Source organism: Amblyomma mixtum, chromosome 1, assembly GCF_055824585.1.
Source record: "Amblyomma mixtum isolate Tamu chromosome 1, ASM5582458v1, whole genome shotgun sequence".
NCBI classification, from domain to species: domain Eukaryota; kingdom Metazoa; phylum Arthropoda; class Arachnida; order Ixodida; family Ixodidae; genus Amblyomma; species Amblyomma mixtum.
Window position 1 is genome coordinate 28,140,120 of NC_143012.1, and position 72,089 is coordinate 28,212,208.

General features: G+C 44.1%; 2 long non-coding RNA genes across 4 annotated transcripts; both read left to right on the top strand.

Moving 5' to 3' along the window:
- Positions 1-285: 285 nt before the first annotated feature.
- LOC149365856 (uncharacterized) lies at positions 286-47,952 on the top strand. The gene is made up of 3 exons (XR_016283327.1): positions 286-756; positions 34,327-34,422; positions 47,852-47,952. It is a non-coding gene; the product is annotated as an uncharacterized LOC149365856 (long non-coding RNA).
- Positions 47,953-52,833: 4,881 nt separating this feature from the next.
- On the top strand, positions 52,834-66,969 carry LOC149365857 (uncharacterized). Of its 3 annotated transcripts, XR_016283317.1 has the most exons (5): positions 52,834-55,106; positions 57,629-57,717; positions 59,413-60,112; positions 61,352-61,483; positions 66,550-66,969. It is a non-coding gene; the product is annotated as an uncharacterized LOC149365857 (long non-coding RNA). The 3 variants fall into 3 exon arrangements; XR_016283316.1 differs by lacking the exon at positions 66,550-66,969 and having other exon boundaries at positions 59,129-60,112; positions 61,352-61,651; XR_016283315.1 differs by lacking the exon at positions 66,550-66,969 and having other exon boundaries at positions 61,352-61,651.
- The last annotated feature ends 5,120 nt before the right edge of the window (positions 66,970-72,089 follow it).

Below are 72,089 nucleotides of genomic sequence, written 5' to 3' on the forward strand. Positions count from 1 at the left end.
GGTGGAAGCTTATCGGCTTTTCCTCCACCGTGACTGTGTATCATGTTCGTGCCAGTTCCCAAAATGCCTGGTCACGTGAAGGCGCACTTCAAGCGACGGCTAACTGTTGCACCCCTTCCTCGACCAGTCACGTGGAAGCCGCATGCAAAGCACAGAAAGAAGAAAAAGCTACAAAGCAGTCGAGCAAAGGTTTAACACGGGCCGATAAAGTAGAACGGCAGTGATGCGCGCCGATTAAAGTGACAGATAATGCTGTCTGCTCCGTTTGGGCAGGCGCGCGAGATTTGGCGAGATTTTTCTTAGGCCTAACAGTTGGCAAAGACGCCGCGGCCGGCAGGCCAGCTCCCCCGTTCAAACTACTGTTGGATGGCGTTTGTCCTTTGATTGAACACACTAGTGCATCAATACCCGCTGTTAGCTGAAGACCCGGAATCCTTTCCGAGCTACAGCCTCGTCTCCAGGCTGTAACTGGAACTCGGCAAGTTCGTACCAGCTGCTCGCCTGACGCCGTCGGCCACAGCTGGTATCCTCCTCCATCGTGGGCGAAAGAACTTGGACCGACGTGCTCGGCCCGTTTTGGAAGTGCGGTGTTGTCGGCGCTTGAAGTGCAGTGTCGTAAACGTTGGAACTACGGTATCGTCGGCGTTGGAAGTGCAGTGTTGGAAGTGTGGTGTCGTCGGTGTTGCCTGCGAACTCTGCTTCCATCATCGAAGTGTTCTCAGAACTTGCTGCTGCTCGACCACCGGCGCAAAAGCAGTAAGTGATGGCGATCAGCCAGTTTTGCCGCTTCCATCTGCGAACATGGCAACTTTCAAACTTTTTTTTTTTTGTCGGGAACATCGATCCCGATGTTAACCTGAAGTACTCACTCAAATCACGTAACTATAGGCGCAGGCAGCACGAAGTCGCGTATATAAGGCGGCTGATCGCGCGCCTGCGGCTGATCTACAAACTGGAGGCATTATATACCGTTTTTTTTTTTCGCAACCTTTTCTGCGTTCAGTGACCGATAGGTTCACCTGGCAGATCAGCTGCCTCGCTGACGAAAAAAAGGTTAGGAGCTCGAATGCCGGTACCAATGAAAACCGACAAACTTCCGATCTGGTCATGGTGTCCGTATACTAAGAGGTGTAACGCTGTTAGATTGATAGCAACCTTAGCAACTTCGCAGAACTGCCCCGCACAGCCGCAGTTGGTTCTCATTGTGAAATGTTTCGTCGTGCTGTCCTTCGGGTTAAACGTTCCATGGCACTGTCCCGCGTGGCCGTATGGGACCTCGTCGCGTATATATCGATTGCCGAACAAGTTGGCGCTGAGTGGTCGCGGGAAAAAAATTGACCGGTGCTCAGACTGTCTGATGCGAAGATCTGCGTAAGCAGAATGCGCTATAATGCATTGCCGTTGGATGATCTTCTACTTGGCGCTTTTCCATTTAATGTGTTCCTCTTTTGCCACGTGCCAGAGCCTAGAAGTCGTGTTAATATTTCGCTCTGCTTTTGGCTGCCATTCATGGCTCACTAATGAATTCATGCTTGACATTTGCCGCATACACGCATCTGCTTATCTGACTGGCTTTATGGCTCGCGAATGATTTTGGTTTTTCGTTTGTTGCGTTATACACATTTCGCCTGATAATTCTCTCCTCGCCTCACCGCATCTACTGATGCAGCCTTTCTGGGCTCTCCGTGGCGAAGTCGTAGCCCCTTTCCGTGAACTTTACTGCCGCGCCGCATACTCTCGCACATCCTCCTCGCCCGTCTCCCTGCTCGGCGCTTTTCTGAACGATGATTGGCTCCGGCCGTCGCCTGGGAAACGCGCGCGATAGGATTGTTTTGCTTCTGTTTTCGTTTTTCGTCGACGCCTTGTGCATTCCGTCTGCCTCTGGTGTTGGTCGAGCTTTTTTTTATTTTACGTAGAGTTACGCGCTGACAGTTCGAACTAGTGCCGCGTTATTCCCGGTTAGCCAGCGTGAGAATGGCGTGCTGTTTGCGATATCTCGAGAGAAAAAAATGGCATCCGTAAAAAAAAATGGACTTTGTTCCGACAAAGCACACCTTCGTCGGCGAGGTACTGAGCATTTCTAGGCACAGTCGGGGACAAAAGTCTCCGGACCACGTGTTCCTCTAATGAAGCCGATAGCTCTGCTATTAGTCGGCGGTTGGAGACCACAATTGTGGAGATAAAAGTTAAATTTTTGTCCTTTCATCTCCACAAGTGCGGTCTCCAGCCGCTGTCTGATAGTAGAGCTATAAGCTTCGTTTGAGGAACACGTGGTCCGGAGACTTTTGTCCCTGGCTGTAGCTAAACTAGTGTGTATACTTGAAACTTCTTACGTGATCAGGAAGCTGATCACCTTGCTTAATTCGCTTATCACTGCTTCGCACGCTATCCTTTTCATTTGATGGTATTACTCTGTGTGTTGTATTCGCGACTGTTGTACGTGCGCATACGCCTATTTCGGCCGCTTTAATTTCTAGATATCTGCGTGGGTTTCGACGAAAAGGTTTTGCATCGCAGACGTTATTTTTTTTTCTTTTACGTCTGCTCCTCACGTAGCACAGACCAGAAAACACGGATTTTCGTAGCGTATATTGCAGTCTATCGTCCGTGTGCCCCATAGTGTGCTAGCGTTAAGGCGTTATATCATCGTCTGTCTAGGGATGTTAATGAATGCTTATCTTTAAAGCGGTTATAGAATTTGTTCGACCGTCGCGACCTCGCGCAACTCTACCGCGATTCCGAGGCCTAACGCCACCTGAGGAGCGAGTCAGACAAAGGGTGTGCCTTCTAGGACGAGCTTTGACTCGTCACACGCGAAATTGCTATATAATGCATTAAATGATGTTTTGAAAACAGCATCAGTTTCTTTAACTCCACAGATTATAAAATAGTACGAATTGTTTGCGGGAAGCTCACTCCATTACGGATTGACAACAGCATTTCTTATAGCGCTTTACAGTGCTGAATATTCAGCACGGACTTCTGAAGCACTCCTAAACGCATTCAAGGGATTAGCATAGATGAGTCATCGATAGAATATCATTCTTCCATCACTTAATCTAGTCTTCCATTGGCACCAGCAATCACGCCAAACCCTTGGCCTGGCTGACTTCTGCAGTGGTCCATGAAATTAGCGAAAAAAAAACTAGATAATAAAATACTTCTTTTTCAAGCAGCCATGACATTTGTAAAGCCGCTGCATAACTCCGAGGAGTTAAGCATTAATTTTTTGGTCTGTAACGTGATAAACATTGATTGATTGAAAACTTTTTTGAAATAATGGCAACACCGGAGCCTTTGGGTGGTCCGCTCATTCCGGCAGCCCATTGGCCTGTGCCGCAGTGTGGGCCCTGCGAACCAGTCCTCGTTGCTGGCCGGGGTCCTCGCTGTGCAGAATGGCCCCCCACTGCTCCAAATTGGGATTCCGAAGTGTGTCTGTAGCAGGACTGAATTGACATGCCCACAACATGTGAAAAGCTGTAGCTATTTCTCTACAATGTGGACACTGTGGTTAGTAGAGGAGGGGTACCAGAAACGTTAAGAAACCGGAAGAGGGCAGAGTGGGTGAGGGAACAGACGCAGGTTAATGCCAGTCGAAATCAAGAGCAAGAAATGGGCTTGGGCAGGGCATGTAATGCGAAGGCAAGACAACCGCTGGTCTTTAAGAGTAACGGAGTGGATTCCAAGAGAAGGCATGCGTAGCAGGGCGCGCGGCAGAAAGTTAGGTGGGCGGTTGAGATTAAGAAGTTTGCGGGGATACGGTGGCCGCAACTGGCAAAGGACAGGGGAGAGGTATGGGAGGGGCCTTTGTCCTGCAGTGGGCGTAGTCAGGCTGCTGTTGCTGATGATGGTGACGAGAGTGTCTGTCTGTAGTCGGCCAAGGGTGTGTTCTTCTGCCTTGTCTAGAGTTTTGGGAGGTGCAGGGTATGTCTATCTGGCCTCTCGGGAGGCCTGTGGGTGTTTGGCGAAGCTGATTATGGGCCTTGTAATGAGTTCCTCTGCTTGTCGGCTAGGGGAAATCCCGTTATAAGAGAGCTCGGGCGTGCCGGTGGGCGACATCATTCACAACCGTGTGCCCTATAAACCATATGATTGAGGCTTGATTAGTAGATTGTCTGTCTAAGAGAGTGAGACCTGATTAATGGGTTAGTCCTTTCTTCGTATTTCTGCAGGAATTTTGGGTATCTGTGACTATATTAGCGTTTGGGTTGGCAGCGAGCGCTAGCGCAATGGCTGCCTTTTCTGCGTGAGTGGGGTTGGACGTGCGCACTAAGCGCGCAGTTGATCAATTTGTCCTCGGGATTCGTTGTGGCGATGGTCATTCGCCCTTGGATTGGACCGGCTGCATCCGCGTAGAGCGTGTCTGGGCGGCCATTCCATTTCCAGCTATTCTGGCATTTCTTCTCTCCGCGTTAAATGTCGGATGTATATTTCTGGGTATTTGATGGACATAGATCTTCTTGCGGATCGATAGAAGTTCCGTCCGTTGGTCGAGAATAATCGAGCCCAGTCAAAAAACAAAAAAAATTGGAACCAATTGGACATTCCAAATGGAACCAAGTGGACATTCCCATTGGTTCCAATTGGATTTCCCAATTGGAACCAATTGGTTCCAGTGGTGTTTTTGGACACCCGACCAATTGGACCCAACTGGACTAGCCAATTGGACCCATTAGGCGAGGCAGTTATTTCACCCAGAAAATATTCACAAAATATGTTATGTTCATTGTGAGAGGTAGCTAAATGTTTGTGAATAATATGCTCTAGAATCTTGGACAAATATTTCTACAACTGAACATATTATAATATGCAAAAGGAAAACTCATTTATGAGGACTGCAGGGAGATGTTGTGCCCAGTGCCAATCAATATTGTTCTACGGAATTGAGATTAACATGTTTTTATGGAAATCAGTCAACAGGCACAAATACATCACACGCAAGCAACATTCAGGCACTAGTAACATATATTAGCTCAATATGTACGTACATCCAGAGAACATACTTCTGCTCCAACTTATATACCCCATTTGTGAGGGTCTCATGATGGGGCCAGTGGCGCTTGCCCACTGAGCACAGTTATTTAATTTAATTTCAGCTGCAGTGGTGGTGCAGATGATGAGTACAATTTAGCAGGTTAAGCTGCTGATAGCTCTTATAGGAACCATATTGGTTCTACCTTGTTTGTCAAAAATGCAAACATTCATTGGAAAAATTGGGTGCAGTTGGGCGGTCCAATTGGATGCAATTGGTAAGACTGGATAGTCCATTTGGACCATGGTCAAATTGGATAGTCAAATTGAACCATCCATTTGGAACCAGTTGGAAACTCAACTAGTCCAATTCGAACCAGTTGGAAATCCAATTGGTTCCAATGGTTTTTTTTTACTGGGAGGAGGAAAGCGCAGGAGTGGAGGAGAGTGTCGCTACTCTGTAGGCGCTGGAGGCTCCGCTCAGCGGCCGCGCAGTCACACGCCGACATTTTCGCCCATTGATACTCGTACTGCTCACGACGTTAAAAGGAGTTTTAATGCGTAAGCATTGTATGCATGTTTGCGGAGCTTGTCCGCACGATTACGTCCGAACGAATGGGTTTATGCGGAAAAGAATGGTACCATCTGATAGAAGATCAAGAAAATTTGCAGTGGTTTAGCTCTGGTTAAACCGGGTAAATTGCGTTAGCAACTCTGCGAGGTAGAACGTCGTTGCCGAGCTGCATCCTTAGCACGACGCTTTGCAAGACTTTCTTCACGCTCTTCTGGCGTCTCTTGTGCACGTTGTCGCTTTCTCGCTTCTTCCTGTCGCTGCCACTTCTTAGGGGACTACATAGCAAAGTATTCACGCCAAAGCAAGCGCGCATTTATACGCGCGGCGTGGCAGCGGCGCCGCTGCCGCGCGGCACGCCGACGGCGCTGCCATCTGGTGGAGCTGAAGCAACGGCGCGCCACCTGCTCGGCGCAGCGGCTTTTCAAGGTCATCCGTCCCTACCAACCGGGGCTACGCGATGAGGCGAAACCTGGAGTAGTAGTGCTTACGCAATAAAATCTCGTAGGGGAAATTGCGGGTGCAGGTGGATTAATTATTTCATTGATTAGAGCCAAAAATTTCCAAAAAGTGGGCAGTTTCGCGTCATCACGTGCTTAAGTCCGCACGATTACGTCCGAACAAATGGGCCTATGCAAGAAAGAATGGTACCATCGGTACCATTCTTTGGTACCGGACAATGGTACTGGACAGAGCATCAAAAAATCTCGTACGGGAAATGGGGAGGTTGAGATTGGTTAATTAGTTAATTAGAGCCAAGAATGTAAAAAAAGTCGGCGGGAGTTTGTCCGCCCGATTACGTACGAATGAATGGGTTTATGTGATAAAGAATGGTACCATCGGATAGAGCATCAAAAAATCTTGTACAGGAAATTTTAATTTGTTAATAAATTAGAGCCAAAAATGTGCAAAAAAATAGGCGGAGTCGGAGCAAAAGTGGCGCCAAATTTAAAAACGCCGGAAGTGTGGCAACACGAGACCGGAAGTGTGGACGAAGCCAACGCGTGGCGCCAAATTTGAAAACGGAGCTTGGCGCGAAGTTTGAAAACTCATGCTTGCGCATTTCTCCACGCATTTTTTGTATCGCTTACGCATTTTTTTTTTTGTATTGGCTCTTGAGCTGACCTACAATTATTCATTAAGGCTATCATTGGCACGATCGGTGGCCAATTCGTTATCGTCATTGATTGGCCTTTATGATGTCGCTGCGAGGCTTTTTGTCATCAGCATTTTGGGTCGTCGCACCCAGCTCTCGTCCTCACCGTTTCCTGTTCACCACGGCTTCAGCTTATCTTACGTATGCCTTTTAGATGTGACTGAGTTTCCCAGTAATTTCAATGCAGGCGAAATTCTAGAGGCCCGTGTACTGTGCGATGTCAGTGCACGTTAAAGAACCCCAGGTGGTCGAAACATCCGGAGCCCTTCACTACGGCGTCCCTCATAGCTGGAGTCGCTGTGGGGCATTAAACCCCATAAACCAAACCAAACCAGGTCCTAACACACCCTCCTATATGACTCCCATGGTTCACTGCAAGAGCACAATTTTTTTTTACCAGTGTTCACACTTCATGAAGAAGCTTGGCATGCCTTTTCCCTATTGTCTCACTGAGGGTGGAGTAGAGCCAGTTTGACGGGAGGCAAAAACACAAATCCAGCCCAGTAGTTAAAAAAAAGACCTTCAAGTGGTGTGTAACATTCTTCATGTAAAAAGACCACTTCAGGTGTCAGTTCCTGTTAAATTGCCACATAGTGGTAAACAGACACGGACACAGGGAGACAAACAGGACGGGTTCCCGCACTGTTTGTCTCCTTGTGTCTGGGTCTGTTTAGCGCTATGTGGTAAGTGAACAGTCACCAACTCGGCCAAGCTTCCGTTCTGCCTGTTAAATTTGACTTCAGGTGTCACCTTTGGCATGGTCATAAAATAAAGGCTGGTGTGTGCAGCTTTAACAACCAGTTGTCGTGACTAATACCCTGTGCGACCTGACCTCAATGGTGAAGGCTGTGGGTAAGAGTATCCTCAAAAATATGACACTTGGCACTACGCTGAAAAACAAAAGCAAAGGAAGGAGCTCTGAGACCTGAAATGGGTTTCTAACCGCTCAGTTGTGCACATTATAAAGAAAGCGACAAATGGCATAAAGTTCTACTCATATTTTGACCCCAGATGCTTGGTTATGTGAGCCCTAGCATCCTAACTAAAGCAATCAAATAGATGACTGCAGAATAAAGCATAATGAGCCCTCTGTGAAACACTCATCTGCAGTTGCATAAAAATTTGTTTTCATTGCAAAAATACATGTCACCCAAGAAGGCCATTGTGTCAGTCACCAGTCATGCACAAATTGTACAGAAACCAACAATGTGCACTTATGAGAGCAAAGCATGTCCTGCTCTTGTGAACCGAGCTTATGTCAAGGTAAGGTTCTCAAAAAAAGTGGAGATTGTAATTCATGGCAGCTCTTTGATGATGCTGCAAAACTGAAAATTTAACCTTCAATAAAATTTGTTTTGTTTGGTAACATGGACACAGGTAGAGGAGGAAGCAAAGAAGAAAGAGAAGCTAGCACCTGTCGTTTAGGCCTGCTGCAAGAAAGGAAGAAAGGGAGGAGAAGGGATGCAGAAATGGAAGATTGGAATGGTGCATTATAGAAGTGTGTGATGAGAGGCTAGTTGGTAAGACATGGTTGGTAGTTGGTGGTCTCCTGCGTAGTTTTATGTCTTCAGGTGCATTATGCGACAACACAATACAAAACACACACGAAAACAGGACACAAAGATTGCATTAAAAGCAGAAAACATAAAGACGGCGAGCAGCATTAAGCACTGCTGCTTTTGTAAAATGATAACACTGAAATGTGTGACAGCTAAAAAAATTTCAGTGTGATAAAGCAGGAGGTGTAACACAAACTGATGACATACTAGTAGACAGGGAAGGTAGAAACAGTAGTGCAATAACCAGCCCTATAATGCATTGGCCTTCAGAACAAAACACGATGCGCTTAGCGACGTCAGGATGCAATACAACACCGTTTCTTAGTGTGGCACATTGAAAAGGTATGCATGTTGCAAGTCAAGTCAAATGCCTCTTTATTGCTATGTCATTTTTCACTGCGACCGTTGCCGCTAAGTGTATGATAAAAAGGAGCAACATTTTAGCATTTTTTTTTTTCACTTTGCTTTTCTTTCAACTTGGCTCTTTTCTGTTTCTGAGTATGCACAATACAACCCGTATATTTTTTCAAACTGATGATGTAAACAGTTGTATTTATTTATTTGTGCTTCAAACACCTGGGGGGGGGGGGGCATTATGAGAGGGGTGGGCTCACATGTGTATTAAGTAATTAGTTCTACGATTGACGCCTTGAAGTGGACACGGGTGTTATGTAGCACAGCTTCTACTGGCAAGTTGTTGCACTCTGTGACTTGAGATGAATGAATTGAGATGAGTAGAGGCGGATGCACGAGGTGGGTGCACAGCTTCCGGGTGGTTAGTACGCCGTGAATGATGGTGGGCTGAGGTGATGACGGAAGTGCTCAGGGGTGAACAGAAGAATTTATGATAAAGGCAAAGTCTACTTATCAAGGAAGGGGAGGTTAGCTTGAGATTTCAGTGATGTAACGCTGGTGTGGTAAGAATAATCTGAATATATTAAATGCACCATGTGATTCTGGAAAGATTCCAGGGCTTTGGTAAGGTTGACTTGATGGGGGTCCCAGATGGCAGGTGCATATTCAAGTTTTGGCCTGACTGAAGTTATATAGCCGGTTAGTGTTACTGAGGGCGGAGCAATCCGTATGTTGCATTTTAGGTAGCCAAGAACACTATTAGCATCATTTGTTATAATCATAATGTGAGAAGTCGAAGTTAGGTAGTCTGTTAGGCTGATTCCCAGGGATGATGGTGCGTGTCCTATCGCGCCTCCGCTTATGATGTAATTTGATGGATGATATGACTGATGATGATGAAATGAGACAAGAGTTGTCTTATTAGCATTTAGAAACATTAACTAGTTAGAACACCAATTTTCAATGAGTGCTAAGTTATTCTGCAGGTGGAATAAGTCACTGTTGTTAGTGAGGCCCCGGCATATGATGCAGTCGTCAGCAAACAACCAAACAGTCAATGATAGATTATTCGGAAGATCATTAATGTGGATTAAAAATAGTAGAGGGCCTAGAACGGTACCTTGTGGCCACCAGAGGTTTGGGGAGACATTTGAAACACGTGGTTGTTAGCAAATACGAATTGCTGGCGGTCAGGCAAAATATTTTTTCAGCAAATTGAAAACAAAGGGGGTTAAGTTCAAGCATGGCTGTTTGTGTTAGAGACGTTTATGGACCACTTTACTGAATGCTTTTTAGAAGTCTACAAAAATTATATCCACAGGTATAATAATATCTATATTTGAACTAGTATCATTAGCAAATTGAGATACCTGAGTTAAACAGGAAAGGTTTTTTAAGAATCCATGTTGGTTAGATTGAAAGAATTTGACAGACTATAAAAATTTCATTGTGTGTGAGTAAATGACATGCTCCATTAGTTTAGAGGGAACGCTAGAGAGTGAAATTGGATCTGGGATAATCTAGGATAATCTTTCCAACTTTCCAGTCTTGGGGTATGATACCTGAATGAAGTGACTGATCAAAAATGTGGGACAGTAGATTGGCTGCAACGTGTTTAGTATTCTTGAGGACTTTTGCAGTAATTCCATCGATGCCTGCTGATGATGATAGTTTCAGGGAACCGATGATAGCTATTAGTCCGTTTGGGTGAAACGTTGTCAGGCATGAGCGGATAGTCGGAATGAGGGTATTCAGGCATTTGACCTTCAGGTAATTAGTAAACATTGACAAATATACGGAATTAAGTGTTCTAGCCATGTTGCCTTCAAGAACTGGTGAACTATCTTTGCCACACAGTGATATGGGTGATATTGGTTTTGGGGTTAATCACTGACCAAAACTGTTCAGGGTTGTTCCGAAGTATAGCTGGTAGTGTTTGTGAAAGTAATGATTGTTTAGCTTCGGTTGCGTGAGACAGGAAGTTCTTTTTGGTGGTTTGGTACTTGAACCATGGCTGGGGATTGTTAGTATGTTAGGCTTTTTGAAGGAGTCTTTTCTTTTTGTTTAGAAGTCCTTCTAGTGTTCAGCTGACCTAAGGTGATAATGACTGTGTGGTGACAGTTTTGGTGGGGATGTACTTGCAGATGAGTTCACGCATTTTATCGTTGAACAGGAACCAGTTTGCTTCAAAGATACATTGTGGAAAATTATGAAGATAAAAGTTAAACAATTCAGTGAGGAGGCTGTTTATGCTCTCATAGTCGCCCTTGTTATAAAGTGTTAATATTTTTGTTTGTTTTTCGGGGCATGATAGGCAACCGTGACAAGAGCCATGAATTATGGAGTGATTGGTCAGGCCGGGAGGGTGTGTAAGTGGTAGGACATTATCAGGATATGTTGTGGACTTGTGGTCTAGAATATTAGACGAATGGTTATCTTGTCTTGTTAGAGAGAGGACGAGCTGAGACAGACCAAATGTAAGGCATGTGTTAAAAGAATTGCTCTCGATAGTAGCCTTGCTTGGTGTCTTCACCGGGTCATTCCAAGTTATCGAAGGTTAATTGAAGTCCTCAAGTACGAGAAGGAGCATGTGGATAAGATGTGATAATGGTCTGGTGGATGTTGTGAAACTGTACTACAAATAAGAAGGGAGTAATTACTCATTGACATCCACCCATGATGCATCGGCGTTCGGGTGTCGATGACAGGCACAGATAATAACAGAGGGTTAAAAACTTCGGAACGAGCAAATACAGCTTCCAAATATGACGAAACGTTAATAGGGTGACATAGAAAGCTTTGATGAGTAGCAATCAGGATACCGCCACCTCGCCTAGGAGTGCAGAATGCATTCATGCTGTTCTTTTCGAGTTTTGTTTAACCATGCCATCAGGTAGCAAGCCAAAAAGCTGAGTCAAGCAGGCCACTACAAGCTGCTAATGTTGTATATGTGTATTAGATTAAGTATTGATTTGATTTATTCTCATGTATCACACATATATAGATTAAGTATTGATTTGATTTATTCTCATGTATCACACATATATGAGGAGATGAGAGAAAAAGCTGCTATTATGCAGCTTGACTCTGCTCTCATCCCCTACACAAGAGCAGAGCATCAGCTACAAATGCATATGTCGACTAGAAACAAACAATAAATACTTGATTGAATTGCAGTCAACACAACAAGAATTCTAATGAATCAAAAACACAGATAATAGTGAATGTACACTGAATTGTGAGAGAAAAAAAACACAGGAATGATGTAACAGCATATTAGGCACGTTAGAGCATGTCCATAATTTTACAAATGTGGAAAAAAACACGACAAAAACTGGTTCGGTGCACTCAATGACAAGTCCTCTGTGTTGATTCTCTCATTCCTCAAAGAATTCAGCATAATCGGATTGACTGTGCACAACGTTTGAACACCGTAATTGCTTCATAAATGAGGCACAGACCGGAATTCGGGAGGCTTTGTTGAATAATGACTTTATGTCTTAAACATGCTATGTGTGTTAGCAAGTTTATTTCTTGTTTTTCTTATCTTGTGAATGTTTTGCCCAGGCAATATTTGTATAGGTGCAGTAACGGTATTAAATCAAACTTTTCAACAAAAAGCCGGGCTTGTAAGTTGAAGAATTGTTAGAGATAATTTTAATTAGCCTATTTTGGAGTTTTATTAGTTGGACATATTTGTTGCCGTCGTCGTACCCCACACCAGAAGACGGTACTGTATGTGAGAAAGAAAAAGTGAATGATAGATGACAAGTCTAGTATATATAGGTAGTGACTGCCTGTTGCGATAAAATATGCCTATTACACGTGCTGATTGAAATGCGACAAGGTTGACGTGCGTTTCCCGTTGCATATTTTCGTGAAAAATTACGCCTAGAGTTTTGAAACTATGGACTATGTCTATGTGTCTATTATTCAACATCAAAGGTTAAGTAAGGCCCTCTTGGATCCCTCTTGCTCGAAAAATTACAGCCCTAGTTTTTTTCAGCATTAATGACTAACGAGTTACTAGAACCCTAGTCTTGCAGTTTCTGTAACGTGTCATATGCCCGCCGGCGCAGTACCTCACTATCATCATCAACTAAAGAAAGGCTGGTATCATCTGCATAGATGACAAACTTAGGTGATGTATCTAGGTTGACAATATTGTTTATGTATATGTTAAAGAGGTATGGGCCTAAAATGCCACCTTGAGATACTCCCAAGAGATTAAATTTAATTGAGGATAAGAAATAATTTTAAGTCACATATTGCTTGCGATAGCCAAGGTATGACTGAATAACATCATAAGCGGTGCTGCGGATGCCATAAAACTGAACTTTTGTAAAAGTAAACTGTGGTTGAGAGAGTCGAAAGCTTTGCTGAAATCAACACAAAATCCTAGTGCAGAATAGTTTTGTTCAATGCCCTTAAGGATAAACTCTTTCTATTGAAGTAGAGCAAGTTCAGTGGAACGTTGTTTCTGGAAGCCATGCTGTGAATTTGTTAATAAGTTGTATGTATTTGTGAACCGTACTAAGCGAGAAAGTAAAATTTTTTCAAGTATTTTAGAAAATATTGGCAAGATAGATGTTGGTCTGTAGTTATTTACGTTATATTTATCTCCTTTCTTATAAAGAACACACTCTTTAGCTATTTGCAAAGCTTTGGGGGAGCAGCCATTTGTAAGGCAGAGATTAACTAGAAACTAGAATAACTAGAAATCTCTTAAATGCAATGCGTGCATTATTAAGAACAGAACCTGTGTCCAAGATGCACTCATTATTTTCCGATGGAAGTTGTGTAGGTTCTGAGAGGAAATATGATGTGTCGAGATACAAGGTTTTGCCCTTTTTGTGAGTTTTTTTAACTTGCTAAATATATGAAAAGATGATGTCATCCTCACTAACATTAGTGACAAATAGATCTATTGAAGTTGATGAGTTAACAGTAAGTCTTGTAGGCAGGCTCATAGCATTAATTATGACAAAACTCTCGAACAACCATCATTTCATGACTGGCATTGTTATTAAGATTAAGGCATGTTAAGATTAAACTAACCCCCGCCTACAATTTTCAGTTTATCAGTGTATACATTGTAAAAGGTAGTTTCTGGATGTATCAGCAATTTAGAGTAATTTTCATTTGGCGGGCGATATAAAGTTGAAATGACATAATTTTTTCCCGCTACGACAGCATTTCAAAATCAGCATTAGAGCAGCATTAAAGCTCTGAAGTCACACAGTGTCATCAATTGGAAATTCAAATGGCAAAAAAAAAGGTCCTAAACCTCACTGAGGGAACTGTTTGCAGTGAACATGAAGAGTGATGTAAAAATGACTACTTTGCATGCACCATTTTCCATTTACTACTTTCAGCTCTTTTGTGCGTAGATTGTATGAATAGTAGACGGTACTTAGTTAGTGCTGAGATCTAGGCGCAGTAAAAATATTGCAAATACAGTGACAGGCCAGAGTAGCCAGAATGAATAAAATCTGTGGCTGCTTGCGAGAGAAGTTGTAGGCAAGGCGAGTATTGGTAAGACTTAGTTCATTTACTATTTCTGCTTAACTATACAATACCTTTCATATTTTGGCCAAGGGAAGTAAAATGCCTTTGTTGGAAAGGAGATCTGAAGAGTGCCATGTGACACTGGCATTACAGTAGAAGGATGAAAGGGTTATCTTACTTCTGTAGCTCTTCGTGAGGAGTGCTATGTGACACAGGTGTTAGAGTATAATGGCAACAAGGTTGTTCTCCTGCTGTAATATTGCCCTAAAATGCTGCCCTGTAGCCCATCACTTCATACTCTGCATCAGAGTTGCAGTATTTGACGATGCCCTGTTGAGAAAAGATGCACATTAGTTATTTTAAAGGGGAATGCCAACACATGCCATCAACCTTCGTGTTCGAAGCAGAGTAGCGCAACACATTGATCTCAACATTGAGGGCTAAAAAAACACAGTTTAGAAAAAATCAATACATACATGTGCACTGCACTACATGCTGAACGGTCGCAGACAAGGAGAACAGCCCTGAACTGTTCTCCGGTTGGAGCCAGAGGTATTACTGTTTATTAGAGCGAAAGCATACAGGCAGGGTGGACAGTCACGCTAGAAAGGGGAGAGGGAGTGAGGTGAGTTCAGTGTCCGCATATTGCTGTGTACATGCCGAGACAGAAGCCTGGAACCGTGGGAATTTGCAGGGGTGAGGTGTCGAACAAAATACAGTGCTCGGCCAGGCAGTAGGCACTACACGTGGAGCGGCAGTACCACAATACACAACATGCCCCAACCTTGCAGGGGCGTCTGTTACGGGCAGATGCTGGTAAGTTACGACACCACGGGTTACTGCATGAGCATCCGCAGGGACATTCCTGAAGGGGGATGATGGTGAGCAGTGCGTCACCACGGACCCATGCACCCATGTTTAGCCGTGCAGTGCAGCGCCGTATCCGGGGAAAAGGGGATTCTGGTGCTTGAGCCGATGCCGAGCGTTTGGACCTTTAAGGCCCCTTGGCAGATGCAACACACCGCTTTGGCCCCAGCTTCCCGTAGAGGGCGCCTCCAGCCTGACCTGATCGGGGGAAGTTGGGAAAATTGGTAGTCACCTTTTCCTGTCCTCCCCTCCATCTTTCACTTTCCTATCTTCTTTCTCACAGCTTTCCTGTCTTCTGCTCCCTTCTCGGCTTTTTCACGTTTCATGGGTGGCCAGGGTTAACCTTGTGTGACAAACCACCCTGAGTTATGCCATATTTGGTTATAGCGGGGGTGTACAGCTGGTGTGGGCAGGACTTACTAGCAATGTCCTTTCCTGTACTCTTGTTGGGCTCCATGGTTGGTGGCTGGCACTATGGCCGAACAGTAACACATTTCATGGCTAGTTTTCTGGTCTCCACTCATTGCCCTCCAAAGCGAGGGTGCACCCAAGTTAAAGTCCTTAAATCCTAAAACCATTCTAGGTGCCTTAACCGAAGCTAATGCTCAATTCTTTAGCAACAGGACAAATTTTCCATGCTACCATGTAGTGCAGGGTGAAGAACCTGAAAAAACAGCATGGCTGTCACCATTCCTAGTCTTGCAAACCCTAACCGATGCCATAGGGCAAGGTTAGAAGATGAAAAAGTTGCCAAATGCAGATTTCCTTCTGGAGATCTGCATTCTCTGCAGGAAATTCTGGAAATTCTGTACAAGCATCAGTATGAGAAGCTGTCAGAAATTGCATCGTTTGGAGAAACTCATTTAATAGTCGACCCACAAAGATCACTCAACACTGTTCGTTGAGTGATCTCTGAAGATGACCTAAAGTACCTTATCGAGAACGAACTACTGGAAGGAGTGAAAGACGAAAATGTCACTGATGTCTTTAGAAAAAGAAATAAGACGAGACAACAAGGAAATACCAATGAGGCACTTTGTCCTCACCTTTGCATCCAGTATACTTCCTGACTCTATGTAAGTAGGCTGCATGAAGGTCAAACTCCGAGAACACATACTGAACCCTTGTCGATGCTGCAGTTTCCAGAGATACAGCCATGGTCCGTAGAGCTGCTGGTGCAACAAACATGCGTCAAATGTGCTCCTCACGACCATCCTGCTGAAAACTGTGAAGTTGAACCACACCTTTGTGTCGTCTGTGAGGGCAATCATCCAGCCTTCTCAACGGTCATGGCCAACCTGGAAAATGGAGAAAGAAATACACTGAAAGTCAAAGAAAACATCAGTTTCAGGGAAGCGCGAAAGCGACTTTCTTTGGCTCGAAAGCCTAGTTGTGCCGTTGTGGTGCCCCAGGGCGCGGCTTCATGGCGATCTCCGGCGCCTGCCCAGGCTACACTTGATGAGCCTAGGGCAGGGCCATCCACGCCTTCGGTGGATGCAGCTGGTGTTGCCCCACCATCCACAAAGCAGGCCTTGTGGACCTCCAGGTCAGCAAGCCCCAAGGGCTCATCTCACACGACGAGGCTGAAATCACAGTTACTTGCACGTCTTGCAAGATCCTTCAGAGCCTCTAGTTAGGCGATGGGCACAACTTATCCCGCGCCCCCGCTGCAGCGGCGGCAAAGCTGTCTCGAGCGCAAGAGAAGGGAGTCCCAATTACAGGTCCAAAAGACCCACCAACCCAGTGTTTAACATTATCCCCTACTAGTCTATAACCACGGCATTTCTAGTTTACTGGAACTGTCGTGGAATTTTAAAGAACTACGCTGATGTAACAGATATTTTAAAATCATTCTCAAAGAAGCACAGTGCCTCTAGGAGATTAACCTAAAAATTCTTAAAAAGTATCAAATCTTTTGCTGTGACCAAGACAACTCAGGGTGGTCCAGGGTAGTGTTGCAACTCGGAAAATTGACTTAAAAATATCATATGAGGCAGTTGCAGTCATCATCATTCATTTTTAAACCATAACAATACATTCTATATACATTGAACCTCACTTAATCATTTAGACACACTTTTACTACAACTACTGGAGCCATGTCTTTTAGTCAGGGATTTTAATGCTCACTCCTCTTTTTGGGGAAGTGAACAAATGGATATCAGAGGCCAGATTCAGGAAGATTTTATTCTCTGCAACATTGTCTACCTCCTGAACACGGGCAAACACACGTACTGTTCTCCAAGCAGTGGAAAAACGAGCTGCCTAGATTACCTTTTTGTTCACTGAGTGTTCTCACCGATTTTAGATGGGATGTTTTGACAACCCACATGGGAGCGATCATCTTTCTGTCATTATCAGTCTAACATCCTTACCGTCAATCGCGTTTACTAATCCATGATGTTGGAAGTTAGCCATGGCCGACTGGGCGCTCTTCCAAGAAAAATTAAATAGATGATCGCAGCATGTATCATTGGCGCTGCTCACCTAGCCAGCTCGATATATTAGTCGTGATGCTGAGAAAACTTCAAGGTCCGTGTAGGAAATTCCTTATCTAAGCTGTTTACACAAGAGAATTGTGTCTTTCAAGGTGGCGTTGTTAGGTGCATGCTTTTCATAGTCAAAATGAAATCATTGAAGAGCGTCCTTCGTAGATCTATATCCTACTGCGCTTATGTCGACGATGTACAAGTATGCTACAAATCATGTAATTTGTCGATCTGTGGGCGGCAAATTCAGGTAGGAGTGAGCAAAGTATCGGTGGCCGGATGGAAATGGACTTTAATTTAAGAAAGAAAAGACAGTTAGTGTGCTCTTCACAAAACAACGTGGTATTAGACCCAAACCCGATATCACACTTAACAGGTAGAGTATTGCTGTCACAGATTTCTCGACGTCATTGTCGACTAAAAGCTTACATTCCATTCATCACACTCATTAAGCAGCTAAGACTGAAATGCATGATGGCTCTGAAATTTATAAAGATCCTGTCGCACAAGTCTTGGGGTACAAATCAAGACTGTTAGCTGAGACTTCTAAACAGTGTGGTTTTATCACTTATAGGCTGCAGCTCAGTAGTGTATGAGTCAGCACGAAAAACCACCTTAAAAATTCTCGATGCATTGTACCTCCTGGGGCTGTGGTTGTCTACTGATGCTTTCCGTATAAGCCCAATTGCCAGTTCATACATTGAGGCGGACCAATGGGCACTCGAACGACGACAAAAGTTTACAAGTGTAACTTACGCTATGAAAGTATTGTCTCATGCTGACCATACATGCAACACGATGTTGCAAACCCTACCAGTACACTGCTGTTTTCAGACCGACCATCTGAAACCCCTTTACCCATTAGAGATGCCGCACTTTTCCGAGACATGAACATACCAGTCTCCAATATTCTGGTGACTTCTTTTAAAGACATAGTTGTAACCTGGAAAGTGCGTCCAGTTGATTGTGATATATCTTTTCATGAGCTTGGCAAGCATAGGTTGCCAATTGGCATAAAACAGCACATCATGTTCCTACAAGCAAAGCATCAGTGCACAGAGGTTTACACGGATGCCTCCAAGACTTTTTCAGTGTCATGTGCAGTTCACAGCTGTCAAGTTTCTGAAACATAATCATATTTACTGCAGGATGTCATGGTATCCTGTTGGCTGTTAGATCTATCCTGCAAAAGAATATCCCAACCTCCATAAATAATTCAGATTCGTTAGGTGTGGTTATGGCCCTGCCCTCTGGGAAACCCTATAAATTCTTTCTTGAAATGCCTTACGTCTGCATGCACATTGAACCTAAAAATTACAATATGCCAGCTACCAGGTCACTGTGGCATAGATGGAAATGAAGAAGCTGATAGGCTTGCTACGTCAGCTGCCGAACTGAGTGGCATCGATATAAGCCAAATTCTATACCAGGGCCGAAGGCCACATATTGGGACTGCACTTTGCAAAGAGTGGCAGCAGGATTGGGACGAATAAACAGAGAACAAACTGCACACACTAAAACCACAGATTGGAAAGTACGCCACAGAAAAACAAATAGATTCAAAGAAGTTACTCTCTGCAGACTGAGGATGAGACATACATACGTACATCACACACACACATCTTTTAAAGGATACACCAGCACCACAATGTGTGAGCTTTGGAGCCCACGTCTCCATTGTCCACACATCAATCATTTGCCCGAAATTGGACACAGAAAGGCGACAGCACTTTCCAGAACTACTCATATTTCAAATACCAATACACCCGCTTTTAGTTTTAGGTGATAATAGCACGTTTTCATTGGAAAAGGTTTTTTTTAATTTTTAACCCATGTGGGCTTTTCACAAGAGATCTTTTATTGCAAGTAACCGTAGCCCCTCCTCATTGCTAAGGAGAAGGCTGAGCTTAGCCGTAGCTGCCAGATGCCTCACCCTTCTTGCTCAAGCAAGGGCTGTGGTTGAGTCTACCTGGCTTCATCTTTTATGTGTGACACCTCTTACCACAATTTTTAGCCGCTATACATCCTCCTAACAAACATGCCATTGTGCATATACATTATCCATATACTCACTGCTCTTAGACCCTATATACCCGGTGTTGATTTTAACGTGTGTACATGCTGACCAAAAACTTGTGTTTGGCACTCTTTGGCCTTAGATGCTGTTGTGCCAAAAAAATCCAGCGTAATTCTCAGTGAACTTTCGTAGGTTCACATTTCGCTGCCTTGACGTAAAAGTACTTGCTCTGATCGCAGTCACTTTCACTACACGGACACTTGTCACTGTGCTGTGCTGCTTATGCATGCACAGAAAATACGCCTTGAGCAGCTGTTACTCGCCGCTCTTCGTGATGATCCTTGCAGAAATAAGGAACATTTGCAACACCCACATACAGTCTGTGACACCGAGTCACCGATTTTCTATGGAGGTGAAATGCAATGTTAGTACATGTTAAATATCCCCATGGGTCGAAATTATTCCAGAGATCTCCATTGTGGCCACTACAGCACCTCTTTTTCTCTTTCTTCTTTCACTCCCACCTTTATCCTTTCTCTGGCGCTGGTTTGGTGTAACTAGCTAGGTGTCCACCCAGAAATGTGATGCAGTTACTTCATTTCCTTTCCTTAAAACACAATTTTAATTTTCGTCAACATGTGGCCAAAAGTTTTGAGGAAAGGACAGCTGGGTGGTTACATTTCAAACACCATGCATTAAAGCATGCAACTGAGGGTGCATATGTCATCAGTCGGAAGCCATGTCAATAGCCAGCCTCCAACTTGACGAAAACATGTAAGGTGTAAACAAAGAGAAATGCTACACCACCACCCAGAGACACCACACAGGATGAATGGTTTCTTAAAATTGAGGTCAGCCAGTGATGCCATCCCTGGAATTTGATAGAGAGAGAGGGAAAGTAATTTTAATGAGAGAGAAAAGGAGGAGAGATTGGCAGGTGGTAACAGGGCCATGGACTATGGGGTGGGAACTTGTCACATTACATCTTTGTGACATGACTTGATATGACATCATATGCATATGATGTCATCACTTATTATACTGTTTAGTCTTGATGTTGTATAATTACATTAATTACATAAACGAACCGTACAATGGTTTAATCACAATCCAGGAATTAAACAAAGTTCTCTTAGCCAGAAAAAAGACTGCAGCTGGCCCTGATAATATACATTATAAAATGCTTGCGCAGCTTTCCCAACAGTCTGTGGAAGCACTTTTAAAATTTTTTAACAAAATATGGTTACTCGGAAAACTACCGCAAGCCTGGAAAAAAAGCACTTAGTGTACCATTCCTGAAACCTGGAAAGCAGCCAACATCCCCCAGTAGTTACAGACCAATAGCGCTTACCAGCTGCCTCGCCAAATCATTTGAAAGTGTCCTAAGATTAACTTTCGTCCTTGAATGCCAGGAACTCCTAGACATCCATCAGTGTGGGTTTAGAAAGGCGTGCTCGACTACTGACCACATAGTTCATCTTGAAAATACTATCCGAGATGCCTTCATACACAAACAACACTGCCTCGCTGTCTTTTTTGATCTAGAGAAGGACATAACCTGGAGGTTCGGAATTCTTCAGGACCTGGCTGAGCTTGGCATCCGCGGCAGGATGTGGAATTGCTTAAAAGATTTCTTGTCTGATCGTTCGTTTAATGTGTGCCTAGGCTCCACCCTTTTGAAAAATTTCATTCAGGAAAATGGAGTGCCTCAAGGATGCATTTTAAGCACGGCACTCTTTATTGTAAAAATGAATTTTGTTAGAAAAATAATACCAAGGTCAATTATGTATTCGGTCTATGTAGACGATCTTCAGATGGCTTGCACATCTTCTAACATACCAACATGTGAAAGACAAATACAGTTAACAATAAACAAACTGGCAACATGGGCAGACAAAAGTGGTTTCCGTTTTTCTCTGCAGAAAACAGTGGCCATTCTGTTCTCGCTGAAACGAGGATTAGAGACAGATCCCACACTACGTATTTTTATTTTGTAACGAAAATCAGTTACCCGTAAAAAATGAGCCCAAATTTCTAGGCATAACTTTCGATAAAAAACTCTCTTTCCTACCTCACATAAATGTGCTGAAAAAGAAAGCTTCCCGGTCAATGAACATACTCAAAGTCCTTTCACACAAGCACTGGGGGTCTGACAGGATAAGCCTTCTACAAATTTATCATTTTGTGGTAAGATCCTGTTTAGACTATGGTTGCATTGTATATGGTTCAGCAAGACCATCATACTTAAAACGATTAGACCCAGTACACCATTTAGGTTTGCGTCTTTCAATTGGTGCATACAGAACGTCACCCATAAACAGTCTCTATGTGGAAACAAATGAATCACCACTTGCAGACAGAAGCAGCATGCTCACATCGTCCTACATTCTAAAAATCCGTTCCCTACCAAAACTTATCTGTTACCCTATTGTTACAAATTGCCCATCGAGAACACAGTTTAACAGCAAACCACTAGCTATCAGACCACTCCTCCTGCGTTTTGAAGCGATGTGCCAAAACCTCGGCATTACCCAGCATTGCTCGAAGACAAGATCCACTGCCTCCATGGTACAATTTTCCTGCAATCTGTGATTTCACCCTTACGTAGTTTCATAAAAAACAAACCCCAGGACAACATATACTACAAGAATTTCCTGCACTCGAGCAAAAATACAGTAAGTTCACAGATTTTTATACATATGGCTAAAAAAACAGATGTTGACGTAGGAAGTGCAGTGGTGCGAGGTAATTCGGAGAAAACAGTACGACTTCCACGTTGCGCATCCATCTTCACTGCAGAATGTTACGCAATCTGGGTGGCCATAGACAAAATAATAAAGGAGCACCTCACAAACAGTATAATCTACACAGACTCCTTAAGTGCGCTTACAGCTCTCCACGCTAGAAACGCTATCATCCCTATTCTTGGTGACATTATACACAGCATAGTAACAGCCGCAGCTAAAGGACAAAATATAAAACTCTGCTGGGTCCGAAGTCATATTGGAATAAAAGGGAACAAGAAAGCAGACTTGTGCGCTGCTCAAGCTCTTAGTATGGAAACGAAAAAGTAAACATACCTTTTAACGACTGCATAAAATTAATACAACGGAAATTAAGGAAAAAATGGCAGTTGGCTTGGAACAGTGAAGTGAATAATAAACTACACTTGGTAAAGCCGGTTTTAGGGGAATGGAGGTCATGTGACCACCAGGAACGCTACAAGGAAGTGATTCTCTGCCGTCTCCGAATAGGCCACACACACCTTACACATAACTTCCTGCTAACAAAACAAAACAAATCTGTTTGCAAGGAATGCGGAAATGAACTTACCGTTAACCACATTTTATTCTCTTGTGCGAAACTGGAAAAACTAAGAAAAAGATACCTCACTGAATTTTACAATGAATGCATTCATTTTCACCCAGCACCGCTTTTAGATGATAATGCCATTGTTAACATACCTTCTCTTTTTAGCTTTCTAAAAAAAGCAGGCGTACTTGAAAAACTCTAAATTCCGATCCGCTAGTTCACTTTATTAGATGAGACACCTCAGATACTTTTTCATTCATGAGAAGAAGGCTGAGGCTTTTATTTAACTGGTTGGGAGCCTCGGGATCCTTGCCCAGGCAAGGATAGGCGCTGAGACTACCTGACCTTCTTAAGGCTTTTAACATTAGCCATGTCTAAGTTTCCTTTCTGCAGTTATTACTAGGTAGTACAGTTTTATTAGGCCATCTACACCAGCGATGATTTTTAACATTTTTGAAAATTCTACGGAAAACTCATTCTATACCTTGAGCTTGGCGCATGATGGCCATAAAACCCAACACAACACAAATTACATTAATTAGGTATGTTAACTAGTGCACATTAATTAGCATTAATGATGTAAGGTCATCATCATCATTTGACTGCTTGTGACGTCACATGGTGCCATTTCCTGCAGACGTGACATTGAGATTGAGGCATGTAATGCTTTCGCATTAATATAATACGCTTCACGGCATAGCTATGCTTCGCTTCTCGGTTCAATCAAGAGAGGGCCATCTTGCTTCGGCAGGAGCGAGGTGGGGGTCCTGAGACGTCATGTACGTAAAAAGCAGCCAATAGCTGCAATCCAGTCGCCAGACTGACTGGCCGAGGATCCTCTGACCTTTGCGCTCCGGCATCTGCATGTTTGTAGAGCAGCACAAAAGACACTATCGTACAATGACCCTTACGGATACCACTGCTAGAACAGCTATTTCAACAGCTTGGTCTGAGTTTGTCGGCTGTGTTGTGCTTTCTCTTGGTGCTTCTACCCTTGGGTGCAACAGGAATGTGCTCTCCGCTATTCGAAGCTTCCTTTCAGAAACAAAACTGCTTCCATTCTGAAATTTTTTGAAATTCTATCTTCTGGCTGCTCATGTTTGTAATTCATTGGTAATGAAACAGTCCAAAACTCTGCACGTATAGCCCTCTTCCTGAATTTCTTATGTTGTGCTCCTCCGTTCCTTCATGCGGTCTCAGGATTTGACTTATGCGCTTATGTGTCCTCATTATTTCGTTAACCATTTTTTTATCCTACCCGTTGCCGCCACTGTAACTAACATGCAGAGCAGGTGTAGCCTGCAGCTACATCTGTTACCAGCAAGCTATCTCAAGAGACTAAAGATATGATTAAGAAATGCCAAAGCATGAGGACGTGTAACGACACAGACAGAATAGAACTAGGAGAGCTATCAATGTTAATAAATAAGCGCAAGGTAGCCGACATAAGAAAGTTTAACATAGAGAAAATTGAGCATACTCTAAAGAATGGAGGTAGCCTAAAAGCAGTGAAGAGAAAACTAGGCATAGGTAAAAACCATATGTACGTGCTAAGAGGGCAATGTCATTAGCAATATGGATAAGATAGCTAAGTAGCCGGAGAGTTGTACACAAATCTATTCAGTAGCAATCGTAATCAGAATGTTTATGGTAAAGGCAGTAGAGCACAGCAATGGGACGCCCCGCCAGTAATGAAGGTGGAAGTAAAGATAGTCTTAGGAGCAATGCAAAGGAAAAAAGCAGCTGGTGAGGATGGTTGTGCTAGAAAACTAGCCACCATGTATACGCAATGCCTTGTGATCTGGAGCGTACCAGAAGCTGGGAAAAATGCTAAAATTATCATAAATCACCAGAAAAGAGACGCCAAGCACTTGAAAAATTACAGACCAATGAGCTTACTGTCTGTTGCCTACAATGAAATTACTAAGATAATCGCCGATAGAGTCAGGACAACCTTAGACTTTAAGCAACCAAATGATCAGGCAGGCTTTTATAAAGAATACTCAACAATTGACCGGTGATAGACAAATGTGCAGAATATAACCAACCCCTATACATAGTAATGTTCAACAGTCTAGCAACAGAACAGAAGTTCACAATTAGTAGCGAGGTGCTGGAAGTAGTACAAGAATGTGTCTACTTAGGGCAGGTAGTGACTGCTGAGCTGGATCATGAGAGGGAAATAACTAGAAGAGTAAGAATGGGGCGGAGCGCATATAGCAGGTTCTCTTAGACAATCCTATTTTCAATGGCAATCCTAAGCATGTTAATTTGAGGCATCTCAGGAACCAAAAGGCAGAGATTATGGAGAGTGATCGTCTGATGTTATCGCATAATTTCTTTAACCTTCGCGAATGTCTTGTCTGAAATTGAAGGTTGCCCACTTCTTTCCTCACTGCGACCAGTCGCGAACTCCCTACGATTCTGGCATCCTTGCACGAGTCTCCATATACTTCAGTCATTCAACGATGAATTGGAACAGGTTGAAGGCTGCTTGTTTATCAGAAATCGAATAACTGTGCGAACTTCGCAAACAGTGGTAGCGGGAAGCGATGGCAACATCCATGCTATTTGCGTTAATTTGGGATTACCGTCATATGTGGGCTGACGATCAACAAATGGTTTGCATAGACGGTCGTGTGGTCCATGAGTAGGGTGCAGATGTGTCCTATGGATATAGGGCCAAACATTTCGCCTCTGTGGTGTACGTGGTTCTGATGAGGGTTGCTGCTCGTCAGCCAGTGCCGGTGTTTCATCGGTATACAGGGTGTCTTGTGAGGTGGGATACGCGTGCTTTCTTGTGACACTTGTGGTAGTCTGGGCTCATGTTTCGAGGGGGTGGCTTCAGCTGTAGGGTGTCTGTATTTGATGGCGTCACATGTATGCATGTGGAGTACGGTGTGCACTGCTGACGAAGTAGGTTGGCAGTTTCTTCTACGCTGTTCTATCTGTATCTATAAGTTTCGTGGTCTATGGTGCGCAGGGTGGTATCTTTTTCTCGGAGTCCTCATTGGGTGCTTATTGACACCCCGAATGGTTGAGCTGCTGTGATGTGTACGGCACCGGCACTGTCCTGTGAGATGCGTGTTGGTGTTACTTCGCCAGCGAAGGAGCGCCTGCTTCTTTTTTTTTTTATTTCCATATCAATCGGCACGCTCCTGCAGGTACCGTGAAAGACCCCATGTGCAGATGACCTTAATTTTTTTTTTTAACATTTGTACGTGGGGTCTTCTGCTACGCTTGCCTTCTCCTTGCATCCAGTCAATTACCTTTAAGGAACAGCCGTGTTCATATCACCGAGATTCTGCTATCCCCACTGTTCTAGTATCAGAGAGCATGTGTTCCAAGAACTACAGAATTGAAGTGCCTCCAAGTTTCACTGCGCACGAATGGCGTAACTTTCTTGAAGGAAATATTCATGATGGTTGCTAATGATTTCGACAGCTTACAGGTGACATGGAATATTGTGAGAGTTGCATAGCAGTCTCACACTTCTCTAGCTAGCCATAGCGGAGGGACCCCCATGCCTCTTCACTGAGTCTATGGATACATCGACGCTATTTAAAGCTGAACGCGTCAGAAGCATGCGACAGAATCCGGCAAAGCGAAATCTTTATAATATGTTGGACCATGCTGCTACTGCTCAGTGTTTCGACCTGCGCAGCCCTGCACCCATTTGCCCTTCTTAGCTTTCCGAACTCTGCTAACTCTTTCAGTACTTACTTACTGGTTCCACCTTCCTACCACTATCACCTCTATTCGCAAAGAATAATGAGCACCTGGCTTCTCCTCACAGCTTTCAGGTGTAGTTGTGAAGGTCGCCTTAAACCCTTGAAGAGCTGGGAGAAAAATTACATTATTATTGTGAACATACTACAGGGCACATTCTGACGCGTTCTTTGATGCCTCATGTGGAATTCTGCAGCGCTTTCCACTTGCAAAATCCAAAATGTCTAGCCACAGAAAGAAAGCTTTAGAGACTGTACCCCATAACTTCTGTCACTGACAGTTTCCTTCGCCTTCTTAGAGCAGCAGCGCAGCAGTTCAATTACACCTTCCATTCAGCGAACTGTATCTGCACGCCTGCTGCAACGGTACTGAATATCTGACGAGATTCCACCATATTTATTTACTGTAACGACCATGGGGAAGTACAGTCGTCAAAAGCAGCAGAACTACATGGCCACTCAGGAAATCCGTCACTGTCAAGAGATCTGAAACACGGCGCAACCATTGTTTCCAACCCTGTCACCACACGGCCAGTTTCATTCACATCCTGAACTATATTGAGATTCATAGTCCTATGTCGAATGAACATGATCAGTCGGCACTCTGCTAAAATGTCGCGAGATATGAAGCACAACTGTCGCAACCTCTGTTTTCCATTCTGTCACTGCATGGCTAGTTTCATTCACATCCTGAATTACCCAGATTCGTAGTTGTTCATATGGACACGTAGGCACACTGATGGCGCAAGATGGCAGCGGCACTGTCCTCTGGGATGTGTGTGGCGATGTTCTTACGCTGCTTCCTTTTTTATATCGGTGGCATCTCTTCAACGTTGTTCTCGTTCTTCGGGCATCACGGCCACCCGCTTAGCCTTTCTCGCCTCGTTTTCACGCTGCCGACTGGCCTTGTACCCTGTGACGTCTTTCGTATCGGAAGACGCAATTTCACGTAGCTTGTACTGCTGCTGTGGCAAGCACGGCCGCTCTCCTTCTTCTGTGGTGTGCGTCTGAGGACTGTGCACATCGCTTCTGGCTTATATCCCAGCTGCAGCACCATGGTTGGCATGGTAACGGTGCATACGCAATGTCGTCTTTTACAGGCACCGCGAAATATGCTTCTACTAGCCTACAGTAGCTTTCGCTACAAAAGTTTTTGAGAGTGCTGCAGTGACCATGTGCCTCTGTTGTGCGCCTAGGCACCTAATTTCTCAGATTTCCTTTCGGGAAGTCTCATGCGACTTCGATATGACATCATCACCTATCATACTTACTACTATCATACCTGTTATCATCATAAAGCTCATTTGCCTGAATGCATTATTTGTTAATTCTCATTAACTAATTAACAATATAATCTCATCAATCTTCACCATGACATATTACACACACACACACAGTCTCTCATTCAACACTGAGTGGTGCACAGAGATAAAGTGGCTTCTCAACAAAGTTGTTCTCATTGAGGCAGAGTGTGTATAAAGGCTTTAACCACTGCGACGAATTCTAGTGCACAGCAAAGGTGGCAAAAATAAGAAAGACAAATGCATAGTACTAGCCCTGGCAGCTCAGGGGTTAGGGCACTCGGCTAGTGAGCTGGAGTTCCCGAGTTCGAACACAGCCAAGGCGGCCGCATTCGATGGAGGTGAAACGCAAAGGCAGCACCTGTGTGCTATGCGTTGTCAGTGCACATTAAAGACCCTCAGGTGGTCGAAATTGTTCTGGAGCACTCCACCTCTATCACTCAGGCTTTCCTCCCTTCTCTTATGGTTAGAGTGTCCACCGAAATGTGTGACAAATAATTCCAGCGCCATTTCATTTCATCAAAAACGAATTATTTGAATCTATGAACGTGATTTGTCCAGTATCGCATGCTGAAGGAGAGCCATAGTTCTTTTTCACACGTTTACAAATCTATACTGCAAACTCCAAGGAGCTGTCAAGAACGATGTTCGTGGTGTCTTATGGATATTGTTAAGAATGGTTAGAGGTGAATTTATGTGCCATTCACTTGTGTGAACGGGTGATATGCGGAAAAAGAAAGGCAGGGGGTTTGAGGGAAGTAGCCTGACATATGGCAGTGATGTAGGTAGTCTTTTGTCAAAATAATGCTGTGAGATTAAGGGTCCCTGAGTATGCAAGAGCAGCCACACTGCAGGGTTCAGAAGTAGACCCCCTTGGGTTTTATACTTTTGACAAAGACTGTATGGTCACAGGACATGTAGGCACAATGATGGCACCGCCACTGTCCTGTGGGACGCGTGTTGGTGTTACTAGCGAAGGAGCGATTGATATTTCCATATCAATCGGCACGCTGCTGCAGGTACCGTGAAAGACAGCAGCAGCAAGCACACACTAACGTCCGAAAGACCCCATGTGCAGATCTTCTTACATTTTTTTTTTTTTTGAGATTTGTACTTGGGGTCTTTCTGCTTGTTCATGTGTGCTTGCTGCTGTGCCTTCCGGTACTTGCAGCAGCGTGCCCATACCCATACCACCACTGCAGAAAAAAAGAAAGAAAGCAATGAACACAGCTACCCTCCACACAAACAGCCATGGCAAGTAGCAACGGGCATCCGCCCTTTTGGGATACCCGGGGGACAGCGAGAAGAAGAGCTGTGCGTAACGCACAAAACCTCCCCTTGTCCGCCACGTTCCGCGGCCGAGTGTACGGCCGGGCAGGGTCTGTTGCCCGGAGTGTCACGTGTCCGACCCTCAGTGTCTGCAGGTAGATCCGCGGAATCGGTTCTGCCGGCATTGGGAATCGAACACGCGTCCCCGAGTGCGAGCGGGGCTCAAGCACTGTACCCACTCGGCTACGGAACGGCACGAGTGCGTCGTGCCGATTGCCACACCTGATGCGAGCGGATAGAAGCACGCGCTGCTTCATGATGACGCACTGGTGCGTTATCATGTACGGCATCGGTGATAAGTTGATAACATGCGCGGCCGGTACAGATGTGGCGCCGTAATCGCGGGCTTGCGGTGAAAGCAGGGGAAGGCGCGAGCGAGAATTGGAAAGCATTACGGACATGATGGAGCGAATTAGGTCGCTATCGAGTCAGCTGCTGAATGTGCGTGATATCCTGCGTGGCGGTGCGGTGCTGCGATTGCTCTAAAACAAATAACAGCACGAAAGGAAATAAAACGGAAGCAGGAATGCGATGCTAACCCGAAGCCATAAAAAACAAGAAACAAACCCAAATAAAGTCGTCATCTAAACTGGTTCACTAGAAGAGAAGAATAGGTTTAAGAATAGGTTTGGTTTGTTTACCGAGGAATTAATTTCCCGAAATGACTCGGGCCATGAAGTAACAACCGGATTTCCTGGAATGCCACATGGCCATGGTGTGAACAATGTCTGCAATTCCGTTACTAATAGAACCGAACGTGTATTTTCGATATGCATTACATTGGTGTAAGGGTTGGGCATTTTCTGTGGTTGTCTGCACAATCCCCGTTCTGGTCGATGCGATGTTGTCTGCTCTAGGTCAGTTTGCCCCTTGCTGCTGCTTGTTGCTGATACAGACCTAGGTATCAGCTGGCCGACATGTCAGTGGGATCGTTGCAGAAGCACCTTCCTGGGCTTGAGCAAATTTTCGAAACAGGTGGTTGATGATGTCCTATCCGGACTGCTGTAGGAAAGCGACGGTTTGACGGATGAAGGACATTCCCTGGTGAAAATCTTTCCCAGCCCAAGTGGTTTATGGAACAATTTCCAGCTGGTTCCAGTTGGAACCAACTGGAACCCAGATGGTTCCAACTGGAACCCACTGGAAATTGTTCCATAAACCAGTTGGGCTGGAAAAGATTTTCACCAGGGTTGGCTCTCCGCAGGAAGTTTCATGGCCGCGAGTATCGCGTGCAGTTTCGTTCATTGTTATAGCGGCGTTGTGTCTATTGGCACACAGGGTGGTGTCTTTTCCCGTCAGTGCGCTGGTTTATGGGTCTGTGGTACATTCATTGAAGCTATTTAGCATTCTTCATTAGCTGGAAGGAAGTAGTGTGTTTATAGCATAACAGATGAAGGGAAATGCTATTTATTGACATCAGAATTAATAGTAACTACATTTTCTGAACTGTTGCCACATTCACCTCATATCGTTTGTGTTGTGTCTGCACAGTTTGGATACGGAGGAGTTTACTCCTTACCATAGATATACTTCGCAAAAGATTGCGAGAAGTGCCAAAGCTGCACGAAGAGACATTGGTCGCAGAAGTCAGTCACGTTCTGTTTCCTGGTGCAGCATCCAACTTCCTGAAATAGAAAAAAAAAGCATGCGCAAAACACAGTATAGCGAAACGCGGGGAATGCACAACAGTAGTGCAAAGATTGTATGACCTGTGTAATTTCGAGACACTCAAAATTCACACGGGAGTTTTGAGCCATTATTTTGCAGTGTGACGGCCGCTCACGTCTCCCAAATGTCTCATCCGCCCATTGCTACGCTTTGATCCAGTTGGTTACCCGTAAGGAGGTGCTGCTCTTGCTCTTGCTCCTATACTTCTCTAGTCAGCCATAGTGGTGGGAACCCCATGCCCCATGACTCTTGTTTTTGCGTGGCCTAGTGGTTTGAGCGCCCGTCTTGGCTGCGGGAGGTGGGTGGTGCGAAACCCACCGCCGGGCACCCACCGGTCAAAAGGGTACAAGTGTCCCCCGGCCTGGCGCTCGGCTTTCTTTAGGGGTGTACGTTTGGAAGAAGTCCTGAAAAAAAGGGCCACAAATTGGGCTTATGCCGCACGAGGCAGACTTATGGTTGCTTGGCGGGGGAACTTATCACTCAACTGTTTGGTCTAAGACGTGAATTTGGGGCCTCGTTGAAGTGCTTGTTAGGTGCAAGGCGACGCACAAAAATTGAGCCATTATGGTGGTGAACACACACAGGCACGTGGGTTATTCGCGAACCTGTGCTTGCCCGGCCTACCCGGCCAAAATTTACCGTGGCACACGCCCTCTTCATGTATTTCCATTAGCATTAGTATGGACAATAAAGAAGTGCACATGATCACTGTCGTCTCCAATGACGACCAAAAAAAAAATGGACAAATTCTCGGTGTGAACCAAGTCACACTGATGATTTTTCTACCACTGCGCCTTCCAATACTCACTTCCATTCCTCATCCGAGCAGAATGGATACTGACAGTGACATAAGTCCAATAAGGCAGAGCGCCCGCCTCGGCTTCGGGAGGTGATGGGTTCGACTCCCGCCACCGGTTTTCTCAATATGGGTACAAGCTATGGCCCGGCCTGGTGCTCGGCTTACTAGGGCTACATTGCTTGGGAAAGGAGCCTGCGCCTTCAAATCCCGTCACTGTGGGCAGAGAGTCGTGTGGACAAAGCGAAAAAGGGCCACAAATTTGGCTTATGCCGCACGAGGCAGACTTGTACCCCGTAAAGAAACCGGTGGGTACCCGGCGGCACTGGGGATCGAACCCAGCACCTCCCGAATGCGAGGCGGATGCTCTACCACAAGGCCACGCTTCGGTCTGTCGTGGCCTAGTGATCTGGGCGTCCGCTTCGGCTGCGGGAGGTGGTTGGTTCGAAACCCACCGCCGGACACCCACCGGTAAAAATGGGTACAAGCCACCCCCGGCCCGGCTTCTGCAGGGGTGTGCGCTTGGAGGAAGCTCCGTAAACCCCGCTGCGCCCCTTCAGGGGCAACCTATTTTCAAGCAGTGCAAAGTGAGGAGTTCCGACTCAAAACTCGTACGCTCTAACCAGCGTACAGTGTTTGTCAACGAGGCCCCAAATTCACGTCCCAAATTATCCAGAATGCCCCCAAGCTCGCATACCACGGTACTGAATTACTAATAGCATAGACGAAGGAAATGCGAGGGGGTAGAAGACGATCAAGGGAATGAAGTGCACGCCTACAGAGTGGAACAAGGAAACATGGAACGCGCTAGTGCTTTGAGCGCCCGTCTCGGCTGTTGGAGGGGGGTGGTTCGAAACCAACCCTCCGCCGGGCACCCACCGGTCAAAATGGTACAAGCGTGCCCCGGCCTAGCGCTCGGATTCCTTTAGGGGTGTACGTTTGGGAGAAGTGAATAAAGAAAGGGCCACAAATTGGGCTTATGCCGCACGAGCTTATGGTTATGGTTATGGGAGCGGGCTTATGGTTGGGAACCCAGCACCTCCCGGATGCTCTATCACAAGGCCACGCTTCGGTCCTCGTGCTAGTCCGTGACATGATAACAGGAACTTCATCCCTTATTATGGTGCCTCCACTAATCATGTGCCACTGGTCACAAGAGACAATGTACAGATGAGACAATGTTCGCATCAGAACTGACATTCAGTATTCAGAGCATTCACAGATTATTCAGACATTCAGGACAGTATTCTCGCTTGCGGGAATACAGACACATATGTCGCTCTGGGCAGCATATCCTGTACTCCTGTATATCCTGTACTGGGCAGCATATCCAGTAGAGTAGATACCATCGGTACTTCTCTCTCAGTGCCTCTTCGTGCGTTCTTTACATTTTAAGTAGGCAGAATTCTTGCACTTGTTTGTATGCGGTTCCTTTCAGCCGGTACATATTTTGAGCAATAGTGAAGTGGTTCTAACAGGGTCAAGGGAATGAATACATTATTTGCATACATGCACGCCGGTACAGAGTTCGGAGGGGATGAGAGGGTGCTTACTGCTGCTGACTGAAACATGGGGAGCAAAGAGCGTGGAAGTATGATGTCTGGATACTGAGAGAAACGACAACCGAACTTTTGGTACTGGTAGCGAATGTGCACTGGTGCACTGCTGAGCATCCACTGGTCACAAGACACCACGTATAGTGCATACCAGTGAGAGGCACTGTTTCCGGTAAGGGTGGTTGCCGAACTGAAGGCTAGTTTCATTCACATCCCGAATTATCCTAACTCACAGTTGTTCTTATGTTGAATGAACGTGATGAACTGCTCCTCAAACATATCCCCCATTTCTTTCCAAACAGGAGGGCTGAAATGCCACCACATTATGGAGCCACAGCTATACCAGCCCCGCGCGATTCATAGTGATGCGGAGACTTAAGTCGCTCTGGCAGTATATCTGACTCATACGGAAATATAAAAAGTGACCACCATTGTGCCTCTCTCCGGGTGCTCTGAGCACAAAAGGATATGCTAGTGACCACAGTGCAGTAGAGTGAATACCACCATATCATTCACTCCGAATATCGGGTTCAAGGTTCACTTTACAGTAGTTCCACTTGTTTGTTTGCAGTTCCTTTGAGCCAGTACACATTTTGGGCATTTTTGTGGTAGCAATAGTGAAGTGGTTCTAAGACGGTCAAGGGAATGAAGGTTTGAATCGGTAGCATATAGTTGAGCAAGTAAACATAGAACTCGCATCCTGTATTCATAGCCTACAAAGTTAACTGATAATAGGGACTTCTTCCCGGTTTCTTTGGTGCTTACTGCTGGTGACTGGTGCTGGTGATGAGGAGCAAAGGAGCTATAATGGAGCGTGGCAAGTATGATGTACGGATTATCGCAGGGAGGACTCTGAACATACATGATACTGAGACCAAACCAAACTTTCGGAGAGTATTGGAAGGTGCAATTCGGTAGTGTCCTGAATGATAACACCACAGAATTGATGGTACAAAACTCAATAACCACAATAGGAGCCAGCTGTAAAGGCGTGATAGATTTCGTGGATGTAGACGCCCGTACCACAGCACTAAATTCGCAAGATATGCTATGTTTCTATGGTTCACACTATGGTGTTTCTACTGATGCGGAGATGTACCATCACATTACATGATCACTTTTTCTCCACTATTTGTTATTGCAGACCACCAAGGCACCAGTGCACATGCACACTGCATAGTGTCCAGTGGTCAACACAGACCATGTATAATGCATACCAGTGCTACATCATCATACATCGGTAAGTGTAGTTACCTGTGTGTGTGGCTGAATTTCGATAGAGGCAAAATTCTATACTGTGTACTGTCTGATGTCAGTGCCTGTTAAAGGGCCCCAGGTGGTCGAAATTTTCGCAACCCTTGACTACGGCAGGTCCTTCAGGATGTTAAACCCCCATAAAACAAACCTAACCAATCTTTCGTTAACCTGTAGAGCATAGCTTCCAGCACTACTGAAAGATGAGCAGTGGCAGTTTCCTATAATGGTGACCTGAAGAACAACCTGGTGCACATAGCACCAGTTCATTGGACTCCTCAACAAGCATGTGCAATTTGATTCACTTGTACCACACGCACTACACACCTACATCAATAGTCGCATCCCTTGCACGGGCAATAAATGCCCACATATACCAGCCCATGACTGTGTCAGTGAACAACAGGCTCATCCAAGCAGGTAATTTGTGTGCGGCACCTGCCGGCATGGTCAATGGAGTCTGCTACTAACACATGTGTAGGGCTTTCGTAAGGTAGTACACCAGCCTGCTACCCCAGTCGTCACATCCTTCGCATACCATTTACTAAATGCCAATATAATTCTGGCCAGTGACATACTGAGGGGGAAGTTGCGCAGGGAATTTATAGCAAGCCCGCAGAAATGGAAAGCGACGAAGAGTGGATGTCCGGTTAGTGATCATAAGCGTATTAGTCTGCTGTACGCAGCCCTGAAGGAGGGAAACATGCAGGAAACACAAAATGCAACAAATATAATAAGAGCCCTCCCCCCATCTGTAACGGCGTAATAAGGTTCGCGGATCACTGCCTCAACCACCGCAGTATGCATTGTTTTTTTAATTTTCTCCTGGGACCTACGTACTGTATCCAGCCTGAAAGGCAGCTAACTGTGACCCCAAAGATAATGACGTTTCTGTGTAAGCCGAGAACGCCGACATTCATTCCGATTACGCCCAGTCAAAACAAACCATTCCAACCAATTGGATTTCCAATTGAACGAGTTCAGTTTCCAATTGGTGAGCCCAATTGATCTTACCCATTGCATCAAATTGTTCTGCCGAACTGCACCCAATTTATCCAATGAATGTTTGCATGTTTGACGAAAAAGGTAGCACTAATATGGTACTTACAATAAGAGCTATCAGCAGCTTAGCCTAATAAATTGTATCACCTACACCACCACTGGAGCTGAAATTAAATTAAATAACTGCGGTCAGTGGGCAAGCACCACCGGCCCCAGCATGAGAGCCTAATAAATTGGGTATATAAGTTGGAGCAGAAGTGTGTTCTCTGGATGTACATATGTACATGTATGTTACATGTTACATGTACATGGATGTACATGTATGTTACTATAGTGCCTGAATGTGCAGTATTGCTTGTGTGTGATGTATGTGTGTCTGTTGGCTTTGATTTTCATAAAAGCATGTTATTTTCAATTCCGTAGAAAATTGTTTATTGGCACTACCCATTCAAAAAAAAAAAAACACATTGCGACCAATTGGTTTTCAGACACCATTGGAACCAATGGCTCAAAAGCCAACTGAAACCAATTGGTCTTTGGTCTTTCCAATTTCCTTCAATCCTCATGCTCGTTTGAGCAGTGTTTCGGGCTTCGATACATGCGCCAATTCCACCTCGTGTCTTGCCATGCTTCCACCGTTAGCTCGCGATCACGGGGCGGCATCTGTACCGGCCGCGCGTGTTATCACCGATGCCGTACATGATAACGCACCAGTGCGTCATCATGAAGCAGCGCGTGCTTCTATCCGCTCGCATCAGGTGTGGCAATCGGCACGACGCACTCGTGCCGTTCCGTAGCCGAGTGGGTACAGTGCTTGAGCCCCGCTCGCACTCGGGGACGCGTGTTCGATTCCCAATGCCGGCAGAACCGATTCCGCGGATCTACCTGCAGACACTGAGGGTCGGACACGTGACACTCCGGGCAACAGACCCTGCCCGGCCGTACACTCGGCCGCGGAACGTGGCGGACAAGGGGAGGTTTTGTGCGTTACGCACAGCTCTTCTTCTCGCTGTCCCCCGGGTATCCCAAAAGGGCGGATGCCCGTTGCTACTTGCCATGGCTGTTTGTGTGGAGGGTAGCTGTGTTCATTGCTTTCTTTCTTTTTTTCTGCAGTGGTGGTATGGGTATGGGCACGCTGCTGCAAGTACCGGAAGGCACAGCAGCAAGCACACATGAACAAGCAGAAAGACCCCAAGTACAAATCTCAAAAAAAAAAAAAATGTAAGAAGATCTGCACATGGGGTCTTTCGGACGTTAGTGTGTGCTTGCTGCTGCTGTCTTTCACGGTACCTGCAGCAGCGTGCCGATTGATATGGAAATATCAATCGCTCCTTCGCTAGTAACACCAACACGCGTCCCACAGGACAGTGGCGGTGCCATCATTGTGCCTACATGTCCTGTGACCATACAGTCTTTGTCAAAAGTATAAAACCCAAGGGGGTCTACTTCTGAACCCTGCAGTGTGGCTGCTCTTGCATACTCAGGGACCCTTAATCTCACAGCATTATTTTGACAAAAGACTACCTACATCACTGCCATATGTCAGGCTACTTCCCTCAAACCCCCTGCCTTTCTTTTTCCGCATATCACCCGTTCACACAAGTGAATGGCACATAAATTCACCTCTAACCATTCTTAACAATATCCATAAGACACCACGAACATCGTTCTTGACAGCTCCTTGGAGTTTGCAGTATAGATTTGTAAACGTGTGAAAAAGAACTATGGCTCTCCTTCAGCATGCGATACTGGACAAATCACGTTCATAGATTCAAATAATTCGTTTTTGATGAAATGAAATGGCGCTGGAATTATTTGTCACACATTTCGGTGGACACTCTAACCATAAGAGAAGGGAGGAAAGCCTGAGTGATAGAGGTGGAGTGCTCCAGAACAATTTCGACCACCTGAGGGTCTTTAATGTGCACTGACAACGCATAGCACACAGGTGCTGCCTTTGCGTTTCACCTCCATCGAATGCGGCCGCCTTGGCTGTGTTCGAACTCGGGAACTCCAGCTCACTAGCCGAGTGCCCTAACCCCTGAGCTGCCAGGGCTAGTACTATGCATTTGTCTTTCTTATTTTTGCCACCTTTGCTGTGCACTAGAATTCGTCGCAGTGGTTAAAGCCTTTATACACACTCTGCCTCAATGAGAACAACTTTGTTGAGAAGCCACTTTATCTCTGTGCACCACTCAGTGTTGAATGAGAGACTGTGTGTGTGTGTGTAATATGTCATGGTGAAGATTGATGAGATTATATTGTTAATTAGTTAATGAGAATTAACAAATAATGCATTCAGGCAAATGAGCTTTATGATGATAACAAGTATGATAGTAGTAAGTATGATAGGTGATGATGTCATATCGAAGTCGCATGAGACTTCCCGAAAGGAAATCTGAGAAATTAGGTGCCTAGGCGCACAACAGAGGCACATGGTCACTGCAGCACTCTCAAAAACTTTTGTAGCGAAAGCTACTGTAGGCTAGTAGAAGCATATTTCGCGGTGCCTGTAAAAGACGACATTGCGTATGCACAGAATGGAAAACAGAGGTTGCGACAGTTGTGCTTCATATCTCGCGACATTTTAGCAGAGTGCCGACTGATCATGTTCATTCGACATAGGACTATGAATCTCAATATAGTTCAGGATGTGAATGAAACTGGCCGTGTGGTGACAGGGTTGGAAACAATGGTTGCGCCGTGTTTCAGATCTCTTGACAGTGACGGATTTCCTGAGTGGCCATGTAGTTCTGCTGCTTTTGACGACTGTACTTCCCCATGGTCGTTACAGTAAATAAATATGGTGGAATCTCGTCAGATATTCAGTACCGTTGCAGCAGGCGTGCAGATACAGTTCGCTGAATGGAAGGTGTAATTGAACTGCTGCGCTGCTGCTCTAAGAAGACGAAGGAAACTGTCAGTGACAAGTTATGGGGTACAGTCTCTAAAGCTTTCTTTCTGTGGCTAGACATTTTGGATTTTGCAAGTGGAAAGCGCTGCAGAATTCCACATGAGGCATCAAAGAACGCATCAGAATGTGCCCTGTAGTATGTTCACAATAATAATGTAATTTTTCTCCCAGCTCTTCAAGGGTTTAAGGCGACCTTCACAACTACACCTGAAAGCTGTGAGGAGAAGCCAGGTGCTCATTATTCTTTGCGAATAGAGGTGATAGTGGTAGGAAGGTGGAACCAGTAAGTAAGTACTGAAAGAGTTAGCAGAGTTCGGAAAGCTAAGAAGGGCAAATGGGTGCAGGGCTGCGCAGGTCGAAACACTGAGCAGTAGCAGCATGGTCCAACATATTATAAAGATTTCGCTTTGCCGGATTCTGTCGCATGCTTCTGACGCGTTCAGCTTTAAATAGCGTCGATGTATCCATAGACTCAGTGAAGAGGCATGGGGGTCCCTCCGCTATGGCTAGCTAGAGAAGTGTGAGACTGCTATGCAACTCTCACAATATTCCATGTCACCTGTAAGCTGTCGAAATCATTAGCAACCATCATGAATATTTCCTTCAAGAAAGTTACGCCATTCGTGCGCAGTGAAACTTGGAGGCACTTCAATTCTGTAGTTCTTGGAACACATGCTCTCTGATACTAGAACAGTGGGGATAGCAGAATCTCGGTGATGTGAACACGGCTGTTCCTTAAAGGTAATTGACTGGATGCAAGGAGAAGGCAAGCGTAGCAGATGGCGGCAGAAAGTGATGTGGCCGGATGAGATGCAGACATTTGCGGGGATATACATAGTAGCCTCAACTGGCAAAGGGCAGGGATAATTCAGCAGACATGGCAGCAGCCATCGCCCTGCAGTGGGCGTAGTCTGGCTGATAATGATGATGATTACGAAGCAAACTTTGGTACATTACGAATTTCAAAAAGTCCTGTGAAATCTGTTCCAACCACTCTCCCACATCCCTATAGATCATACCGTGATCGCACCCATAAGCAGCGCTGCTCATGCATTGTGGACGGAAATGGATTGGTGTGTTGTGTTGTGTTGGGTTTATTGGCGCATAAGCAGCTAAGGCTATCATGCGCCAAGAACAAGGTATGGAAAAATTGGCTTGAGCAGAGTTTGAAAACAAAGTGGATAAAAACGGTGGTGTAAAGGGCCTAAAAGTTATTTTTGCTAACTAGCTGATGAAAGACAAGAATTTTAAAAATGTCTGATAACAAACTTTTAAAGGTTGGGTTACCTCCGCAGACATCCTTGGCTCGGCAAGAATTTCGAGGCTCCCAACAACTCAGATAAAGACCTCAGCCTCCTTCTCATGATTGAGAAAGTGGCTGAGGTGTATAATTGTATGTAGTGAAGCACAGGGTGAGAAGATTAGAGTTGATGAAGAATACTGGCTTCCCTTAAAAAGCTAAAAACACAGGGTATACTGACAAGTGCATCTTTGCCTAAAATCAATGCTGGATGAAAAGGAATGTGTTCTTTGTAAAAGGTAGTAACATGTTTTTTCCTTAGTGATTCAAGTTCTGTACATGAGAATAATATGTGGTTTACTGTTAGTTCTTCTCCGCACTTTTCACAAACAGGTTGGTCTTCTTTTGTTAGTAGGAAGATGTGTGTGTCCAACACGGAGATGGCATAAAATAACTTCAATGAATCATTTTTGGTGTGAGCATGATTTCCATTCGTCTAGGATGGGTTTTACTAAATGTAGCTTATTATTTCTGTCAATATTCCATTGCGACTGCCATTTATTTCTTAGCTTGCACTGTACCAACTTCATACAATCATTGTAAGGGATGTTCACTTTCTTTATTTCTTTGTTCCGAGCTTTTCCAACACATTCATCTGCTTTCTCATTGCCAGCGATTCCAATGTGGCTGGGAATCCAGCAAAATTTTATGTCTTGCCCCTGTATTGTGGCGCTTGTTATGTTGTGTATGATATCACCAATTAGTGGTGTCACTGCATTGCTATGGTGAAGTGAGGTTAGTATGCTCAGAGAATCAGTGTAAATGATGCTGTTCTGAATGTTCTCATTTATTATTTTTTCTACAGCCACCGAGACTGCGTAGCACTCGGCAGTGAAAATGGATGCACACTCAGGTAGCCGTACTATTTTTTCCCAATTATTCTGAATGACAGCACTTCCGACGTAGTGTGTTGATTTTGATCCATCAGTATAAAATGCTTCGTATTCTCCGTATTTTTCATTTAGTGCTAAATATTCTTGTAATATCTGCTCATGCGGTGTGTGTTTTTTCCGAAATTGTGTTAATGTGAAGTCACACACAGATGGTAGGCAGTACCAAGGAGGGAGTGGATCAGGTTTGCGGGCAATATTAGGCAATGTGTTCATTATGTCTAGTTCTAGGCATTTCTCTTCAAAGCGGAGAAGAAGTGGCCTGATTGCGAGAGGTTTGTTGGTAAATAGTGTTTGAGATGGGCACTTTGTAACGAGTGGGTAACAGATGTGTTTAGGCTGGGAACGGATCTTCAAAATGTATGTGCATGTGAGCATTGTTCTTCTGTCTGCAAGTGGTGGTTCATTGGTTTCTACGTACAGGCTATTTATGGGTGATGTCCTGTAAGCACCAGTTGAAAGACGCAAACCCAAATTGTGCACAGGGTCCAGTCGCTTCAAGTACGATGGCCTTGCTGATCCATACACTATGCAACCGTAATCTAGAATGGAACATACTACAGAGCGATAAATCTGTAGAAGGCATACCCGATCAGAACCCCAATATTTGCGTGAAAGGACTTTCAGTATGTTCTGTGCTAGAGACGCTTTCTTTTTCAGTGCGTTTATGTGAGGCAGGAAAGTAAGTTTTTGGTCGAAAGTGATGCCTAGAAATTTGTGTTCCCTTTTTAATGGCACTTCGGTTTGGTTTAGGTGTAATGTTGGATTTGTGTGCAAGCCTCGTTTGAGTGAAAAAAGTAAGGCCACTGTTTTCTGTGGTGAGAACTGGAAACCATTCTTGTCTGCCCATGTTGCCATTTTGTTGATTGTAAGCTGTACTTGTCGTTCGCATGTAGATATATTGGAAGATGTGCACGCCATCTGAAGATCATCAACATACACTGAATGCATAATGGACCTTGGGATTATTTTCTTAATAGAGTTCATTTTTACAACGAAGAGGGTTGTGCTTAAAATGCACCCTTGAGGCACTCCATTTTCCTGAATGAAATTCCTCGAAAGGGTTGAGCCTAGTCGGACATTAAATGAGCGCTTAGACAAAAAGTCTTTAATGGAGTTCGGCATTCTTCCACGAATGCCAAGCCTCCAGGTTGTATCATATGCTTTTTCTAAATCAAAAAAGACGCTAAGACAATGTTGTTTGTTAGTTAGTTAGTTAGTTATATTGATTTTTATGGCGCAAAAGCAACTGAGGCTATGCTGCGCCAAACACAAGGTTAGAGTTTTTGTTAATGTGGAACCTTTCTAAAAATACTTAGAGTTTGTTTAAAACGTTGGCTTCCTTGAGAAACCTAAAAATACATGAAATGTCAACCAGTGCTCGATCACCTAAGAGTAGCATGGGGTGTAATGGGATGCTTTCCCTGTAAAATGTTGTGAAATATTTCTTTCTTAGTTCTTCTAGTTTTATGCATGAAATTAAAATGTGGTTCACTGTGAGTTCAGCACCACACATTTCACAGAGAGGTTTGTTTTGTTTGGCTAGCAGAAAGTTGTGCGTGAGGTGGGTGTGTCCAATGCGGAGCCGACATAAAATAACTTCGGTAAAACGTTCTTGATACCTACATGATTGCCATTCCCCTAAAATTGGTTTCACAGAATTTAATTTGTTGTTTACGTGATCTTGCCATGCGGCCTGCCACTTATTTCTGAGTTTACTGTTGATAAACTTTAAGCAATCCCTGTGCGGTATGCTCACTTGTTTTATTTGGCCATTCCGGGCTTGTGCAGCGCATACATCTGCTTTTTCATTACCTACGATTCCAACATGGCTAGGAACCCAGCAGAATTTAATGTTATGTTTTTGTTTTGTGATTTTAACAATGTTATGTATGATGTTACCTATTATGGGTTCAGCAGCATTTCTGGAGTGCAGTGCTTTGAGCATACTCAGGGAATCGGTGTAAATGATGCTATTTTTGATATTCTCTCTTACTATTTTTTCCACAGCTACAAAGATGGCATAACACTCAGCAGTAAAAACCGATGCGAATTCTGGTAGTCGCATTATCTGTTTGTTTTTTCCTTGGATTACTGCACTTCCAACGTGACTTTCTGTTTTTGAGCCATCGGTATAAAATTCAATGTAGGTGTCATACTTTTCTTGTAGTGCAAAGAATTCCTGTAATATGTACTCATTTGGCGCTTGCTTTTTATCTAAATGTGTCATTGTGAGGTCACATACTGGAGGCAGGCTGTACCATGGTGGTAAATATTCATTCCTTTGTGCAATATTCGGTAGGGCATCTAGTACTGTTAGCTCTTCACATTTATCTTCAAAGCGCAGCAGTAATGGTCTGATAGAATGTGGTTTGTTGATGAATAATCTTTTAGATGGGCACTTGGTGACAACTGGATGGCAGAGATGTTTCGAAAGAGAACGGATTTTTAAGACATATGAGCATGTAAGGGCGATTCTTCGATCCTCAAGAGCGGCTTCATTAGTTTCAACGTAAAGGCTAACTACTGGTGATGTTCTGTATGCTCCGGATGATAGGCGCAGACCAAGATTATGAATGGGGTCTAATCTTTTTAAGTAGAATGCTCTTGCCGAACCATATACTATGCACCCGTAGTCCAGCTTGGAGCGCACCAGAGAGCGATATATTTGTAAAAGGCTTGCTCTATCGGACCCCCACCGCTTCCGTGAGAGAACTTTTAAGATATTGAGGGCTTGAGAAGCTTTCTTTTTAAGGTTGTTAATATGTGGTAGAAATGTGAGTTTCTTGTTGAAAGTTACGCCTAAAAATTTGTGTTCTAGTTTAATTGGTAGCGCAGTGTGATTCAAGTATAGATTGGGATCGACCTGTAGGCCTCGTCGCAATGAAAAAAGAACAGCTACTGTTTTTTGAGGAGAAAATTTAAACCCATTTATGTCTGCCCAAGCACCTAGTTTATTTAGTGTGATTTGTATTTGTCTCTCACAGGTTGATATGCTGGAGGACGTGCATGCTATTTGTAGGTCATCTACATAGACTGAATACATTATGGACTTGGGTATTACTTTAGCTAAGGAATTCATTTTTACTATGAAGAGTGTCATGCTTAGAATGCACCCCTGGGGTACGCCGTTCTCTTGGGTGAAAGTCATGGAGAGAGTTGCTCCTAGGCGGACTCGGAATGTGCGGTTAGCCAGGAAGTCGTTCAAGCAGTTCAACATCCTGCCGCGGATACCTAGCTCTGCTAGGTCACGGAGGATGCCTAACTTCCACGTAGTATCGTAGGCCTTCTCCAAGTCGAAGAAGACCCCAATACAGTGCTGCTTGTGGATGAACGCCTCCCGGATGGTGTTTTCTAGACGGACAAGGTGATCTGTGGTCGAGCATGCTTTTTTGAACCCACATTGGTGTGTATCTAATAGTTGCCGAGATTCAAGTATGAAGGTCAATCTAATGTTTATTACACTTTCGAAAGATTTAGCAATGCAGCTGGTGAGGGCTATTGGTCTGTAACTGCTAGGACTTGTTGGTGGTTTTCCGGGTTTGAGAAAAGGTATTATGACTGCTTTTTTCCACTCGTCAGGTATATTGCCAGTTATCCAGATTTTATTAAAGAATTTTAACAGTGCCTCTACAGCAGCCTCGGAGAGATGTGCAAGCATAGCGTAATGCACGTTGTCTGGTCCCGGTGCTGTCTTTTTGCCAGAAGATAGTACCTTATTTAATTCTTCTAGTGTGAGAGGCTGGTTATAATCCTCATGAACACCTGCTCCAGATGGAAATTTTTGTTTTTCAGCTATTGTTTTGTGTTTTTGAAATGTGTTTGTGTAGTTGGATGAGCTTGAGATCTCAGCAAAATGCTCGCCCAATATGTTGGCCTGTTCTTCTAAAGATGTTTGTGTCCCGGGTGCTGTCAAGAGAGGAAGTGTGAAAGGGGTATGGTCACCAGTAAATTTACGCACTTTTTCCCACATTTTCTTTGATGTTATTGAACTATTTATTGAGGAGACATATTTCTGCCAAGAGGATTTCTCTGCATTTCTTCGCACATACCGCGCTCTGGCTTTTGCCTTCTTAAAGGTGAGTAGGTTCTCTGCAGTGGGATATCGACGCAGAGCGCTCTAGGCTTTGTTTTGTTGTTTTTTTGCTAATGTGCATTCTTTTGTCCACCATACTTTGTGTTTCTTTTGTGAAAGTCCTGTTGTTTGTGGTATAGCGAGTGTTGCGGCCGATATTATGCATTCAGTAAACTTCTCATTAATTTCATCTGTGCTAAGGTCGTCACAAAATTCCTTTTCCAGAGTGGCATTTTTTGTAAAAAGTGACCAGTCGGCGAGCTGAATTTTCCAGCGCCGTGGCCTTGTGGGGATGATTGGAGTGGACGATGAGAGCCTGATGACGGTAGGTAAGTGATCGCTGCCCATGGGGTCATTTAAAACATCCCATTTAAAATCGTTAAAAATTAATGGTGATGCGAAAGCTAAATCGAGAGAGCTCATTTTGGCTGAGCTTGGACAGCAATATGTGGCTTTTCCCGTATTTAAAAGACAGACATTATTCGAAAGTATAAAATCTTCGATTGTTTGGCCTCTAGAGTCACAGCGTTCGCTTCCCCAAAACGGAGAGTGAGCGTTAAAATCGCCAACTACCAGAAATGGCTCCGGCAGTTCATCGATCAGGCCTTCTAGATCTTGGCATGTTAATGTGATGTGTGGGGGAAGATATACAGAACATATTGTTATGGTTTTGTAGCTGATGACGCTAACCGCAACCGCCTCAAGTTTTGTTTTCAGTTTGATTTCTTGAGCCGGGACGCCGCTTTGGATGATGATTGCGATGCCTCCCGAGAGTCTATTTGCATGTTCGCGATCACGCCTAAAAGTTGTATAATGTTTTAAGATATTTGAATGTTGTGGACCAAGATTGGTCTCCTGGAGACATAGGGCTAGAGGCATCACTGACCCTAGAATATGAGTTATATCACTGTAGTTCCTCAACATTCCTCTACAGTTCCATTGTATTATGAAAGCCATCTTAGTTTTGTGTTTGTACTGATTGAAAAGCTAGATCAAGTTGTTTATGGCCCCGTGACTCGGGGCCTGTCTTTTTTTGATCGATCCAGGGAGCTCCGCCGACCATCCGACGTGGACGGTGAGGGGCTGCCCGGGGTTGTGTCCATCGCCTCTGCAGAGGCACTGGACGACCATGCAGGAGGCACATTGATTTTTGAGTTAGACCTCGACCTGTGGGAAGAGGTCTTTGGGCCCGCCGACCTGGGGGTCTGCGTCCCCTCCTTTGGGGTAGGCGGAGTAGCGTGAGCTACTCCACCAGACGGCGCGGATGGCCCCGCCCCAGGCTCACTACGTGTGACCTGGACAGGTGCCGAAGCCTGGTGTGGTGCGCCGCGCCCACGCACCACATCGGCGAAGTTTGTTTTTGCAGTGAAGGAGAATTTGTTTGTTTGAGAGTATTGCCTTCTTGCTTCTTTGAAAGAAATGTTTTGCGTAGTCTTGAGAGTAATGATTTCTTTTTCTTTCTTCCAGGACGGACAAGCCCTGGAGTAGGCAGCATGGTCGCCTTCACAATTTGCACACCGTGGGTTAGCAACACATTCTTCGGATTGGTGGTCCTTCGAAGAGCATTTTGCGCAAGTTTTGCGGCCGCGACAACTCTGTGAGCCGTGGCCAAATCTCTGGCAGTTGAAACATCTGCGTGGGTTGGGAATATACGGTCTTACATTTATTTTCAGGTAGCCTACTTCAATGGATTCGGGTAATGTGCTCATGTTGAATGTCAAGATCAGGTGTTTGGTGTCCACTTCTTTGCCATCCTTCCGGATTTTGATCCGGTGGACATCTATAACTTCTTGGTCAGTAAGTCCTTTGAGCATTTCCTTTTCAGAAAGGTGGACAAAATCTATTTCAGAAATGACGCCTCGTACAGTATTCAGAGACCGATGTGGGGTCACAGAGACAGGGATGTCCCCAATGGATACAATTGTTGCAACTTTTGAGTGTTGTGTGCTGTCGCGCAGTTCAAGAAGTAAGTCGCCACTGGCCATTTTTGACACCTTGTAGCCAAGGCCTAAGGCATCCGTCAAGCGTTTTGAGACTTGGAATGGGGATATTATCCTTGCTTGCGTTTCTTCTGCTTTGCTATGGATGACGTGAAATTTTGGAAATGATACTTTTCTTTTTTGAAAAAAGTCGTCTGCTTCGGTCCGCCCTCTCTTGAGAGAGCGATCAAGTTTTGAAAGGGGGGGAGCCATAAAAAATTGAGGTTTTTCGGTCATGGTGCCAGCCACCCACCATGGAGCCCAACAGGGGGACGCGACAGGAACTTGAAAGCAAGTCCTGCCCACGCCAGCTGTACACCTTAACTATAACCTAATATGACTCAACTCAGGGTAGTTGGTCACACACGGTTAACCCTCGCCGCCAGGAAAGAAGGAAAAAACAAAGAAGAGAGGAGGATACAGGAAGGTTGTAAGAAAGGAAATAGGAAAGTGAAAGATAGAGGGGAGGACAGGAAAAGGCGACTGCCGATTTCCTCCGGTTGGGTCAGGCCGGAGGTGCCGTCTACAGGAAGCTGGGGCCAAAGTGGTGTGTTGCCTCCGCCGAGGGGCCTTAAGGGTCCAAACGCTCGGCATCGGCTCAACCACCAGGATCCCCTTTTCCCCGGACACGGCGATGCCACGCACGGCTAAGCGCGGATGCTCGGGTCCGTGGTGACGCATTGTTCACCATCATCCCCCTGCGAGGATGTCCCTGCGGATGCTCGGGTTAACCCCGTGGTGTCGCCACTCACCAACGTCTGCATGCTGCAGACGCCTCCCTGCCGGGAACAATGTTGTTTGTGTATAAAAGCCTCTCTGACAGTATTTTCAAGGTGGGCTATGTGATCTGTAGTGGAGTATTCCTTTTTAAATCCACACTGATGGATATCAAGAAGTTCACAGGATTGAAGAACAAAAGTTAATCTTATATTAAGGACACTTTCAAAGGATTTGGCAAGGCAACTGGTTAAGGCTATGGGTCTATAACTGCTAGGAGAGGTTGGGGGTTTACTAGGTTTAAGAAACGGTACAATAATAGCTTTCTTCCAGGCTTCAGGTGTTTTCCCTGACATCCAAACTGTGTTAAAGAATATTAAAAGTGCTTCTACGGCAGGCTCGGAAAGATGTACAAGCATTTCATAATGTATTTCGTCGGGTCCTGGAGCAGTTTGCATTCCATGTGTTTCACAGTACTCTGTATCTATTCTGCTACTGTGCTATGCTGCGTTTTCAGGCATGCTTTTCTCTATTTCAGGAAGTTGGATCTTAGCATCCGAAAACAGGAGTAGACGGCAGCAGACCTCTGCGACCAACGTCTGTGCATGCCGCTTTGTCATTAATTATCCCTTCCTTTTCTGGCACTTCTCACATGCTTTTACGCAGTATATGCATGGTAAATAATAAACTCCGCCATTGTTTGATGTGAGGACGCTGTTTTCTGGCATCCGAATGATATCAGGGTATGTCATCTCACACAGCATTCGGTAAGGGGTTATAAAATTTAGTTATCGTTCTGATGCCAATAAATAGCATTTCCCTTGGTTTGTCATCTCTTCAGCTATTCCGTTATAAACACACTAATTCCTTCAAGCTACTGCCCTACCGACTACTAATGGGAGCCAGCACACGAACGAAGAATGCTGAATCATTTCAATGCATGCACCACAGACACATAACGTCCAATGCGACAGTGCAAACCTCCGAACAGAAACCACACTGACTGCTACGATAACCGCTAGATACAGCAATCCGTAGCAAGCCACGACTGGTAACCTCGAACACACCGCTCCACACACACAGTGAAAGACATCAGTCTAGAGCCACCCCCAATCACTCCAATCACCCGTCACACTGACAGATGGCAACTATATGCAAATACACGTACATGCAGTCTGTTCACCTGACCTCCACACCTCTACCTTAATAATCAGCCTTGACACTGAGCAACGGCAACTGCTTCGTCTACGCATCCAGCAAGACAGCCAAGCAACTGGAGCCAAGTAAGACTTCGTAGCTGCTTCATCTACGCATCCAGCAAGACAGCCAAGCAACTGGAGCCAAATAAGACTTCGTAGCTGCTTCATCTACGCATCCAGCAAGACAGCCAAGCAACTGGAGCCAAATAAGACTTCGTAGCTGCTTCATCTACGCATCCAGCAAGACAGCCAAGCAACTGCAGCCAAATAAGACTTCGTAGCTGCTTCATCTACGCATCCAGCAAGACAGCCAAGCAACTGGAGCCAAATAAGACTTCGTAGCTGCTTCATCTACGCATCCAGCAAGACAGCCAAGCAACTGGAGCCAAATAAGACTTCGTCACACTCATATTCAAACACCGACACGGACTCCCGGAAAAAGACAACACCCTGCGCATGATAGACGCTCCAGTCACCAATGCCACCTACCATATCTCGACGGCACCATAACTACACATGGTACAGCTAACAGTTCTCACATTAGTGCTAGGGTAGCACATTCTTCATTGAATGATTTCAAAACATATGCACGGACGTACGTCATGCGGATGTTTACCAAACAAAATTCTATCTACTGGGTGGCGATGAAATTTTCTACTTGCCTTTCCCTTTCTACGTTCTTTTTGAGCAAGTCAATGGACTGCTAAATATGAATATTTCTATACTAGTCTATTACAACTCAAGAACAAAGTAGTAGATGCCCTTTGAATGAGGCCCTCCAGCCAATGGCAACGACCAATTTTCAAGACGCCGTGGTTACTTCCTATTCGAACTGCTGCAGCCTGCGATTTCACGCTGTCATCATCATCAGCCAGACTACACTTACTGCAGGGCAAAGGCCTGTCCAATTAACCCCATCCTTTGCCAGCTACGACCACCGCATCTCTGCCAACTTCTTAATCTCATCTGCCCCCTGCTATGCTTGCCTTCTTTTGCAATCCAATCCGTTACCCTTAGGAAGCAGCAGTTATCTTGCCTTCAGATTATGTGCCCTGCCCAAGCCCAGTTCTTCCTCTTGATTTTGACGAGGATGTCATTAACCCATGTTTGTTCCCTCACCCACTAAGCACACTTCCGGTCTAACGTTACACCTATAATTTTTCTTTCCATAGCTCGCTGTGTTGTCCTTAAATTTAAGCTGAACCCGCTTCATTACCCTCTGCATTTAAGCCCCCATAGGTGAGCATCGGTAAGATACAGTTGTTGTATACTTTTCTCTTGAGGGATCTCGATAAACTACCATTCATCATCTGAGAGAACCTGCCATATGGGCTCCACCCCATTCTTATTCTTCTAGTTATTTCTTTCTTATGATCCGGATCAGCGGTCACTCCCTGCCCTAAATACCCATAAACTGTGAACTGCTGTCCCCTTGCTAGGCTGTTGAACATTACTTTGGTTTTCTGCATGCTATTTTTTCTACCCATCATTCTGTACTCCCTAACTCATTGATCATGCTTTGCAGTTCATCTCGTGCATGACATAGCAAGGCAATGTCATCAGCAAATTGCAGATTGCTTATGTATTCTCCATTACCTCTTTATTCCCAACTGTTCCCAAACCCGGCCTTGGAAAACCTCCTGTAAACAGGTGGCGTATAGCATTGGCGAGATCATGTCTCTGTGCCTGACACCTTTCCTTATTGAAATTTTATTGCTGACTCTTTGGAGGATTATGGTAGATGTGCAATCGTTGTAGATATCTTGCAGTATTTTCACATAACTCTTCTACACCCTGATTATGGAATGCCTGCATGACTGCTGAGTTTTCCACTGTGTCAAACGCTTTCTCATAATCAATGAAAGCTATACTTATACATTCTTGGCATTTCTGTACTTGATTCACGCTATAGTCTGATACAACTCAAAAACGAAGCAGCTTTTCCAATCAAAGAATCCACTACGAGCCAATGGCGTCGTACTGTTCTCATGAACCTACTTGTGTGAAAATGCAGGGAAGAGACTATCCCCTTTCATCTGCCACTCCCTGCACCGTCACGTTGGTAAATATGTTTGAGAAGAGAGGTTTTTGAAGTATGCTAGCAGTTGAAGTAGATATGTGGGCAGAAATTACAATTATTCACATTTTATGCTCTGCATCTATAAAGAAATGTCGGGCGTTAATGGGTAAACAGGGTAAAGGGATTCTTGTATGGCATGTTGCTGTGGAGTTTGTGCAAGAGTAAAATTGTACCATGGTGATAATGGGTTTTGTGTTTGTGCTATGCCAGATAATGTGTCAATTGCGCTGAGACTCTGGAACATCTCTTCCAATCACAAGAGCAGTGGTCTGGTAGTCTGAGGTTTTTTTTTTAAACAGTAGATGGGCACTTTGCAACTATAGGGTAACGGTTGGGAATGTATTTTTAGAATGTATGAGCATGTGAGCATGGTTTGCTGAACCATACACTGTGCAACCATAGTCTAAGCATGATCGTACCATAGAGCGATTCTACAAATTTATCGCTCTGTGGTACAATCATGCCTAGGCTATGGTTGCATAGCATATGATATTTGTATAAGGCTTGCCCTGTCAGAACCCGAGTGTTTTTGTGAAAGGGCTTTGAATATGTTTATTGATAGCAAAACTTTCTTTTTCAATGCGTTTATATGAGGTAGAAATTTTTGCTCATTTTTTTACAGTTAATTTGGTTTCGCTCTTGTGCAGTGGGGGATCTGAAGATGGATCTTTGGATTATTTTCCTAATAGAATTCAATTTTACAATTAAGAGATGTCTAGTTAGACGTCTCTGAGAGGTTTTTGGTTTGCTGGGAGTGTTGGTATTAAAATACTTCCTTGAAGTGCTCCATTTTCATTAATAAAATTTCTCGAAAGGCTTGAGCCTGGGCGGACATTGTTGAACAATGCCCAGTTGGCGATGACTACTGGTGCAGCTCTTATGCTGATTAGTACAGCGAAGTGATCGCTGCACTATGGGTTGTCGATGACATCCCATTTAAAATTGCTAAAAACAGAGGGTGAACTAAAAAATCTATGGTGCTCGTTTTCCTCGAGCTCGGAGATCAGTTTGTGTTTTGCCTGTATTTTGGAGGCAGACATTATTACTTAGAATGAAATTTTCTTACACACAACCTCTTAATTCCATGAGTGTGTAGAGATCCCCAACTATTAGGTATGGCTCTGCCAGCTGTCCTTTTAAAACGGGTTTCTAAGTCACGAAGTGTTATTGTTAGGTGTGGCTCAAGATATACGGGGCGTTTCACCTAACTTAACACTTTACACAGCTTTTAAAAATAGGCTTTTTTCAGTTAGAAAAGCACTTCATTGTCAGCAGCGTAGCACATCAGAATACAGCTAAGACGTGTTAACTAGTAGGCTGGTTAACTAATACTGAATAGTTAACTTTTTAACTATACTGTTAGGCTCCTTAATTACTGAGAAGCGTGTAGCCCACCGTAAGTAATGTCCATATCAATTTCTAAAATTTTACAAAGGCGATTACCCTCGGCACTGTGGCCCATCAAACTTTGGCTACATTGCGGCAAAATACATGCGCTTTCAAGCAGCCTGCAGGAAAAGCAACACCCCAAGTGCACGTAACTTGCCGAAATAGCCAAAATCTGTTGGGTCAGAGCACCAAGAGTAACCGAGTTTTCGAAATTCTAAAAACTGATATGGATATTGTTTACAGCGGGCTAGACACCTCTCAGTAGTTAAGAAGCCTAACAGTAATAGTTTTCACTATTCAGTATTAATTTACCCCCCTGCTAGTTAGCATGCCTTAGCTTCATTCAGATGTACTACAGCGCTAACAATGCTATGCCGAAAAAAGTGCTCTTCTAACTCAAAAACCCTATGAAAAAAGCGTTAGGTGAAACACCCTGTATGTATTACATATTGTAATTGTTTTAAACTGAAGGACAGTGACTGCAACATCCTCATATTTAATATTCAGTTTGATTTTGCAGGTTGCAACACCAGTCTGGATGGCAATACCAACACCTCCAGAGAGTTACCTCGCTTGCTCTCGGTCACACCAAAAGACATACTTTCATAAAATGTTTTCTTGTTTAGGACCTATGTTGGTTTCCTGTGAGCATAGAGCCACCAGGGACAGTATATTTAAAAGCTGTTTTATGTCACTGCACTTATTTAGTAGTCCTCAGCAGTTGCACTGTATAAGGGATGCCATGTTTGATGATTTCTGGCAGTGAAGTTTAAAATTTAGGATAATGGTTTTAGGGGTGCCATTACTGGGGTCTTCTCTGTTCTTTTTTCCTCAAGGGAGCTGTGCCGTCGCTGCAGCGGGGGCAAGTGCTGTGTTGTGTCCATCACCTAACCAGAGGCTCGTGGAGAACTCGCGGGTGTACGGTTTCCAGGCTTCTCTCAACTGGGGGAAGCCTTATGGCCAGCCGACTGAGGGGCTGGCGGGCCATTTCTCAGAGGCGGCAAGGCAGCCTTTGCTACGTCTGCCTGGGGTGGGGGTGGCCCTGCCTCAGGCTTTGCCCGGGCAGTGGTCAGAGCCAGGTGTGGTGTGCCACCCCTGCGCACCACATTGGCAAAATTTGTTTTTGCTGTGAACTGGAAAATGAAGAGTCATTTTAGGGCTTCTTGCGTTTTCCTTCGTCTTTATTGTTTTTTCTTTCCGTCTCTTCCAGGTGACTTTGACTACACGAGGTGGTCCCTTTCACACCTCATGCACAGTGGTGCAGCGTTACAGGCCACGGATTCATGATCATTTGATGAACATTTTCCATACGTTTGGCGGCGACGACAGCTCTGAGAGCCATGGCTGAATCTTTGACACTTGAAGCATCGTCTGGGATTTGGAATGTATGGTCAAGCAGTTATTCTGCGGTACCCTACTTCTGTGGATTCGGAGAGTTGGCTTTGAGGCAAAAGCGAGGACTATGTGATTTGTTGGTGTTTCCTTGTCGTCTTTTAGAATTTTGATACACTCTCATCTTTGACACCCTCCAACCTCTCTTCCTCAGAAAGATTCAGGGAATCGTGTTCGGGTATTATTTCTTTCTTTATGTTTATTGATCGATAAGTAGTCACCGACACAGGAATGTCTCCAGAGGACAATGTGGTTGGGAGTTTCGAGTATTGTTGTCTCGGATTTGGAGGAGTAGGTCGCCACTGGCTAGCTAAGTCACTCTGTAGCCAAGGCCCAGAGCATTAGTCGGAGATTTAAAAACAATGAACAGAGACATTTTCCTAGCTGGTTGGTCAGCACCTTCACTCTGTACGACATGGTACCTAGGCAAAAGCGTGCTAGAGAGCAGCTCCCTCCCTTTTTACTTCTTTATGTTTAGAGTGTTCAGTAGCGTGCATTCTGTGTTGGCATACAGACTTTCATGTGTCCATCGATTGGTATACCACTACAAAATCCTATAGCGCATTCAAACGATCTACCAAGGATTGTTTATTATTACGTTTGTCCGCTTATCTCCTAGACTCTCATGATATACAAAAAAATCAGTTTCTGATTTCTAACAAACGACAAATGGGTATCATAAAGCGGCCGCGACTACTCTGTACACTGTAAGCATGACTGCGCCTATTTGGGCATAGAAATAGAGTGCTAGCTTTATATGGGGCTTTATGGTGTGAAAGCAACAAAGCCTATGATGCGCCAAACACTGGGGTAGAATGTCTTGTATTAAAGGAGATACCTATAGTTTGTTTGTAATACTGGTAAGAAACTTGAAAATACTTAAAAAAATCAATAAGTGTTTGATAGGCTAAAAGCAACATGGGGCGTAATAGGATGTAATCATTGTAGAATTTTCTAACATACTTTTTTCTAAGTAGTTCACGATTTGTACATGAAATTACATTGTGGTTTACTGTGAGTCCATCACCACAAGTTTCGCAGAGAGGACTTTAAGGACATTAAGGAGTTTTTACTTTTCTGTTTAGAGCGTACAATGTAAACCCATCGAATGGGTCTTCTGTGCTTATGGAACAATCATGAGTGGCACTCGAGAATGACCATCTCAAGACAGACAAGGGCTTGCAAACTGCTGTTAGGCTGTTACGCTGTTGAAAGGCTGCTGCACCTGCAGGAAACTAGAAATAAGACAGCGGCACACAACGGGATACGAATTTTTCAAGCCCCGAGATTTAAATAAACTTTCGTTTCTCAATCTCTTTGGTTGGCATTTGCTATCTTTTGCCATAGTTCTTTGACAACCGTGACCGAGGTTTCTACAGTAACTGTAAACATCGCAGTTCACTTGTAGTGCAAGGGAAGCTACTTATTTTTTCCAAAGGTGATGCACAGATGCAGCCACATGCAATAAAAAAACCTGAAGTTTTTGAACTTCCACATCATTCATAAATTTTTTGAGGTCCTAGTGTTTGCAACGCTAATTTTCCAAAATAATTCAAGCAACTTGCTCATCGGCGGCCAGATCACTTGCTGACTTTGGTTACAGCCTTCAAGACTTCCTATACGGGAGAGCGTCATGCAGATTCACCACCACTGCTCATCTCAAATGAGTCGAGTGTACTTTTGGTGGTTCCAGAATTTACCATGATGCAAGTCTTACTGCAGCAGTCATGCAGGTAATATGCAGAAAATGTTACAGTACAGAACTTTGACTAAATCCAGACTTAAAACCAAGCACAAAACTTAGGGTAGCACATATTTGATTGATTTATTAAAAAAATTATGCACAGACATAAGTCATGAGGATGTTTACCAACCGAAATTCTAATGACCAGAGTTGATGAAATTTCCCACTTGGCTTTCCCTTTTTCCTTCCTTTTTGAACAAATGAATGGACTGCTATGATATTTTCTGCGATCGAATACAACTCAGGAACAAAGCGGCAGGTGCCACTTAAAGGAGACCCTCTAGCCCATGGCGTCGACTGATTTTCGTGACGCCGTGGTTATTCCCCATTCAGCTGCAGCACCCTGCAATTTCACGCTATTGTCATCATCACCCGACTACGCCCATTGCAGAGCAAAGGCCTCTCCTATTAACTCTGTCTTTTGCCAGCTGTGGCCACCGTCCTGCTGCAGCCACCGTATCCACGCAAACTTGTTAATCTCATCCGCTCTCTGCTACGCTTGCCTTCGCTTTACCTGTCCTGCCCAAGCCCATCTCTTCCTTTTTATTTCACCTAGGATGTCATTACCCCGTATTTGTTCTCTCGCCTGCTCTGGTCTCTTAACATTACGCCTATCATTTTTCTTTCCATAGCTCGCTGCGTTGTCCTTAACTTAAGCTGAACCCTCTTTGTTAGCCTCCATGTTTCTGCCCCATAGGTGAGTATAGGTAAGGTAGAGCTGTGGTATAATTTTCTCTAGAGAGATATTGGTAAACTGCCATTCATCATTTGAGAGAACCTGTCATATGCGCTCAACCCCATTCTTATGCTTCTAGTTATTTCCCTCTTATGATCCAGATCAGCGATCACTACCTGCCTTAAACAGACATATTCTCTCACTACTTCCAGCACCTCGCTACCAACTATGAACTACTGTCCCCTTGCTAGGTTGTTGAACATTACTTTGGTTTTCTGCATGATAACTTTAAGACCTACCGTTCAGCTCTGCCTGTCTAAATCATTGATCATGCTTTGCAGTTCTTGTCCTGAGTGGCTTAGCAAGGCAATGTCATCAGCAAATCACAAGTTAGGTATTCTTTATTAACCCTTATCCGCAGCTGTTCCTAATCCAGGCCTCGGAAAACCACCTGTAAACAGGCGGTGAATAGCATTGGCGAGATCATGTCTCCCTTCCTGACACCCTACCTTATTGGAATTTTATTGTTGACTTTAGGGAGGACTATGGTAGCTCTGCAGTCATTATAGTTACCTTTCAGTATTTTGACATAAGACTCATCTACACCCTGATTACACAATGCCTGCATTACTGCTGAGGTTTCCACTGAATCAAATGCTTTCACGTAATAAATGAAAGCTATATATGTACATTCTGTGCATTTCTCTATTACCTGATTCACACCATAGTTGGATACAACTCATGAACGAAGTGGCTTCTCCCATCAAACAACCCACTACCAGCCAATGGTGTCGTCTGATACTCATGAGCCTGCTTGCTTGACAAAGCGTTGCGTTTAATGGCACATAAGCTACTCAGGCCATCATGCGCCAAACTCAAGGCATAGGAAAAGATTTATGCGGCTTTTAATAAATATGTGTAAAGTGATTAGTGTGTAGAGGGCCTAAAAAAATTAACTACATAGTAATTATACAGGAGAACAAGTTAGGAATGGCTAATGGCAAAACCTTTAAAAAGGCCGGGTAACCTCAGCAGCCATCCTTGGCTGGTCAAGAACGTTGAGCATCCCAACCATTCAAACAAAACCTCAGCCTTCTTCCCAAGAATGAGAAGGTGACTGAGGTGTACCAAAAATGTAGCGAAGCAGTGGGTGAAATTTAGAGTTTGTTAAAACTACACACACAAGATATGTCGACAATTGCATCTTCACCCAAGAAAAACATTTCGTGAAAAGGAATGCGTTTATTATTAAACTCAGTAAAATATATTTTCCTTAGTTTTTTTATTTTTGCACATGATAATAAAGTGTAATTAACTGTTAGCTCATCTCCGCACTTTTCGCAAACAGGTTTGTCTTCATTTGTCAATAGAAAGTTGTGTGTAAGGTGTGTGTGGCCTATACGGGTATGACATAAAATGACTTCAATGAAATGCTTCTGGTGCAAACATGACTTCCATTCACCTACAACTGACTTTACTAAGTGTAGTTTGTAGTTTACTTCGTTGCCTCAAGAATACTGCCATTTGTTTCTTAATTTACGGTATACGATGTTCATGCAATCCTTAAAAGGTACTTTTGCTTTCCTTATTGGCTTTCCACCAGCTTGGGCAGTGCACAAGTCTGCTCTCTCATTGCCTTTAATTCCTGTATGACTTGGTACCCAGTAGAGCTTTATGCTTTGTCCTTGAGCTATGGCTGTTCTTATGTTGTGCATGACATCACCAAGTAGCAGAGTGATTGCACTTCTAAAGTGAAGGGCTGTAAGTATATTTAGCGAGTCTGTGTATATAGTATGGTTTGCGAGGTTCTCATTATATTTTCTACTGCTACACAGATGACGTAACATTCGGCAGTGAAGATGGATGCACACTGCAGAAGCCTTACTATTTGATTCCAATGCCCTTGTACCACTGCACTTCCAACGTAAGCATCTATTTTTGAACTACCTGTGTAAAAAGCTGCAAAAATACTGTACTTTTCCTCGAGAGTAGGAAATTCTTGTAATATATGTTGTTGCGGAATTCATGTTTTACGGAACTGTGTAAGAGTGATATCACAGACTGTGGGGAAATTGTACCTTGATGGCACTGGTTCTCGTCTTCAGGCAATGCTCAGCAATGTGTCTAGTACGCTGCAGTTTTGGCATACCTCTTCAAATCGCAAGAGCAGTGGCCAGGGAGCTTGTGGTTTGCTGTTAAACAGTGTTCTAGATGGGCACTTTGTAGCTATGGGGTAACATATATGCTGCTGCAGTGAACAGATTTTTAGAATGTATGAGAGTGAGCATGGCTCTCCTATCTGTAAGTGATGGTCCATTAGTTTCGATATAATGGGTGATGTTCTGTAAGCACCAATGTAAAGACGCAAACCTAAATTATGTATTGGATCCAGCCATTTAAGGTGCGATGGTCTTGCTGACCCATAAACTATACATCCATAATCTAAGGTAAAGCTTACTACAGAGCGACAAATTTGTAAAAAATATGTCCTATCGGAACCCGATTGTTTTCATGACAGTACTTTCAGTGATTGAGAAGCTTTCTTTTTGAGGGTGTTCTTGTGTGGCATGAATGTGAGTTTTTGTCAAAAGTTATTTCTATAAACTTGTGCTCATCTTTTACTGCTAATGTGACCTCATTCAAGAAAACAGTGCGATCAGTATGCAGCCCTCTTCTGTGTGAGAAGGGAACAACTGCCGACTTTTCTGAGGAAAACTTGAAACAATTTTTGTCTTCCCATGTTAGTCTGTTTACTGTCAGCTGTACCTGCCTTTCACACGATGTAACGTTAGAGGGTGTGCAAGCAATCTGGAGATCATCGACATAGACTGAATACATGATGGACTTCGGAATTATTTTTGCTAGGGAGTTCATTTTTACTATGAAGCACGTAGTACTTAAAATGCATCCCTGAGGCACACTGTTCTCTTGAGTGAAGTTCATAGAAAGGATGGCACCTAGATGCACTTGAAAAGAACGGTCAGACAAAAAGTCACTCAAGCATTGAAGCATCCTACCGCAGAAGCCGAGGTCTCCAAGGTCCCGCAGAATGCCAAACCTCCATGTGGTGTCATAGGCTTTCTCCAAGTCAAAAAAAGACTGCAAGGCAGTGTTGTCTGTGTATAAATGCTTCTCAGACTGTGTCCTTAAGGTAGACTAGATGGTCTATTGTAGAGCATGCTTTTTTAAACCCACACTGATGAATGTCAGGAAGTTCACAGGATTCTAATAGAAACATTAACATTATGTTCAGAACGCTTTCAGAGGATTTTGAAAGTATGCTTGTCACGGCTATGGGCCTGTAATTGCTTTGTAATTTTGTTACAAAATTTCAGAAGTGAGTCTACAGCGGGTTCGGACAGATGGGCGAGCATTTCGTGATGGATACGGTCTGGTCCTAGTGATGTCTGTTTACCGTAAGAACATACGCTTTTAATTTCTTGGAATGTAATTGGACTATTACATGCTTCGTGAGCACTGCCCTTTGTCGACAGTCTTTGTCTTTCAGCCGTGTATTCATATTGTAAAAATGATTCTGTGTAGTGAGAGGAACTAGATACAGTGGGAAAATGTTCACCTAATATATTTACTTGTTCTTCTATACTTGTCTCTACACCAGGCGCTGTCAGAAGAGGAGCTGTCAATGGAGAGTAGCGACCATCTAGTTTGTGTACCTTCTCCTACATTTTTTTTTTGTGATTTGGCTGTTTATTGATGAAACGAAACTCTGCCATGACGCTTTTTCTACATTGTGACCTATGTACCGAGCCCTAGCTCTTGCTTTTTTGCAGTTAATAAGGTTCTCCTGCGTGGGGCATCTGCGAAATATACCACAAGCTTTATTTTGTTGTTTTTTTGCTTTTTTGCGATCTCGCGTCCACCACACTTTATGGTTCTGTCGTACTACTCTTGAAGACTGAGGGATAGCTGAGTGTGCGGCAGCATGATTACAAGTTATGAACTTTTCATGTTAGGGGCGAGCCGGTTCCGGTCACTGCGGGTTTTTTCTTTTGCGGGATGGATCTAACAGCCGACAGGATACCGTGATATTCTGCAGTAAATATGCGTGTATGTCTATTCATTGTTTCTGTCTCAGAAAATTGACAGCTGTGACCTGCACATGACACTGAAGAGGTCTTGGAGGCATCAGTGTCACTCTGTGCATTGATACTTTGCCTGTAGGGACATCAGGTGCTGTTTTATGCCGATTGGCATTCCATGTCTGCCAACCTCGTGGAAGGATGTGCCACAGTCAACTGGGTGCACTTCCCAATGAGCAGTTATGTCTTTAGAAGAAGTCACCAGAATATTGGACACTGGTATGTTCATATCTTCTTGTGGCGACTTTAATGGGTAGAGGTGGGATTTCAGATGTTCGGTTTGAAAACACCAGTCTGCTAGTTCAGTTTCACTATAGCACGTTGCATTGATAGTCAGCTTGAGACAATACTTTCATGGTGTATGCTTTACTTGTATACTTTTGCCATCATTCAAAAAACCATCGGTCCACCTTAACATACAAACTGGGAACTGGGCTTGAACGGAAAGCGCCAGTAGCCAACCGCAGACACAGGTGGTACAGTGTATCTAGCATTTTTAAGGTGATTTATCAAGCTTACTCGTACACTTCTGAGCCGTAGGCAATATGTGATAGAACTATGCTATTTGGAAGAGTCAGCAGGCAGTCTCGATCTGTACCCTAAGACTGGCGTGACAGGATCTTTAGAGCGTTCAGTGCCTTCATGCGTTTAAGTACTAACTGCTCACTGTGTGTGATGAATGTACTATTTTCATTGACTATGAAGTCAGGAAATTTGTAGTCCTTTTGGACAGCAATACTCTGCCTGTTAAATGTGATCTCAGGTTTGGGTCTAATACCACAGAAGAGTACACTGACTGCCTTTTCTGTGTTGAGTTTGAAGCCATTTTCATCTGCCCATTTGGATACATTGTTTACTCCTAGCTGAATTTGCTGCTCGCATATGGACAAATTACATGACTTGTAACTTATTTGTATATCTACAACATAAACTGAGTAGGATAGTGATCTAGGAAGCATGCTTTTTAATGAAGTCATTTTGACTATATATGAGAAACGTGCAGCGAAGAATGCCTTCTAGAGGGACACCATTCTCTTGTGAAAATTGCTCAGATAATGAATTCCCTACATGGACCTTGAATGTTTGTTCAGACAGAAAACTGAATGGTGGTCAGCATATTCCCCGAGGCCCCAACGACAAACATGATACCATAGCACCATGTGGTATCATATGCTTTCTCTATAGATCAAAGAAAACAGATAAACAGTGCTGTTCATGCACAAAAGCACTCATTACGTAAGATTCAACGGCAATGAGCCGGTCAGTGGTTGACCGGTTAGCTCTAAATACAGCTTGGTGCTGGTCAAGAAGGCCACTGAATTCAAGGAAATGCACAAGGCAACAATTTATAATTTTTTCAAACAGTTTACATAAACAACTGCTATTAGCCAATAACCGGCTGCAAGTACGGTTTCTTTTCTTTAGTTTAATATCGGGATAATAATCTCTTCTTTCCAGGCTTTGGAAAAATGTCAAGCGGCCCATATGTGTTAAACAAGCACAGGATAGCTTCAAGGGTTTCTTCATGTTGTTGCTGTGTTGTCTTTTATGGCACATAGGCAACTAAGGCCATCATGTGTGAAGCAGAAGGTATATATAAGAAATTTTTTGCAGAACTTTATAGAACTGAAAAATCATAGGTGGTGTAGAGCGTATAATTGAGCAGCAGAAAGTGAACAAGGACATTGAAGAAACATGCATATGAGGACGATGATGCGCTGACAACTGGAGAAGTTATTTGCAAAACAGCATATTTATCCTGAAGAACAGGCATTCCTTCAAAAGGCATTCCTTCATCGTCTTCTGCTTACATTGCCACACAGGTGCTCGACCTGTTTCTTTGATAGGCAAACTGATCACTTGCTGATGCATTGCATAAAATGTTAGTACTACCTTGTAATCGCATAGAAAAGAAATTTTCGGAAGTGGCTATCAGTAGAAGCTTTAAAGAGGGTTGAGGTTGGGTAACCTCAACAGGTATCTTTGGCTCGGCAAGGATCTCGAGGCTCCCAATGAACCAACTAAACACCTCAGCTTTTTCAGGAATGAGAAAGTAGCTGAGGTCAACCAAAATATTAGCAAAGCAGTTGGTCAGAATTTAAAGCTTCTCAAGAAATCCTGCTTCTCTTAAATAGTTAAAAATATCAACAGCTGCATTATCTCCTAAAAGCAGTGTTAGATGAAAAAGAATGTATCCGCTATAAAATTAAACGAGGTCCTTTTTCCTTTGCTTTTCCACTTTTGCACAAGAGAATACAATGTGGTTAACTGAAGGTTCATCTCTGCATTCTTCGCAAACAGATCTGTTTTGTTTTGTTAGCAGGAAGTTATACATAAGTGCATGTGACCTATTCGGAGACATCAGAGAATCACTTCCTTGAAACGCTCATGGTGCACACAACTTCCATTCACCTAAAACTGGCTTTACAAAGTATAGTTTGTTATTTCCTTCGTTCTTTTAGGGCATTTGCCCTTTTTTTCTTAATTTACGTTGTACTAAGTCCATGCAGTTGTTAAAGGGCATATTTACTTTCTTCATTTCCTTGTCACGAGCTTGAGCAGCACACATATCTGCTTTCTTGCTGCTCTCGTTGCCTTTGATTTCGGCATGACCCGGGACCTAGCAGAGTTTATGTTTTGTCCTTGATTGTGGCTGTTAGTATGTTGTGTATGATGTCACCAAGTAGCAGAGTCATTGTATTTCTTAAGTGAAGGCCTGCAAGCACACTTAGGGAGTCTGTGTATATAATACTGCTCATAACGTTCTCGTTTACTATTTTTTCCAAAGCTATACAAATTGCGTATAGATCCACACTGTGGTAGTCATGCTGATTCCTCCCAGTTTCCTCATACCACTGTGCTGCCGATGTAAAAATTCGCTTTCAAACCATCAGTATAAAAGTCTGTGAAGCCAGCATATATTTCCCCAAGTGCAAGAAATTCTTGTATGATATGTTGTTGTGGAGTCTGTTTTTTGCGGAACTGTGTAAAGATGAAATCAGAAATTCCAGGAAATCTGTACCATGAAGGTAGCGGATCTCGCTTTTGTGCAACACCAGGTAATGTGTCCTGTATATTAAGATCCTGACATATCTCTTCAAATCGCAGTACTAATGGCCGGATAGCTTGCAGTTTGTTGGTGAATATTATTCTAGAATTACATTTCATTACAACTGGATAGCAGATGGTAGAGATCTTACTTTAAAGACATATGCGCAAGTTAAAGCGGCCCCTCTGATTCCAAGTGAGGGTCCAGTTGTTTCTGCATAGAGGCGAACTATGGGAGATGTCCTGTATGCACCACACGAGAGGCGTAGGCCGAAGTTGTATATCAGATCCAACATTCAGAGTTATGACAGTTTTGCTGAACTGTACACAATGCACCCATAATCTAAGGAGGAACGTACCAAAGAGCAATAGATGTGCAGAAGACATGTTCTGTCAGACCCCCAATGCTTCCTTGAGAGCACTTTGAGTACGTTTAGAGATTGGGAGGCTTTCCTTTTCAGTGTGTTTATGTGGGGCAGGAATGTGAGTTCTGTATCGACTGTTATGCCTAAAAATTTGTTCTTGTTTTATTGGTAGCATGGTTTCATTTAGATGTAGGGTGGGGTCGTTCTGCAAGCCTCTTTTGAGCAAGAAAAGAACTGCTACTGTATTTTATGGGGAGAATTTCACCCGTTTCTGCCTGCCCAATTCCTTAATCTGTTTAAAGCCAGTTGTATCCGCTGCTCACAGGTTGACAAGCTGGAGGATGTGCATGCTATACAAAGGTCATCAAAATATATGGAATAAATGATGGACTTTGGAATCCACTTTTATTATAAAGAATGTGAGACTTGGAGTACTCCACTGCGGTACCCCAATCTCCTGAACAAATTTTTGAGAAAGTGTTGAACCTGTCATACATGAAATGAACAGTCAGAAAGAAAGTCTTTCAAAAAGTTCAGCATCCTTCCACGGATACCTAGGTCTGCTAGGTCGCGGACAATCCCAAGCCTCCAGGTAGTGTCGTAAGCCTTTTCCATGTGAAAAAATACTGCCAGACAATGTTTGCTTGTATATGAATGCTTCTCGTACATAGTTTTCAAGGCGGACGAGATGGTCACTTGGTGGAACATCCTTTTTTAAATCCACATTAGTGAATGTCAAGAAGTTGAAGGGATTAGAGGCTAAACATTAACCTAATAATACACTTTCGAAAGATTTGGTGAGGAAACTTGTGAGTGCTATGGGTCTGTAGCTGCTAGCAGAGGTTGGTGGCTTTCCAGGCTTCATGGCACAATAACTGCTTTTTTCCAAGCCTCTGGCATTTTTCCCAGTTCCCTATTTTGTTGAAAATTGTAAAAGGGCTTACTGAAGCTTCGGAAAGGTGTGCCAGCATCTCTTAATATATTTCATCAGGTCTGAATGCTATCTGTTTACCGGCCAAAAGCACTTTATGGATTTCCTCGAGTGCAAACAAGTTATTCTATGGCTAGTGCAAAGTGGCACTTGTTGGAAGGCTTTATTTTTCGGCTGTGTTTCTGTACTTTAAAAATGACTCTGTGCAATGTGCGGAACTGGAAATTGTGGGAAAAATGTTCCACTAGTATGTCTGCCTATTCTTCGATACTTGTTTGTGTACCTGGGGCTGTTAGAAAACGATTCATGAATAAGGAGTATCTGCCATTTATATTGTGGACTTGCTCCCACATTTTCTTCGATGTGATTGAACTGCTTATAGATATATAGCTTTGCCATGATGTTTTTTCAGCGTTTCGCTTGTTTACATTCTTGTGAATACCACACCTTATGATTTTGTCGCACCACGCTCGAGGACTAAGGAATAGATAGGTGTGCAGCATTAAGTGTACAGGTTGTGAACATTTCATTAAGTTCGTCAACACCTAAGGTCATCCAAAACCAGTTTCTAAAGACTGTAATTTTCCTGGAACAGTGCCCAGTCAGCCAAGTGTAACTTCCAACAGCGAGGTTTGCTCGGGATGATTGACGAAGAGGATGACAGGCTAATAGTGATTGGCAAATGATGACTTCTGCGTGGGTTATCCAGAACATCCCATTTAAAATCAGTAAAAACAGACGGTGAACTAAACGATAATTCTAAACAGCTCATTTTTCCAGGGCTTGGGGAGCAGTAGTGCTTTCCTGAATTCAGTAGACACACATTATTGCACAGAATAAAATCTTCTAATATGTGCCCTCTAGTGTTAGTTTCTTCACTTCCCCAAAAAGAGGAGTGCGTGTTAAAATCCCCAACTAAATGATATGGCTCTGGTAGCTGTTCTAGAAATGTTTCTAAGCCGTGAAGTGTAACGGTTAGGTGTGGCTTGAGATATGTGGAACACATTGTGACAGTTTTAAAATGGACAACAGTGGCTGCAACAGCTTCATATTTGGTTTTTAATTTGATTTCACGGGTTGCAACACCAGACTGCATGACAATAGTAGAACCTCCAGACAGCCTACTCCCTCTCGGCTACACTGAAACACTTTATACTCATATAGACTCAGCGCTTGTCTTCTGTGTGTGTGTCCCGCCTTTGTTGCGCTGTTCCCCATAAGATGAACATTATACTTTTTTAAAATGTTTGTATGTTTAGAACCTAGGTTAGTTTCTTGTAGCCATAAAGCCACAGGGGAAAGCAAGTTTAAAAGATCTGTCACATCACTGTAGATTTTAAAAGTCCTTGACAGTTCCAACTAATTAGGAACGTTATGTTGGATAAGTTTTGGCAGGGGAGGGGGGCAGTTAAAAAATTGTTCCCGGTTTTAAGGGTCCTGTTATGGGGGTCCTGTCTTTTCTTTTTCACTCAGGAGAGCTGCGCCATCGCTGCAGCGGGGGCAAGTTCTGTGCTGTGTCCATTGCCTCACTAGGGACTCCGGACTGCCGCGGAGAACCTGTGGTTGTACGGTTTAGAGGCCCCTCCCGACTGGAGGAGGTCTTGCGGGCGGCTGACTGAAATGCCGGTGGGCACTGCCGATGAGTAGGCACTGCCTTGCCTGTCCTTCCGGTATACTACATATTTTTTAGAAAGTTTCCATGTGTTGTGTTTAAGTGCGTTTCCTATAGGCAAAGTATGTTTGGTTGATATTGCGTGAGTATTTCAGATGTCATCCAGGTTCTTAAGTAGCTCTTGGCAGTTCCAGTGGATAATGCTAGTTCTTGGTGAGAAAGCGAAGACTAGTGGGAGTTATTGCCACCTTTAACGGGCCGCTTGACTGGCAGATGTACTTTCGGTTTAAGGCAGTCTAGGAAACTCCACCTTTCTTTGGGGGAGTCCCTCAGTGTCTCCGATGCTCAGAATCCTGATGTCACCTCCATTGCTTCTGTTGGAGACACGGAAGTAGACCTGGATTTGTCAAGAGGTAGAGACTCTATCTCGCTTGCCTGTGTTTTCTGAAAGGGCTGTGAAAAGTTGACCTCTCGGACAGGGAATGCTGGTGCAGCCGAAGGCTGCATGCGGGGGGGGGGTGGCAAGATGGGCGTCCATCAGCAATGCTGTATTGTGTGCACCGTGACGAGACGCTACCCGGCCTCTCGGCACACTATGTCAGCGTAGGATATTCAGGAGAGAAGCAAGAGCTTCTTCTGGACTTCAGAGAATGTTAGCTTTTCTGTTACCTTGATCTGGATTACTTTTTCCTCCTTCTAGAATGCCTGACATGTTCGTGAGTATGCGGTGTGTGACATTCTGCTTCAACAGCACTGCAGTTATCAGTTTGGTGCCCATGGGGACGGCACTTCGCATAGGTGAGTTTTCTACGACATGTTTTGGATCCGTCTCCATATTTTCGGCAGTTGAAGCATCTTCTCGGGTTTGGGATATGAGGACGAACTTTAGAGTGGATGAACTCTGCTTTCACAGCATTTGGTAGAGGGAACCGTTCAAATGATATGACGTTATGGGGTGTCACCCCCTCTTCCCTGTTCTTCCTTATGGTGATGCGGTGAAGGGCAGTGACACCTTAATTTAATCTTGGAAGCCTTTCAGGCTATCAGACTCTGTTTCTTGGATCAGATCTCGTTCGATATTACACCTTGTACCGTATTGTACATCCTAGTAAAAATCAAAAGGAAGAAATGGGCTTGGGCAGAGCATGTAGTGCAAAGGAATGATAACCACTGGTCCTTAAGGGTAACAGAGTGGATTCCAAGAAAAGGCAAGCCTAGCAGGGGGCGGCAGAAAGTTAGGTGGGCGGATCAGATTAAGAAGTTTGCGGGGATGACATGGTCGCAGCTGGCAAAGAACAGGGTTAATTGAGGAGACGTGGGAGACATGGCCTTTGCCCTGCAGTGGCCGTAGTTAGGATGATGATGGTGAGTGAGTAATGGTTACCAGTAGGTGAGCAAACTGCTTTTGATTGTGAAGGATGTGATCTTTCTGGGACACTTCAATCAGAAGGTCACCAGATGAAAGTTTTTTTGCTTGGTACTTTTTCCTATCATTTTCTCGAGGATTCTAGCGATAACAGAAACAGACATTGCAGCACCTGGGTCATTATCTACCCGAGAGTGAATAACCAGAAAATGAGGAAAGTGGTCACAGTCAGGTCGGGTACTTGTGAAGCTTTCTTCGGTGCAGGTCTTTTTCAGGGACCAATCAGGTTTTTTTAGAAGTACCATCCTGTATGGGTATGCTGACGGTTCCTAAAATGTTGCCTGTGTTTTACTGTCTTATTCACAGGAAGGTCTCGAAGCCCCCCAACTGCAGGGTAAACAGACAGGGAGCCTGATGGCTGGAGCTTGACCATGGCCCCGACCTTAAAACCTTTTGCCACGGTGCAGATGATAGCTTCAGTATGGGGACTGATTGGTCCGTGGTGGCACCAAGCACTGTCACCTTGACACTAAGGGTGCCCTTGTGGGTGAACTTTTGGTGTTAATAGTACTGTTTAGCGTGTGGAAAAGCTGCATGATGAAAGTGCACAACCACTGCCTTCAATGATGTCACTGTTCAGAGAACAGTGCATTTTAGCGCAGGAGGTGCATGCTGTGCAAATTACACCTCCTCCGTTTCTTCGTGTGCACCTACTGGAATTTTGATATGTGGGCGGAGTAAGGGGGTATGGTGGTGTGAGGCCACATGCCGAAATAGCTGAAGTCGACCTGGTTAAGTAAGGCACCAGGAGGGTCAGGGAGGTTCCTGATATTCCGTGCGACAACAAAAAAAAAGAACCTTCGGAAATGGCCGAGTATCCAAAGGCATCGGCGAATCGAAGCTTTCCTGTTTTGCCTCCCCAGGAAGATATTCATGAAGTGGCGTCCTTTAACATCCCAGGTATACCGCAAGTTTATTCAGAGCTACTTTGAAGCGACAACAGCTGAGGTGCGGAGAAGCCACGCACTAATGATTGTCCTCACATGCAAACCCGAGTGGCTCGCGTTTGACTAGATCCGTGTTCCATGCTTCGAACTGCACATTTCGTCACGATGGCATAATGGAATGGCATGTTTAGTGAGCTTGAGCATTGTGCCGTCAAAGCGCGAACAACGTTGAAGCACAGCACTTTGCTTAACTTTGAAGTTACGCAACGCACTTAGTTACACACTTCCCTCCACTTTCCACACTCCAAGTTGAGCAGTTCCCTCCAGCATGTGTATCGAGATACTCTTCAGTGTTGCTGTTTTGATGCACTCACACAGAAATGTGGAATAAACAACGAAAAAAGCTTCGACAAACAGCTAAACGTGCAACCAGCGTATGCACTGCAATACACTCAATCAAGCAAGCCGCATCAAATCATTCTCATCCCTCGATATATTAGTGCTATTGTGACATCATCATCAGCCTGACTATGCCCTCTGCCGAGCAAAGGCCCTTCCCATGTCTCTCCAATTTATCCTGTCCTTTGCCAGCCATGACCACCATATACCCGCAAACTTCTTAATCTCATCCACCCAACTATCTTTCTGCTGCCCCCTGCTGTGTTAGCCTTCTCTTAGAATCAACTCAGCTAGCCTTAAGGACCAGCGGTTATCTTTCCTTCGCATTACATGCCCTGCCCAAGCCCATTGCTTCCTCCTGATTTCGACTAGGTTGTCAGTAATCCATGTCTGTTCCCTCACCCACTCTGCCTGCTTCTGGTCTCTTAATGTTGCGCCTATCATTTTCTTTCCATAGCTCGCTGCGTTGTCCTTAAGCTGAACCGTTTTCATTTGCCTCCACGTTTCTGCCCTGAAGGTGAGTACCGGTAAGATACAGCTGTTGTATACTTTTCTCTTGAAGAATATTGGTAAACTGCCATCCATGACCTGAAAGAACCTGCCACATGCACTCCATCCCATTATTATTGTTCTAAGTTATTTCCCTCTCATGATCTGGATCAGCGTTCACTACCTACCCTAAGTAGACGTATTCCCCTACCACTTCCAGCACCTCACTACCAGTTGCCAGCTGCTGTTCCCCTGCTAGACTGTTCAAGATTACTTTTGTTTTCTGCATGTTAATTTTTAGACCCACCATTCTGTTCTGCCCGTCTAACTCATTGATCATGCTTTGCAGTTCATCTCCCGTGATGCCTAACTCGTTGATCATGCATGCTTTGCAGTTCATCTCCTGTGAGTGACTTGGCAGGGCAATGTCATCAGCGAATCGAAGATTACTTAGATATTCTCCTTTAATTTTTATCCCCAACTGCAGGTAGAGGCTACAGTGGAGCAACAGCCACCAGACCGATAGTGTCAGAGTGAGCTCTGCCGCTGAGATGTCGTGCCCACTGTTATCAGTGGCTGTTTTCCTGTATAGCCCTGCATCTATTTTTTATTCAGTGTAAGTAATCTTTCATATCCCGCTGCACTAAGAAACAAATGTAGGTCACGTCATTTATCGATGTTTGGTGGCCTTTTTATTTTGGATCCAAAAGATCTACAGCTCAGGAACTTAATATAACGAGAAGCCGTTGTAGTTTTTGGTGTTTGCGTGTTGAGGAATTTCTGTATGGTTGAGAAGGTCATGCCGTCACACGTTCAACTGTCGGGTTAAATTGATTAACACTTCAGTTAAATTGTGATTATGAGATCGTGGCATGACTCAAATGTCATTGTGACATATAAAGATGTACATTAAATAAAGGGAAAAAAATTGGGATAGTTAAGAATAGAACCTATGACCATTTGGTTGTGAGTCGGACGCACTACCCCTAATCCATTGATGCATGTTTGTTCAACATGGTAACAGGGAGACCATGTGTGTCTCATTATGTATCACATGGTCTTGTATGCCTATTTTTTTATGCTAATAATGCGTGTACTTAGGAATATAATTTATGGTTTATGGGTAGGAATTGGACTTCTTGGTTTAAACCAAAAAAAACTGATAAAAGTATGCTGAAATCATTTCTTGAAATTCAGTTTTAACAATAAAAGGTCAGTATTTCTGGCATGTATGCCACAACTAACTAGCTATTCAGTAACAGTAGGTCACAACAGAAAATATTAAAGAGCTAGAACCAGGAACGCGATGAGACAAAGATATTTTACGAATTTAGTAAAGCGACCACAGTATGACTATGAAGCACTGATTCACAAACTCAGACACGACATTGCAAATAGGATGGTTGAACAACTCAGCTAAGCACTACTGGCTAGCATAGCATTGTCTGGTAAGACCTATCACCAAAGTGGTACATACTGCTACATAAGCGGTTGGTTTAAAAAAAGAAAGTTATATGTAAATTCTACCCAACTTTTGACCGCACAGGAACGTCGTGTATTTAACAGATAAATACGGAAAATTAGCATGTAGAAAATAATAGTTATGCAAAAAACAAAACAAAAGTGGAAAAAACACTGAAAAAAGTGATTCGAAAAAATAGAAACCTAAAAGTCCAACCTCTATTATGGGGTTGAATGTCCGAAAGTGACTCATGCTATGAAGCACGCCATAATAAAAGGTTTCAGGTAGGTACTAATTAAGAAGTAGCAAATACCCATTAACTCTATATCGTCATGCCCTTAAGGCAGAGCTTAAAGGGACCCTGAAATGATTTCGATAGTCGTATTCTAGTGCAACAGATCTGTAAAGGTGGTCTAGCTAGGTATTTGAGTCAAATTTGAAAGCTCTGCATGCACCCTATAAGTTAGAAATTAAAAAAAAAAAACGCTGCTCGCAGTAGCTCGCAACCGGTTAGGCCGATACACCCCACTGCACGTCTGCTACCCTGATGACGTCAGTGAGCAGAAGAGCCAGCCTTCAAGCTCGCCCCATCTGCCCACTGACGTCATCGAGGTAGAGGACGCGCGGTGAGGTGTGTCACCCTAATCAGGTGCGAGTTACTCCGAGCAGAGATTTTTTAAAATTATTTTGAAATTATAGGGTCCACGCAGAGCTTTCAGATTTGACTCGAATACCCGCAACAACCACCTCTACAGATCTGTCGCACCAGAATGTACCCATCGAAATCATTTCAGGGTCGCTTTAAGTATCCTTTTTTTTACTAAGGAAACCTCCAAGCAATGTTTCTCAGAACCAACAGCAACGTGAAGCTCTTGTCGTGGGCAGCTCAGAAGGCGCGAATCTGGCAGCACTTTCCCGCCTTGGACACACGGAGCACGCTGTCAAACGCATTTTTTAATGTGAAAACATTTTGTGGATCACTTCGAAGGGTTGTGTCCGCAAAATGTCTGCACGGTGAAATCACAACTTGAATGAGCAACTATGTATGAGTTTGTCGTAACCAAGTAATATATTAATGAGTGGTGTAGTGTGTGATGATGAAGAACGATATCATGTCATTGATTACTGCTAATTATCATCACGTTAAAGCAATGCTAATACATAATTCATGTTAATTAACGTCAAAATAGTTAAGCAAATTATGGCATAATTAATGTGATTAATTCATGTGAATTAACAATATTAATGAGTACTAATCAGCAAAAAGTTAGCATGTGAGGTGGGTAACAATGATGACCAGGTAATGTCACACCAAAGTCGCGAGAGGTTGCATCACGCCAAAGTCACGTGACAGGATGACTCGCAAAATTTTGAGGTTTCGTTTATGTGGGTTTAACGTTCCAAAGCGACTCAGGCTATGAGGGACGCCGTTGTGAAAAGCCAGGAAATTTCGACCACCTTGGGCTTTAAAGTGCACTGACATTACAGAGTACACGTCGTCTAGTATTTCGCTTCCATGAAAATTCGGCCGCCACGGCCACGATCGCGCCCGCGTCTTTCAGCAGCCGAGTGCTGTA